Here is a 72,089-nt window from a genome sequence, read left to right as displayed (position 1 = left end):
TAAGCTTGATGGGGGAGCATCCCATGGGGGAGCATCTTTCACTCTCCCTGGTACAGCAGAGACCCATACCCTTGAAAACACTTATTTACTTATTCTAATATCTCCTTACTAATGTCTTTCTTAATTTCAGTGTCTGTTAATATTACGCCTTACATGTTTATATTATTTGCCTTCAGAGTAACCTTTCTCATTTGAGAATGTTTAGCAAATCGAGCGAATTGTACAAAAGCTTTTAGGTACACATAGTACACATGTTACTTTAAAGGTTAGCAAAAGCATGCCTTCTCAGACTGGCCAGTTGTTCATTCCCCACACTACAACATAAACATTCTCCACAGGTATTAAAGCTTTATTTAAAACTGAATATATGACCCTTGTGCCGACAAAAATTCTTCCCTTTTGGGGAGGTCATCTTTACCCCTCCTCCCTTACCTTGGGAGGAGCCTTTAGCAAATCATACGTACTCATTTTGCAAACTGTGATTGCTTTGCATTTCAGCGTGATAATCCTTGCCTGATTTCATACGTTGCTATCTTATGCTGCATGCTGAACAACATGTTTGATTTGCTTTCTCTTTGCCTTGTTTTCCCTTTCAAGGGCCAGACCAGAGGGCGGTCCAATCTCACAGTCTCTTTGTCAATTCTGGGTGATTTCTTAAAACAAAAGACATTTCAGCATACAAAAACTCTATCCCATTATAAAACGGTACTAACAGCAATGAAGTAGTATAAATATTTTTATTTTCTGAGCTGCTCTTACTGGCAACATCCTCCAAGTGAGCCCCTCCCAAAAGGGGCTAATTTAGGAACCTGTTTGCTCTGGTCAGTTCTCATCATTTATTTCTCCTTGCCCTATCTTGCTTCCACTCAAACCTTTTTACAGACCTTCACAGTAGTTTCTCAGTTTTCCTCCTATACACACAGCTCCAGGTGGCAGGTATCAGATGTGATTCCCACACACAAGCTCTAAGACCTTAGGTTCTGAATCCGCTTGACCAGAAACCTCTAATTTACACTCGGGGCGTGTACCCTGACACTTATTGGAACAGCAAAACAGCAATACCAGTGTTTCTCATAAACACCGCACTGCAATAATACCTGCACATCCAGCTCTTGCCCACAGGCCATTCCCGTGTTCCCTGGGGAGACAGGGCAGCCAGAGCTGTCCCTGTGCCCAGGGTACAGCCACTGTCACCTCACACAGCCTGCTAGCCTCTTGATGTACCAAAGGCTCCCCGAAATTGCTCACAAAAGCAGGCTATTCTGTTTGTTACAGAGACCTTTAAATCCTTTCAGCAGATTGTTTCCAGTAAAGACTTACTGCAGTACCAACTGAAGTCTCATAAGTCTCATTTACTAATTCATCTCTTTTATCTCTTCTATATAAACTCTGTTTTACAAAATATCAGTCTTTTCTAGTTCTCTTCTTGCACAATCTAATTAAGCACTGTGTCTACTTACACTTGTTTTGCTGCTTTGCAAAAAGGCTGTGCTAGTCACAGCCGAAACTCTGATATGCCTGCAGACACAGACACAAGCACCTCCCCCCCCCCCCCCCCCCCCCCTTTATCTCAAATTCACTAGAGCCAAGGCTTGAATTACTATGAGGGGGAGAATTCTTGGAATTCCTTTAACTCGCTTTATCGAAGTTAAACATAAATCACTGTACTATAGTTCTCCTATGTAAAATGCTACTCTTGTTGCAACAAAATCTTAAAATCTCCACAAACACCACTATACAATCTGAGAATCAAATTACCACAATGCAGCGGAAGAAAATCACCACACAAAATCACTGGGAAAGGGCTTATTTCTCAAAGTGCTCACTTTTCTCGACACAACACAGCATACCATAATTCGGCATTTACTCATCAATTTTCCTGGACACAATCAAAATAACAGCACACAGTCTAGAGATCAACTCCAAACATCCAAGGCAAAGGAACTCTGAGCTCATACTCACGGTTAAAATGTACCAAATCTACACAAATCACTACATTCAAACACGATAAATACCATCACTGACATTCCTCCACTTGCTTCTTTGCGGGGCACTTCTCTCCCTGCCCCCGCAGCCTGCTGCAGCCGGTGCCTCTGGCCTCACTCGGCTGCTTCAAACACAGGGAGTACTGACCCCCCCCCGCACTGTAGGGCACTGTAGATTTGCTCTCTTTTATACACCATACACTTATCACCTGCACGATCACAAACACAGTGCACTGGCCACACACATTAACCATACAGCAACACACTGTCCGGACATCACACACACACATAAACAAAACACACACGGGCTCACCAGTTCTGCTCTATCAGAACTACGAATCCCCAATACACATATACACGGGTTCACCCGGCTTACCCCCAAAGCCGCTAGCGGTCTGCCCTATCAGAACGACGAACCCCATCTCTAATACAGCTGCTCTATCAGCTGAACCCATGAACCCAGACGTCTCTTGGTGGTTTACTCCCTTGCTCTCCTTCCTCCCCCTGGGGCCCCTTAGTACATACCATATCTTCCTCCGCAGGCCAGCGGGTCGTTGTCTGTCCTCGCAGGTGGCAAGTTGAGACAAGCGGAGCCCCACCAGGAAAAAAATCCTAGGGCGTGCCTTGGAGGTCCGTCTATCCCCCCTGCCCCCGCGGGGACCGAGAACTCCTGCCTGGCTCGCCATAATGTTTTGCGGAGAAAAGAAGAAACCTCACAACTTTATAAAAGTTGTAAAGCTCGGTATGTTTATTTACAACGCCGGACGCACACAGAGAAAATTCTCCTCAAAAGGCATGCGTACCCCTGAAGATTTCAGACCTCCTTTTATCCCCCTTCCAAATGCATATGCATACAGTTTCACAATAAGTTTATACATATTCATCCCGCATGACATTTAGCACCAGTTCTTCTTTATCAAAGGAATTTCTAGGTTGGGGCAAATTGACCTCGTGGTCTTTTCTGTTTTTCTTTCTCTGTCTCCTTGCTGTCTCGGCATGCGAGTTTTCCTTCAGCTTTGGCCGTTTGACTTTTCACCGTTGGTAGACACTTCACCTAATTCAGGATGGATCCCTGCTCTGTCTCACTGCAACAGCCTTCCTTCTTCCTGTGGCGCTTCCCAGGACTCCAGATCTATTGCAAGTTGTTCTTTAAACAGAGTGGGGGAATTTTTGAAGTTTGAGGAAGCACGGACCATGTGAGTTGGGTTTTGCGCTCACTTTTAGTACTTTCTCATTCAAATGCAGAATTTTTCTTGCTTTCTTTGTGGATAGGGAGGCAAAAGAAGGCATCTTTTAGATCTAAAATGGTAAACCAGGTTAGCTCAGGTGTTATACAAGTTAATAAAGTGTATGGATTGGCTACCACAGGATACAAATCTTCTGTTACTTTATTGACAGCCCTCAAATCTAATACTATCCAGTATGACCCATCAGATTTCCAAACAGGTAAAATGGGAGTATTGAAATCAGATTGGCATTCTTTCAATAACCCTAACCGCAGAAAATTTTCAATTATTGGGCTGATTCCTTCCCTGTCCTCCCTCTTTAGGGAGTACTGCCTAATTCTCACTGGTTGTATCCTTTCCTTAAGCTTAATTACTATGGGAGAGGCATTTTTCGCCCTCCCTGGTACATCAGAGGCCCATACCCTAGTAAATAGTTGACTTAGTATCTCTTCATCAATTTCCTCCTCAATTTCAATAGCTGTTAAGATTAAACTTAATACCTCTAAGTACTTTTGATCATTGACCTCCAGAGTAACCTCTCTATTTTAAAATGTAATGGTTGCTTGTAACTGCTCCAATAAATCTCTCCCTACAAGTGCCTTTGGAAAATTGGGCATATACAAAAACTTATGAATACCCCATTGTTTTCCCAATTTATACCTCAAAGATTTGCAGAAATATGCCCTTTCAGACTGGCCAATTGCCCCCTGCACTACAACACAATCATTCTCCAGAGGTACTAAAACTTTATTTAAAACTGAATATGTGGCCCCTGTATCAAACAAAAATTCCACGCTTTTCCATTCTTCCCCCAGCCTCATTGTTATAACCTGTGGATCGGATGGGGCAGAATCCCCCAGTCCTCCTCAGTTGTTTTGTACGTGTGCAGCCATTTGTTGGTCATCTCATCTCCGTTCTGGGCATTGATCTTTCCAGTGACCAGTTCTTTTACAGATTGCACACTGGTTCCTGCCCAGCTAAGGTGGTCCTTGTCTGGGTGATCCCTGGTTGCGTTTTCTTTGCCTTTCCTCCTGTACTGCCACAAACTTTTTTCTTCTTTGTTTATATCCTTCTTCCCAGTAACTAAATACCCTCCATGTCTCTTCTAGCAAGACTTCGAGGTTTCTCCCTTCCTGCCCCCAAATTTTCTGAAGTTTACATCTAATATCTCCAGTAGACTGCCCCAAAAATTAATTAACTAGCTAATTCCTCCCAATCTCAGACCCCGGATCCAATGATGTATGACGATGCATAGCATCCCTTAAACGCTCTAGAAACTCGGACGGAGTCTCCGAAGGCCTTGCTTAAGGGAATATAAAGCAGACCAATTTATGGGTTTTGGTATAGCTCTCTCCACCCCTGTTGCTATCCACTCTTGATAATCTGCTAATTTCTTTACCTCTGCTTATACATTAGGATACCATTCTGGGTCATGGAAGGGGAAATATTGTTTTACATCTAACTGCTTGCTCTTGAAGTAATCCTTTGCCAAAGACCCTGCTCTCTTTAAGATCAGCTGTTTTTCTGTCTCAGTGAAAGCATCCAGTAGTAACTGGATGTCAGCCCAATCTGAATTGTGTTTTTTGATAACATATTGTAGACGTTCAGCAGTAAGCATCCGATCGATACGATAATTCCTAGCAATCTTTTCCCATGCCTCTAAATCAAGAGTGGTAAATGGCACTTTAATCATTAATCTCTCTCCTTCTGGTCCTACTGCCTCTTGCAGAGGGGCCTGTAACACTGCTTGTCTCCTAGTTCTAGATGCAACTGGACTGTCAGGAGGGGGGTGGGTTCTAGTTGATGTGCCTTCCCAGCCTGAGTCCTCCTCCTTTTTGGGGAAGTCCTCTTCCTCTTCAGCTTCATCCTCAACCTCCCTTCTCCTAGGAGGAGCTTTTATCAAATCAAATGTATCTCATTCTTGCCCCTCAGAATGATAAACTTTGTCTGATCTCATACACTATTGCCCTATACTGCATGCTGAACAACAACATTTGATTTCCCCCCTCTTTGCTTTGTTTTCCTTTTCAAGAGCTTATACCAGTGGGTCAGAGGGGGGCCTGATCCCACAGTCCCTTTGCCATTCTTGGTGACTTCAAAAAAAAAAACAACATATCAGCATAATGTCCTGGGGTGATGTTATGATGCTTGTATCCCCATTCATATGTTCTGTGCCTTTAAGACCGGCTCTGAAGAGTGGAAGTTTTGTTTGGGTTTCTCTTACCAGGGACACAGCGACGGGCAGTACATAGGGCTGTTTTTCACTTCTTACTTCAGCTTGCTGCTTTGCTTGCTTTCTTTTCTGCTCTTGCTTCTGCTCTGCTTTGGCCTCTGCTTATTAGCTAGTTCTAGTCAAACAGTCCACATTCCTTCCTGGACTGTTTCTCCTCTCCTGTTTCTGTGACCATCTCGAACCTGCTCAGGACTGGGACCCGGGAACACCAAAGGTTTGGCTGTAGCAGCTGCCCCAGCGCCGGAGGGACTGAGAACAGAGCAACCACCCCCGAAAGAGACTTTCTGATTTTGTCATCTTTCTCAGAGCGGTGTCATTGGGTATTGTGCATTTTGTGTGCTGGGGGGTGGTGGGCCAGTCAAATAAACAGGTTCTTTCCACCTCTCTCCAAGGAATTTTTTTTCCCGAACTGGTTGGGGGGAGGGGCAGTGTGGGTTTTGCTTTCTGGAGGGGCCCTCCTTTGCAGATTCTTTAACAAATTTGCCCTAAACCAAGACAAAATATTTGGTGCCCAAATGTGGGGCTACAGAGAGAGAGTGGAAAAACCCTGTTTTGACTGAATTTTGGTTGCTATTACTCTTAAATCAGCTAATAGTCATGCTTTTTGGATTCATAATGTCTGTTGGGGTGAAGGTTTGCATGCATTTCTGGTCCCTAGGGTTTTTTGAGATTTTAATACCTCTCTGGTCCCTAGGTTTATTTTCTTATTCAGAAATAGCTTTAGTATTGCCCCTAATACGTAGTTTTTACATCCGAGGGGCAGTGACCAGAGTAGCCATCCTGCTGGGCTTGGTGGCAATAATGTGCAAGAAGTTTACAAACATGCTAGGGTCTCCTCCAGGTATGAATGGTTCATGGCTATGGTTATGCATCCAGTTTGTTGCAGGAGGAGCAGGAGGGAAGGAGGTTTTTCAGCCTCTGCTTTCCTCCTTCTCCTATGAATCAGTTTCATCACTAGTGAAGGATATTCAGTTTCCCCTCAAGGTTAAAGAAACCATCTTCCTGGTCTTCAATCTGGTAACCTTCCTCTATACAGCCTGCTGCTTCTCTAGAATGAGGGCTGAGATTTCTAGACGGGCTGATGAGACCCCTGACTCAGGAGTAGACCCAGGTGTGGAAAATCCTAAGTGGTGTGGGAAATGGGAGGATATGGGCCAAATCCTGAAGGAATTCTCTGACCCTATAGTCTGGGATTTTCCCCATGAACAAATTCAGAACCCAGCTGAGGTGGGGAAATATCTGAAAGAGAAGTACCAGGATGAGCCTAAGGAGAGGAAGGTCATTGCAGTGAGCTGGGCCCTGGCATATGCTTATCGCACACTGCTAGATACTGTCGGGCAGCAGACAGAGGCAGGGGGGCAGGGAGATAAATCAGCAACTGTCCCGGTGACTCAGGCTGCAGCTAACACTCCAGGCTCGAAGCCAGCAGCTAAACCCATGGCTGCTGCTACCAGCACTAGAAGTGGGAAATGCACAGACAAGACCAATCGACCAGTGGATGATGATGATGATGATGATGATGATGATGATGATGATGATGAAGGAGAAGGAACCTCAATGCCTCCTGACATAAAATCAGGAGTCAAAGCAGCAGGTGCAAGATCAGATGCCAATATTGAGTCTTATTCCCTGAAGGACCTTAGTGGCTTACGGAAGGATTACACATGACGACCTGATGAATCCATAATTAGTTGGCTGGTTTGTCTCTGGGATGCTGCAGGCGAGGCTACAATTCTGGATGGCACTGAAGCCAGGCATTTGGGATCCCTGTCACAGGATCCTGTCATCGACCAAGAAATGATGAGGGGGGCTAATCCACACAGCCTCTGGGCACGGGTCTTGGACAGTGTTGCACGAAGATACCTGTGTGCAGATGATCTCTACATGCAACAAACTCAGTGGAAGACCATAGAGCAAGGGATCCAACGCCTGAGAGAAATGGCCATGGCAGAGATTATGTTCTCAGATGATGTAACAACTGGGAACCCAGACTTAGTACCATGCACGTCTGTGATGTGGCGAAAACTTGTACGACTCGGGCCACATGAATATGCTTCTGCCTTAGCCATCATGAAGAGGGATGAGAGTGGTGAGACTATGCTTGACATGGCAAGGAAGCTCCGAGCATATGCAGATGCTGTACAAGTCCCAACACATGCCAGAATCGCAGCGGTAGAAACACGTCTGCAGAACTTAGAGGATAAGATAGAGGAGAACCATAAGAAGCTTAGAGAGGAGATTAAAGAAGACCTTCTCCAAATTTCAGCAGTACAGATCCGAGGTTCTCGTATCCAAGGCAGAGGTTTCCCAGATGGTGAGGGAAGATACACCCCACGAGCTGAGCTGTGGTTTTACCTGCGTGATTGTGGGGAAAACATGAGAAGGTGGGATAGGAAACCTACTGCTGTTCTGGCACGACGGGTGCGAGAACTGAAGGAAGCCACCAGGAGGAAAGCATCTCCAGTTGCCTGTAGCCGAACGGCCAGGTATGATGATGATGACATGTCTGATCCCCTCGAAGGAACATCCAAAACATACACCCAGGGAAATAATGATAACCAGGCTTAGAGGGGCCCTGCCTCTAGCCAGGTAGAGGCCAGGGAAAATCGTGTTTTCTGGTCTGTGTGGATTCGTTGGCCTGGCACATTGGAACCACAAGAGTACAAAGCTTTGGTCGATACTGGTGCGCAATGCACATTAATCCCACCAAGACATGTGGGGACAGAGTCTGTTTCTATTGCTGGTGTGACAGGGGGATCCCAGGATTTCACTTTGGTGGAGGCTGATGTGAGCCTAATGGGAAATGAGTGGAAGAAGCATCCTATTGTGACTGGCCCAGAGGCCCCATGTATTTTGGGCATAGACTACCTTCGAAGTGGGTACTTCAAAGACCCAAAAGGACTCAGGTGGGCATTTGGAATAGCTGCTGTAGAGACAAGGCATCCAGCAATTGAACAGCTTGCCTGGGCTGTCTGAGAATCCATCTGCAGTAGGATGCCTGACAGGAGAAGAGCAACGAGTGCCAATTGCCACTTCCATAGTGCATCGACGGCAGTATAGGACCACTTGAGATGCTGTGATCCCCATCCATCAGATGATCCGAGAGCTGGAGAGCCAAGGGGTGGTCAGCAAGAACCACTCACCCTTCAACAGCCCCATTTGGCCTGTGCGAAAATCTGAAGGAGAATGGAGATTGACTGTGGACTATCGTGCATTGAATGAAGTGACTCCACCACTGAGTGCTGCCGTGCCGGACATATTAGAGCTCCAGTACGAGCCTGAGTCCAAGGCAGCAAGGTGGTATGCCACTATAGACATTGCCAATGCATTTTTCTCCATTCCTCTGGCAGCAGAATGCAGGCCTCAGTTTGCCTTCACATGGAGGGGAGTGCAGTACACCTGGAACCGACTGCCCCAGGGATGGAAGCACAGCCCCACCATCTGCCATGGACTGATCCAGACTGCACTAGAAAGGGGTGAGGGTCCAGAACATCTGCAGTATATTGATGACATCATTGTGTGGGGGAACACAGCTGTGGAAGTGTTCAAGAAAGGGAAGGAAATCATCCAGATCCTCCTGGGAGCTGGTTTCGCCATTAAAAAGAGCAAAGTAAAGGGACCGGCTCATGAGATTCAATTCCTGGGAGTGAAGTGGCAAGATGGACAATGTCAGATTCCTACAGATGTCATCAACAAGATCACAGCAATGTCTCCACCCACCAATAAGAAAGAGACACAAGCTTTCCTGGGTGCAATAGGTTTTTGGAGGATGCATATTCCTGAGTACAGTCAGATCGTGAGCCCTCTCTACCTGGTCACCCGCAAGAAGAACAATTTCCAGTGGGGCCCTGAGCAGCAACAGGCCTTTGTCCAGATCAAGCAGGAGATTGCTCATGCAGTAGCCCTTGGCCCAGTCAGGACAGAACCAGAGGTAAAGAACATGCTCTACTCTGCAGCCGGGAACCATGGCTTGTCCTGGAGTCTTTGGCAGAAGGTGCCTGAGGAGACTCAGGGTCGACCACTGGGATTTTGGAGTCGAAGCTACAGAGGGTCTGAAGCCAACTACACTCCCACAGAGAAAGAAATCCTGGCTGCCTATGAAGGAGTCCAGGCTGCCTCGGAGGTAATAGGCACTGAAGCACAACTCCTCCTGGCACCCTGACTACTGGTGCTGGGGTGGATGTTCAAAGGCAAGGTTCCTTCCACTCACCATGCCACCAGTGCTACATGGAGCAAGTGGATTGCTCTCATCACTCAGCGCGCCGGTATAGGTAAACTGAATCGCCCTGGGATTTTGGAGGTCATTACAAATTGGCTCGAAGGTGAGAATTTTGGTGTCACAGATGAAGAGGAACAAGAACCAGTGACACGTGCTGAAGAGGCTCCTCCCTATAACCAACTGCCCCCAGAGGAAACACGCTACGCTCTTTTCACTGACGGTTCCTGTTGCATGGTAGGGATGAACCGGAAGTGGAAAGCAGCCGTATGGAGCCCCACACGACAGGTTGCACAAGCTACCGAAGGAGAAGGTGGATCAAGCCAACTTGCGGAACTCAAAGCTGTTCAACTGGCCCTAGACATTGCTGAGAGAGAGAAGTGGCCAAAGCTCTACCTCTACACTGATTCATGGATGGTAGCCAATGCTCTGTGGGGATGGCTGGAGAGGTGGAAAAAGGCTAACTGGCAACGTAGAAGGAAGCCAATTTGGGCTGCTGATGAGTGGAAAGACATCGCTATCAGGGTAGGGAGGCTACCTGTGGAAGTCTGCCATGTAGATGCCCATGTACCCAAGAGTAGGGCCAATGAGGAGCATCAAAACAATGAGCCGGTAGACCAAGCTGCAAAGATAGGGGTGTCCAAAATAGACCTAGATTGGGAACATAAGGGAGAGTTATTCCTAGCTCGATGGGCCCATGATGCCTCAGGCCACCAGGGCAGAGATGCCACCTGTAAGTGGGCACGAGACCGAGGGGTGGATCTAAGCATGGACAGTATTTCTCAGGTTATCCATGACTGTGAGACGTGTGCTGCCATCAAGCAGGCCAAGCGAGTGATGCCCCTGTGGTATGGTGGGCGGTGGTCCAAGTACAAGTATGGGGAGGCCTGGCAGATTGACTACATCACACTGCCCCAGACACGCCAGGGCAAGCGCTACGTGCTGACCATGGTGGAGGCCACCACTGGATGGTTGGAAACCTACCCTGTGTCTCATGCTACAGCCCGGAACACCATCCTGGGCCTGGAAAAGCAAGTTCTGTGGACACATAGCACCCCTGAGAGGATCGAGTCAGACAACGGGACTCATTTCAAGAACAGCCTTATCAACACCTGGGCTAGGGAACATGGCATTGAGTGGGTGTACCATATCCCCTACCATGCACCAGCTGCAGGAAAAGTGGAGAGGTACAATGGACTACTAAAAACCCAGTTGAAAGCTTTGGGTGGGGGATCTTTCAAGAATTGGGAGCAGCATCTGGCAAAAGCCACCTGGTTAGTTAACACCCGAGGTTCCACCAACCGAGCAGGTCCTGCCCAGTCTGAGTCCCGGAATGTAATAGAAGGAGACAAAGTCCCAGTGGTACATATCAGAGGTTTGTTAGGGAAGACTGTGTGGATCAATTCTGCCTCAAGTACAGACAAACCCATTCATGGGGTTGTCTTTGCTCTGGGACCAGGTTGCACGTGGTGGATAATACAAAGAGATGGAACAACACGATGTGTACCTCAGGGAGATCTGATTGGGGGGTAAGAATGATGTGCAATATCACTGTTCATTGGATGTTACTGCCACTGTCTGTACATTAAACCATTCAGACATGAGATAGGAGGAAATGTGTAAGTGTTGAAGGTCTGAGCAAGTGATAGATGAAGCTTTAAGTGACTAAAGTGAAAAGGGGGAATCCTGCAGCCCTGTAATATATGGCCTGGATTCAGTGGTCCAGTGTGGGGATGTGATGAAGGCATGATGGGTATTGCTTGTAATTTTGGGGGAACAGATGGAAATTTTGTATGAATAATGCATGATGTGTTGTAGTATGTTGATGATATGGGGATAAGAGGTGAAATGTCCTGGGGTGACGTTATGATGCTTGTATCCCCATTCATATGTTCTGTGCCTTTAAGAACGGCTCTGAAGAGTGGAAGTTTTGTTTGGGTTTCTCTTATTAGGGACACAGCGACGGGCAGTACATAGGGCTGTTTTGGCTTCTTGCTTTCAGCTTGCTGCTTTGCTTGCTTTCTTTTCTGCTCTTGCTTCTGCTCTCGCTTTTGCTTCTGCTTATTAGCTAGTTGTCATGGTTTGACCAGGAAGAAGTGGGAATTCTGGGAAGCTGTGGTCAAACCAATGAAGGTTTTGGGTTTCATACTGACACCTGGTGTAGCCAGTGGGGTTTGGACACACCTCCGAGAATACACAGGGGTTAAAAGCAGGGCACTGCCCTGGCACTTCCTCTTTTGGACATCGTCGGGCGAGGAGTTCAGATCTCTCTCCCCCGCCCGGCCCGCTGCTGCTGGGCGGGGGAGGGGCCAGCCATGCGGTAAGGCCTGGGGCCTGGACAGAGGTGGGGGTTGAGGGGGCTTCGAGGATGGAAGGGTGGGGGAGCCCCAAGAGACATCGGGCAGCCAGCCCCCCCCCCCCCCCTCCCCCCCCCAGGAGAGCAGCCAGCGAGAAGGGGGAGGAAGACTGCCCGGCCGCAGCGGCAGCGTGTGGGCAGCGTGCGTGGGAGCCGTTCCGGGACCGACAGACAGAGACTGAAAACTTTTAACCCTTTCTAGCATGATTGGGGCCTTACAAAAATGCTAATCCTCCTCGAAGCTGAATAAGAAGGGAGATGAGAGATGAGATGACTTGGCCCGGAGATTGTGGAGATGATTGGATGGGGAGAGATGATTTGGAGTGGCCTTTTGGCTGGACTTTTTTCTTGTAGCCATGGACTCAGTTGTTCCTGTGACACAGACTGCATTTAGGGGGAGGCAGTGCCTCAAAACCAGGAGGGTTCATTTGTGAGGACCCCCCGGCCCCAGGGGGTTGGAAAAATATGGGGGGGACAGTTGTCCCAAAAGCAGAGACTGTGCCTTTTTGGAGTGAGACAAGGCATCCTTGAAAGACCACCCTAAAAGCAGCTCTGATCCATGTCTCGGTGGTGAGAGCACTGGGCATGGAAGGAACATGTCACAAGCGGCAGAAGGACTTTTTTCCCCCGGGCGGTGCCGAAGTGACAAGGAAGCATCCGGGATTTCAGTGTGTTTCCAGGAGAAGCCTATGGAACAAGAAGGACTCCTTTCCTCTTCATGAACTGCAGTTTGAGTATACTAAAGTGTCGTGCCGGGCTGGGCAGTTGTTTTGAGAGAATGTATTGGATTGGGAAAGTCAGGGAGTGGGGAGGAGGAAAAGTGGTTTTTGTAAGGTTTTCAATTTTTTTTTTTCTTTTCCTTATAGTCTTTCCTATTTTTTCCTGTAGTTTTAGGTAATAAAGTGTTATTTATGTTTAAGTTGGAGCCTGTTTTGCTTATTCCTGGTCACATCTCACAGCAGACACCAGGGTGAGGCATTTTCATGGGGGCACTGGCTCTGTGCCAGGCTCAAACCATGACACTAGTTTAGCTAAACAGTCCAAATTCCTTCTTGGACTGTTTCTCCTCTCCTGTTTCTGTGACCATCTCGAACCTGCTCTGGACTGGGACCTGGGAACACTGAGGGTTTGCACCGTTTGGCTGCAGCAGCTGCCCAGTGCCGAGGGACTGAGAACAGAGCAACCACCCCAAAAGAGACTTTCTGATTTTGTCATCTTTCTCAGAGCGGTGTCATCTGGTATTGTTCATTTTGTGTGCTGGGGGGTGCTGTGTCTGGTAAATAAACAGGTTCTTTCCACCTCTCTCCGAGGAATTCTTCCCGAACCAGTTGGGGCGGGGGAGGGGCCGTGTGGGTTTGCTTTCTGGAGGGGCCCTCCTTTGCAGACTCTTCAACAAATTTGTCCTAAATCAGGACAACCTATAATGCCTCTGAACAACTAATAAAAAAGTTTAAGTGGGAAATCTTTATTTGATAAGGTTTAAGAATTTTTCACTCTGATCACAGCCTGTGATGCAACATAAATTATGACAACATTGGTCAATTTTGCTTCATATATAGTTTTTCCAATATACTGGGATAAGTGCTTCAATGCTACATATATCAACAACTGTTCCCTAGTCTGTTAACAAAAAAGAAAAAAATGTTAAATCATCAAATGCCCTTTAATGCCAACAATTTTTACTTGTAAAGTTTTGTCTGGTTGGAAAGGATTGAAGCAAAGGACAGTCACAAAAATGGCAGCATAAGACATCATCCAGTTTCCAGTTCTTGCTTATCAAAGTCCAAATATTTGAACTGAAACACTTAAGAAATGACTCTCATTTAATCACCCTGTCATCATTTTTGGAACATAAAATATCTTTCATGTTCTCTTAAAGGCCACTTAGGGAAAAGCCTATTTTATTATATTTATGAAGCCTTAAAAATAAGGCATAACTTTGTAAGAATGAGCACAATACAGAAACATCAGCTTTCCCTCCTCTCTCCTCCCTTCTGAGCTGTTTCATTGCACAAGGATTCACATGATGAATTAGTTTTTAAATAGTCAACATCAGACATGTCTCAGACAATAGTTTTTGTTGGTGGTTTTTGGTTTTGGGTGGGGTTTTTTGTTGTTGGTGGTTGGTTGGTTTTATTTTTTTTACATGATTTCTGAAAAGAAATCTTACATTTACAAATCTCTAGCATAAAAACACTGATCAGCTCTAATAGCTCCATCATTCATTTCTTCTTCAGAATACGTTCAAGGAGTCAGTGCTTTTTCTATATGTTTTCGCATTCTAGATGAACGTATGATTAAAGCCATTGGATTTTTTGTTTGCTTCATAGAATCCTAGAATATCTTGAGTTGGAAGGACCCACAAGGATCATCGAAGTCCAACTCCTGGCCCTGCACAGGACAGTCCCAAGAATCCCACCCTGTGCCTGAGAGCATCATCTAAACACTTCTTGAGATCTGTCAGGCTTGGTGCTGCGACCACTTCTCTGGGAAGCCCATTCCAGTGCCCAACCACCCTCTGGGCGAAGAACCTTTTCCTAATATCCAACCTAAACCTCCCCTGATACAACTTCAGGCCATTCCCTCGGGTCCTGTTACTGGTCACCAGAGAGAAGAAATCAGTATCAGTGCCTGCCCTTCCACTTGCCCTCATGAGGAAGCTGTAGACTGCAATGAGGTCTCCCTTCAGTCTCCTCTTCCCTAGGCTGAACAAACCAAGTGACCTCAGCCACTCTTCATACAGCTTCCCCTCTAGACCTTTCACTATCTTTGTAGCCCTCCTTTGGATGCTCTCTAATACATCTATATCCTTCTTATATTGTGGCACCCAAAACTGCCCCCAGGACTCAAGGCGAGATCACACCAGTGCAGAGCAAAGTGGGACAAGCACCTCCCTTAACTGGTTGGCGATGCTGTGCCTGATGCACCCCAGGACATGGTTGGCCCTCCTGGCTGCCAGGGCTCTGCTGACTCATATTTAACTTGGCATTGACCAGGACCCCCAGTTCCCTTTCTGCACAGCTGCTCTCCAGCCTCTTGTTCCCCAGTCTGTCCATACATCCAGGGTTGCCCCATCCCAGGTGCAGAATCTGGCACTTGCCTTTGTTGAACTTCATACGGTTGGTGATTGCCCAGCCCTCTCATTTGTCAAGGTCTCTCTGCAGGGCTTCTCTGCCTCTGAGGAAGTCAACAGCTCTTCCCATTTTATTATCGTCAGCAAACTTAGTTTACCATCGAGTCCTGCATCCAAGTCATTTATGAAGATGTTGAAGAGAACTGGCCCTAAAATGGAAATTTTTTGTTATAAATTGTTTGTTTTAAAGCTCTCAGGACTAGCCCAGGAGCAATCAGAGCAATTCTCAGCAAACTAATTTGAGTATGGTTGGTAACATTGATACTCTGGCTCAGTTTTATAATAATTTTAGTCTATCAACCTCCAAACCAAGATGATAAGGCAAATGGAGCAATATTTGGGTCACTTAAACAAGCTTCAGGTCAACAGAACCTGGTTCTCACGGATGACTTCAGTTGCCCAGACATTTGTTCGAAGAACAATACAGCAGCTCATATATCAGCCATCAAGTTCCTGGAATATATAGAGGTCTGCTTCCTCATACAAACGTTGGATGTGCTAAACAGAAATGAGGCACTGCTGGACTTGCTTCTCACAAACCAAGAAAATCTGCTTTGTAATATCTGTTAGTGATAACCTTGGCTGCAGTGATCACAATATTGTAGAATTGGAGAGCCAGCTGAGCATGCTAAAGGTTAGTATTAAGACAAAGATTTTAGATTTTAGAAGAGCAAACTTCAGCCTGCTCATAGCTCAGTTGGGAGGGATTCTATGGGAAGCTTCCACAGAGGATAAAGGTGCTAGTGAGGGTTGGGAGTTTTTCCAAGAATGCTTTCCTGGAAACACAGAAGTAATTCATGGCCAAGTAGGCAGAGCAAGAGACCCCCTGGCTTAACTGCAAGCCTCTGAGTCTGCTCAAAACCAAGAGACACATACCAGAGATGGAAAAGCAGACAAATAGCTATGGAATGCTACAAAGGCACTGCCAGGGCATGCAGAAAAGCAGTTAGAAAAGTAGAAGTTCAGAACAAATTGAAATTGTCCAGAGATGTCAAAAATCTGAAGAAAGGGTTCTTTGTGTATGGAAACAGTAAGAAACAGAAGGAAAATATGGACCTGATGTTAAACAGGAGAGATGAATAAGTCACCAACAATGCTGAAGAGGCTAGAGGTTCTCAACACTTTCTTCTCCCCTGTCTTCTTCACCCAGCACTGCTGGGCCCCAGGCCTTGGGAACAAAAATCCAGGTTGATGCAAATGCAGACCGACTGTCAATGAAGAAAGAGTTGGCATGTGGACTGTTACAGGAGCTTGACCCCAACAAATCGATGGACCCTAACACTGTGTTGCCTTCTGATAGAAGGCAGGCAGCCTGGTTTCAGGAAACAGCATGGCGACCCATTCCCCAGGGTCGCTCGGGCCTAAGAAACACGCTAACACCAACGTGGTGGAGGATCAAAGGCCTTCATTCTCTCTTCTCGTGGGGTTTTATAGTCTAAGGGGCTTCTACGTCAGGCGAGGGTCTGTCTTTTCCATCTATGGTTAGTGAGGGATGGAAAGTTACTGGGCAAATGGAAAGTTACTGGCATCTGGTTCAGGGGGCTGCATTCCTATGTTAATTTTCTTATCTAAGGGGACAGGGGCCCTGTCTTCCCATAACATCACGAGATCTTCCGAACGCCTGGCCCTATCTGCTACATCTCCCCCCCCCTTGTTCACAAATGAATGAGGTAGTCATATACTGAAATGAGGTATAAGGTTGTAGTTCGATAAGGAAAAGGGGGTTTGGTAAATCTGAGTAAGTTTTCGCCAGTCAAGTTTAGGACTTGTGGCTGGCAGTGTTCCCTGGTTGGATTCGCCGCCCGATGAACAGGATGTTGGCCCGTTCCAGGCGGGCCTGAACGAATGAGACCAGCTTGTTCAGCAGACAAGGTCCGAAGGTAACCGCTAGAAGCAGCAATGCCAATGGACCTATTAGGGTAGAAATCAGATTGGTTAGCCATGGTGATTGATTGAACCAGGATTCGAACCAGCCCTGTTGAGCTTCCCTGTCCTTCTGCCTCTGAGCCAGTCTGTTTCTGAGTTCTGCCATGGAGTCTCTTACGACTCCTGTGTGGTCTGCATAGAAGCAGCACTCCTCTCTCAAGGCGGCACACAGGCCTCCTTGCTGCATGAACAGGAGATCTAGACCTCGCCTGTTCTGCAAGACCACTTCCGAGAGAGAGGAGACTGACTTCTCCAGGAAGGAGATGGATTTCTCGATCCTTTGCAGGTCCTCATCGATGGTCATTTGCAGCTGGGACAGTCCTTGGTGCTGTGTCGCTAGGGCTGAGACACCCGTTGCCGTTCCTGCTGCTCCTAAACCGAGCAACATCGCGATAGTTACACCTGTTATTATTTCTCTTTTGTGGAGCTGGCTGGGTTCCTCAAAAAGGTGGTACACTTCTTCATCTGAGTGGTACAGGACCCTAGGAACAATCAGAACTTGGACACAAAAGTCGTTAGAGTCATCAAATTTGGCAAGGGACACACAGGGACTCACTCCAGATCGCTGGTAAACCCACATCCCAGGTGCAGATGGGACTACCCACTTATTGTTTTTCCTGTTAGGCTTGACAACTTTGGTGCAAACGTTGCCTCTCCGCCTAGCTAGGGTTGCATTGCCAAAGCATCTGCCCTGGCCTGTGACTTGACTCAGGGTGATCCCTTTGCAAGGGGTTTCCCATCTGCACTGGTGAGGGGCATCAGCTGTGGAGTAACTGAAGGGAGTGTTTAAAGCGATTCCTTCATAAAAGGGAGGTTTGACATCGTAGCAAAGCCAGCAGGATTTGGTTAGGTTAGGGTTGGAGTCATTCAGGGATATAAAGGTAGCTTCTAACATACGAAGGATCGGGTCTGAGTCCGACCTTGCTGCGCGGTCTGTCTGAAAGACTTCCGCATGGCCGGTTGGGACTTTGCTGACTCTAGTGGGTAAGGTTGTAGGGTAGGTTGCGTTTTTCTCTTTCGGCACGCTTTTAATCACTTTGTTTGGTCCGACCGCTCGGGGCGCCGACGGTTGGAGCCTGATTATTCGCACATTTACTCTTTCTTTTGACCCTTGAAGGACTACTGTCCACGTTCAGCCTATGGCCCAACTGGGGTGATGTGGCTGCAAGACTGTCATGTTATAGCTAGTGCATTTCGAATTTTTGGGATCTTATGGTGATTGCGATAAAAGCATCCCTGGAGGAAAATGGGTGTTTTGCAGCCGCTGGGTGCCCAGGCGAACTGTAAGAATTTGTCGGGCTCTTGTGGATCCCACCCAGGCCCCGACGGTCTGGCATCTGTAACAATGGTTTCGCAGCCCCAGTGCCCACAATATCCCCACCCTGGGTGATTGCAGTAGCTTTTTCCTGGGTTTGAAGCTGGGCACCAGTAGGATAGGTACATGTGTGTGGCATGTGGGGAATTGGGGTCTACCTTTGGTTGTCCTGGAAACAGGTCGGTAACGTGGAGCACGAAGGATGGAGTGTTTGGTGTGGTGGTTTCCCTGAGCACCTTGTCGCTACTAAGGTGTCGCATGACCCACCTGAATGGCTGATAAGGGTAGTGGTCTGGGCTGGCTTGCCCTCTGGCAACAAGCCCCAACAGCAAAATCACACAGAGACACTCTTGATGCTTGGGTCTCACCCGTGCGGGTCTCTCGGGCGCTGTCTGGCGGCTTGTTGGTCTGTCACTTTCCTCTGGAATGGGCATGTACGCGTCATCAGGACATCCTATGAGCATGTCCTGTAAACAGAAACTCACAATTCTCGTCAGCCTAAGTGGACACCACCTGACTTTGCCGTCCTTTTTGACAGCTGCATACCCTCTCCCTGTGAACATCAGCTTCCAGCCCCGTTCCCATTCGCCCAGCTCGTTTCTAATTACCACCTGCGGGCCCTCCTCTAGCGCTCGGGTGGCCCAGTGCTTTTGAACGGGACTGTTTGTTTCATCTCCCCTAGGGAACTGATTCAGTGCTAGCAAAGTGGTTGCCAGCATACGCACTTGATCTCCCGAGGGAATGGCATTGGCAAAGCCCTCTGCCTTTGCCAATACTTCTAGCTTGGTTTTCAGGGTCTGGTTTGCTCTCTCTACTATGGCCTGCCCGGTACTGTTATATGGGATACCTTGCACTAATGTGATGCCCCATTTTGAGGCGAATTCTTGCACTGGTTTGGAGGTGAAATTGGAACCGTTGTCCGTTTTGATCTGCTTGGGGATACCAAGCCAAGCCATGGCTGTCAGCCAGTGCTGAATTGTGGCCTTGGAGTTTGTTTTGTGGTGCGGTGTGGCTATGATCGTTCCGCTATAAGTGTCCACTGTCACTGCAAGCCATGCTCGGAGCTTCAGCAGTTGACACCAGGTGAAGTCCGATTGCCAGATCTCTGAAGGCTTGAGACCTCTCGGGTTGACCCCACAGGTCCATAGGGGTGACTTCTGGCAATGAGGACAAGTGGCTACCATGTGTTTTGCGTCTGCGGTCGGGATCCCGCATTTCTTCGCCAGTGCTTTGGCTCCGATGTGGAGCGACTCGTGCAGCTGACGAGCTTCCTGCAACGTCCATACACCTTTTGCTGCGGCGTCCGCTTTGTCGTTGCCAATCTGGAAGTATCCTTTGACTGGGTCGTGGCTGTTAACGTGAATGACTGACACGGTGCCCTGTCGCGAGGAGAGTGCTTCTTCCAGGATTAGGGCTGCTGCTGATGTAGACACTCCTGGTCCTGCCATGGCAAGGCAAAGCCTTGCCACGAATATAGAGTCCGTTACTATGTTAAGGTGTTCCTCTTGAAAGAGTCAGCACGCCAAGACGTTTGCTGTTGCCTCCAGCTGTTGCACTGGCAGTGTGGGGTCACACGCTTTGATGCAGTGCCATTGTTCTCCTGCCTGCCACACTGCTGCTGCGGTTGAAGTCATGGAGGAAGTGTCTGTGAAGACCGTTGGTCCTGGCTGCGATCGGTCCATGACCTTTGGTGGTATGTCCATGTCGACAATGGTCAGCAGCTTAGTCCAGGGTGGTTTGGAGGAGTAGGAGATTTCTCCTCCGAAGCCGGTGAGAGCAAGGGCTAGGTACTCCGATATTGTGGCTGACTCCATAGTCGGTTGCTTGCGAAATGGAAGGTGGATGCTTGTTGGCTCAGTCCCTAGGTGTTTCAAGGCGAGTTTCCTGCCTTTCATGATGAAGTTAGCGATGCATTCGATTCCCAGGGAGAAAGCACGAGCAGGTCTTCCAAGAACCACCCATTAGAATCGGTCGGGCCTTTTCAGAAGGTCCTTGAGCCAGTGCTCCCACTCCCCCCTTCGGTGTAAAGTGGACGTATAGGTCCAGTGGCACGGCTGGGTTCCACCTGGCAAGTGTGCCCGTGGACATCTGGCTTTCGATGAAGTCGAGGGAGCTCGTTGCTAGCGGCGTCAGCTCCTTGGGTTCCCAGGGGTGCTTTCCTTTCAGGAGGTCATATAGAGGGTCCATGACCTCAGGAGGAATCAGGACGATCTTGCGAAGCCACTGCAGTGATCCCACCAGGCGTTGCACGTCGTGAAGCCTCTTGATGTCCCGACTGACCTTTGCCTCAGGGAGTGTCACGTAGGAGCTTGTGATCCCTACTCCCAGGAAGGTCACGCAGGGTCCTCTCTTGATCTTTGCGCTCGCGATCTCGAAGCCATTGGCCTGAATGGTTTCCGTGATTGTGGACACCAGGTGATCTACTTCGCTTGCCAATGGTGCTGCAACTAGGGTGTGGGGAAAAATCCTGCAGTCTGGTCCCGTGGCCGCCCAGAACTGAAACCCTGTGGTGTGTGGATCCTGACTGCCTTAAAGGCGGCATGTCCCCCACACTTTTAGGGGTTCCTTCCCTATTCTCATGGCCAAGGCTACCCAGCGGTCCCGCTCTGGGGCGTCTCCTGCTGGTCTTGTGGCAACAGCGCGGCTTGTGGCGGTGGGGGGTGCGAGGGTGTTGCCGGCAGTGCTGCCCCGCTCTGCCACCGCATCATAGGCAGGGATGCAAAATTGACTGCTCCCTGTGAGGGCACGGGGCACGAGGGTCTCCTGCCCCCCTGGGGGTCGCTGTGGCTGGGCCGCTGCATCAGGGCGTCTTCCCGCAGCTCCTACAGATCCCTCTCGGGAGTGCTCGGAGCAAGAATGCCGCCAGGGAAAGCTGTGCCGGCTGGGGACAGCTCGCTGAGTTGCTGCCCTTTCCCAGAAGCCCGGGCTGGCGCGGTCGTCTTGCCACCCCTGCCTATACACAATCCACCCCGCCCCATCAAAAAGCATGCGGCTTATTTGCGTAATATCAAAAGTGAGCAGATCATTATTGTTAGAAAGGTCGTCCACGAGAGTGGGCACCACAGCTGAATTGACCCCTCTTTCTGAAATCGCTTTGACTTCTTTTGGGTTAACTGGGGTATATGTCCTTTGTTGGTTTCCCTGCGCTCCGGCAACCCCCACCGGGAAAGCGTGCATGGAGGCTGCCAGTTCTCGGTCCCTACAAGCTGTCTTTGTTTTTCCCCAATCGGTGAGTTTGTGTTGCCACCGTTTCCCGATATTGTTTAAAGCTTTATTCGTTTTCGCTCGAAACTGTATTAATTCTGCTCTCTCGGTTTCCGAGTCCGAGCTGGGCTCGGTCAGCTCTCCCGAGCTGTCTGAGCAGCTGTTACTTGACTCTGAGGCGGAAGCTAAATGCCAGAGCATTTCTGGCGCTCTGTGCCGTTTTGTGCGGCTCCGACCCGGCTCCTCCCTTTGGGGGTGGTGCCGTTCCCTCCCCCTGGGCTCCCCCCGCCTCCTGCTGGGGGAGGTCCTTGCCCTATAAGGACCTAATTTGAATAGAGCGCTCTGCTTGGTCTCACGCTCCACTGCGGGGGCCGCCCCTTCTCCCCCCTCGCCCGCGCATGCGTTGTCAAGCCGACTGGCTGCATTTCCACCCCCCGCCTCTTCCCTTCCGCCCTTGCCATGCGGTTGGGCGCCATTTTCAAACGCAAACGGTGGGGTCGAGTTTTCACCGATCCCGGTGGGGTCCGACAGTCTGGCCCTGCTCCGCGCCCCCTCCTCCAGTCCCCGGCAGAAGAACCGCACACGCCGCTCTGCCTCCCTAGCTGGGCTGGCAATCGGCGGGGAAGGGACACATAGAGAAACCGTGGATTTTTCGGAAGGTTCCGCGGGGGGGCTGGGACCTGGGGGGCTCCGCGAGAGGGTCGGGGGGTCTCCTGGGGGCTCCGGAGGGTCCCCTGGGGGCTCCGGGGGGTCTCCTGGGGGCTCTGGGGGGTCTGGGCTTGGGCTCGGGAAGGGGTGCAACCCGCCCAGACCTGGCATATTCCCGCATTCAATCCGATCGCTCTCATACACTGTGTGCATCGCGGCCCCCGCCCCCGGCTTTACTGCAACAAATAAACCTATATGCGTGACTTTCCACGTCTCCTGTTCTTCTAATGCCTTGCGTAGGGCCTCTTCTCCTTTCCCCCACGCTTTGAGGCTTTTACCACTGCCTGAGGAGTTAGTATCCTCTGCTAAGGCGGCAGTGCGCTTCTCCCACACTTCCGAATATAATACATTTACCAGACGTTCGATCGTCCCCAGCTCTAGGAGCCTTGCAATAGCAAGATTAGAATTCCTGAGCTCACATTTAATTCCCCATTGCTCATGAGCCTGACTTACGACCCTCGCTGCAGATCCCATCGTCCATGCTGGTCCGGGGGCGTCTCCCCCGCTGTAGTCGGACCCGTCGCTACAGCCGCTGTGTCCCGTCCAGGCAAATCCCCGTTCCCCGGGCGCTTTCCTGAGTTTCGGCACCACACTGTCCACCCAAGAGTGTTAAGAGAGTTGGCTGACATCATTGCAAGGCTGCTTGGTCTTCATAACCTTTGAGAACTCACAGAGATCGGGGGACTGCCCAGGAGATTGGAAGGCTAATATCACCCCCATCTACAAGAAAGGATTAAAAGAGGATCACAGAGATTATACGCCCATCAGTCTTATTCAGTCTCTGGGAAAGTTATTGAACAAATCTTCCTTGGGGCTATCAGAAGTCAAATGAAACATGGGATTGGGAAAAGCCAGCACAGACTCACCAAGAGCAAATTATGCTTAACAAACCTGATCACCTTCTATGACTAAGTAACTGGCTTGGTTACGTGGGGCAAGCAGTGGACACTGTCTGCATGGATTTCTCCAAGGCTTTCGATGCTGTTTGCCACAGCCTCCTCCTACAGAGACGAATGTGTTATGGTCTAAACAAGCGGTCTGTGCAGTGCGTGGGGAACTGGCTGACAGGCCACACCTAGAAGGTGGTGGTAAATAGCTCCTTTTCAAACTGGAAATCTGTCACAAGTGGGGTCACCCAGGGATCGATATTGGGCCCCAATGCTGTTTAATATCTTCATAAGTAATCTGGATGATGGAATTAAGTGTACCCCAATGAAGTGTGCTGATGATACCAAGCCGAATGGGGAAGCGGACACTTTGGAAGAAAGATCCTCCCTGCAGGAAGACCTGGATAGGCTGAAAGAGTGGGCTAACAAGAACCTTATGAAGTTCAACAAAGACAAACATTTTGTACCTGGAAAACATCATCCAGGAATGCAGCATAGGCTAGGATCTATCCCAATGGGAAGGTGTTCTGTGGAAAGGGCCCTAGGGATCCTGGTGGACAACAAGCTGAATATGAGTGAACTTGAGCTGCTGTGGCAGAGAGCCAACAGGATGCTGGGTTGCATCAACAAGGGTGCCACCAGCAGAGACAAAGAAGTCATTCTCCCACTCTACTCACTGCCTTGTCAGGCCACATTTGGAATACTGTGTTCACTTTTGGTCCCTGATATACAAAAGAAGATGTGGGCAGGCTGAAGAGGGTCCAGAGAAGGGCCACAAAGATGATTCAAGGACTGGGAAGGTGCCATGTGAAGAAAGGCTGAGAGAACTGAGTTAATTCAGCCTTGAGAAAAGAAGGCTAAGGGGAGATGTTATCACCATGTTCCAGTATTTAAAAGGTGGCTACAAAGAAGATGGAGACTTCCATTTTACAAGGAGTCACATGGAAAAGACAAGGGGCAATAGGTACAAGTTACTCCTCGGGAGATTCCAATTGGACACGAGAGAACAATTTTTCCCAATAAGAACAATTAGCCATTGGAATAATCTCCCCAGGGAAGTGGCAGATTCCCCAACACTGGACACTTTTTAGGTGTACTAGGGCATCTTGTCTAGACCATGCTTTTGCCAAGAAAGGTTGGACCAGAGAATCCTTGAGCTCCCTTCCAATCTGGTGTTCTATGATTCTGTGACAGAGTATCATAAACCCTGAAGATAATACCAAATGGGCAAACTGAGCTGCTGCTTAGTTGCCATAGTTCAATTTTTTCTTGCAGTCTGAAATGCGCTTTCTACTGGAGACTCATTTTATATATCATTTTTGATTATTAGGGAACTACATATTATTTAAATAAAATCAAACACAAACCAACCAACAAACCTTCTCCTTCCCATCCCTAATAGTTAACATTATTGCTGCCCGTGAACCCTGGACAGCATTTGATTATCCCCTTTTCGCACTTTCTTTTCACACTTTGCTAGTGTCTGCTGATGCTGCTTTTACTTTGTAAGTTTTGTGCATGTCCCTGTTCAAAATCCCCCTCAAAGAACAAAACCAAAACACAAATATAAATAACAGTGCAACATGAAACAAATAGCGTTCTAACAGTTTGGCAAGTGATTAATTCACCTGAGATTTAGTGACCTTTAGGCAGTCTGTAACAAAACATTGCTTTGCAATAAAAGCACAAAGGCAACAAATTATTTTAAGAAATCAAGAAGGTATACAATCTTGATTACGTCTCATTAGTTTCCTTCTGATCTCTCTTCTCCCACCTATCTGTTGCTTGTCTATTACATTTGGCTGCAAAACATACATCAAGGATTGACTTTGAAGGCATGTAATGCTTGTAAATAAATCCACAATAGGATCCAAGCTGAAGAGGTGATACATGATCAGCCTACAAGGACAATTCTGAGCATGTGCATATGCAGGCAAAGTCCAGGCTACATCAAATTAAAAGTCAGGGTATTTGTCAGTTTTGTCAATTTGTCAGCCTTCATGTCTTTTTTTTTTTTTTTTTTTTTTGGTAAAGCTGTCATTTGTTCCTTGTTGTGCAGATCACAAACAACTGGGGAGGGATTGGTAACAACAGTCCATCACAAATGAGAATAAGTTGTAGTGACACTTAACTGTATAACATAAGTAATAAGCATGTGCAAATTTTCATAGAATCATAGAAAGCAGCCATTCCTCTCTTACAACATTACAACATGGTTTGAGTGTTTTGAAACACCTGACTGCATGCTAATAAGGCTGCTCCTAGTATGTGCTACTGTTTAATGGAAGGGGACCCAAGTTTTCAAGCATGTGGAGCAGTCCTATGATGTGCTGTAGGTGTCAAAAGCATGATCACAGGTGCTTTTCATTTATTCACCATACGGGCAAGAGCAATATCATTTCCTTTAAAAGCAAGTCTCCACTATGATACCTTGATCTTCAACACAGAAGGTGTGATTCAAAACCCAAGTGAAGTCAGTTTTTATGGATACCTTCAACGAGAGGGGCAAGACGGTATCTCATCTGTGGGCTGATCTGGGTTTGGATCAATCTAACCAAAAGAAAAAGAAAAAACCCCAAAACAACAACAAGAAAAAATAAACAACAAAAAACCCCAACCAAACAATTCACCAAATAACCCCAGAACAAAAAAACCCCCAAAAAACCCCAAAAATAAAAGCCATGACAACTCAGTGCATTTCAGCATCAATTGTTAGGAATAAAAATCAAAATTCACAAGTTTAAGACAATTATAATATGTGACATTTCCAGTCCAGGTGTTATTGAAATAACTGAAAAACTTCTAGTTACACAAAACTTTGGATAAACAGTAATAGAAATATTAGATCCAGTGGAAGACTTTAAACTACAGGTTGATGGCAATTTAAGGATAAGCATGAATAACTGCTATAAAAAAATTCTTTCTCCTTTACTCACACAGAAGTCTTTTGAATTATCTGATATATACAAAAAAGATTACTTGACACATACCACTGGAAACATAATTCAAGAAATATTTACTTGAGAGAAGCAAAGAAGTTTTTCTTGAAATAGCAGAAATGTATCAATACAAAAATCATACTACTTTTAAATTAAAGTAGTTAATACTCAAATATCCTATGGGATGTTTCAAAAAGTTCATGTGCTCTAAACTTTACGTCTTCTTCCTCTCAACAGGAGAATTAAAGGGTACAAGCCTGCTAACTTAGGTCTCAAACAATAGATGTAAGAATAGTTTACACGTACATTGCATCTTCTAGACATTGAATCAGTTAGCGTCATGTAGCCCTTTGGTTTTGCATTTCAAGCCGGGGGGATGTCATGTTACATAATGCTATTTTCCTAAAGTGGATCAATTCAGACCAAATATGGCCAGAGGACACTTTTTTTTTTCATTTGTCCCACAACATTTATTTTTCTTGAAAAAGAAAAAAAATAAACAACACAAAAAGCTTTGAAATTTGCATCTCATTCATGGTTATTCGGTGGCTGCATTTTTAATTCTGTGAAGGACAAAAGTGTTGAAGTGTGTACTTCAGAAAACTTAAGTCATAAATTAATACCAATACATCACTTTTCTATGTGAGACTTCTGAAAGGCCTACGTTCACAGAATTTAAACACACATGCAGGCAACACAGATTAGTGGTTGCTATAAAATGTTAGGAAGCGGCAGAGGTGAAAGAGTTGAAACTTAATTTGTAATACACAAATTTTTAAAAATTATGTTTCTAAAATGGCAAACACCACTTTGAAAATTTCCAGAAAGTATTAGACTAGGGAAGAGTGCTGCCAAGAAGAATTACCTCCCCCTGTTGGCAGCTCCAGGACATAGCATGATGGAGAAGTCAAGGCACCTCATGGAGCACCTTTTACATTTAAGGTTGCAGAGTTCACGTAAAAAAAAAAAAAAGGAAAAAATTATAAAAAGGGTAACACATGCTGTAAAACAGGCATGGAAAACTCATGATGCAATTCATCTGCATCTTGCAAACAAACAAAAATCCTCCTCAAAACCAGCTTATTCCATGTTCATAATTTTAATGGTTTCTTAAAATTTTAGGAAGGAGAAACAGGTTTGTAAACTTATTCCATCAGACAAAAAAAAAATCAGCCACAAACAATATATAAATCATCATAGTCTGACAGATATACCTACTTCTGAATATAGGGGAGGAGGCAGAAAACGAAACTCCTGGATGTATGCAAATAATGGTCCTTGCAGTGCTCTCTAAATCATCAAAAGCAGCTACAGGAGCAAGGCCAGACTGTCTGTTTTCCTCTGACCACTTCTGCATAGTTAGGAGGTGCTGGAGGGAGAAGGTACATACAGTTCAAACAACAAGTTCTTATGCATGACAAAATACACATGATAAATATTAGACTTCAACCACTGAAAGATTCACCAGCAGATAAACAATGACTTTAAAATTGTTAAACAAAAAAGGGAGACTATTTTGTTCTATTCTGATATTAAGTTTATGTTCAAAGACAGACTGACCACTGTTTATTGTGGCTGAATTATCCCATTAAAATTTAAATCAGACCAAAGATAATTTATTCTCTGTACAAGTAGAAATGACAGAACACTGCAGTTCTCTGTACTCCAGAAGGCTCCAGGTCTGGGATTTGTACTTAAAAAAAGCAAGATATTAGATGTGCAAAAAGAGAAGGAAGGAAATACATAATTCTTTCTTTGGCCATGAGAAATCTCCCATAGAAAAGAATATTATCTTTTCACAAAGCCTTGGCTACTAAGGCTGATGAGAAAGCCCAGAAACTGTTATTATGGGTTGCAATGCCTTATAACCAAGAATGCAATTGGGATACTGGAAGTGGAAGCAATGAAGTTATGCACAGATACAATGGTATCCTGTGCTTTTTTTTCTGCCGCTTTCCAAAGAAGCTAGATTTCACTGCCTGTCCTAGGGACAGAAAGGCAGGGAGGGGAAAAAAAAATCTCTTGCTCTACACAGAACAAGCAGGTGGCAAGAAAACATCCACAATAGATCTCCTGTGGGCTTTATTATAAAAGCATGTAATTTGACTCTGTTAACAAGACTACAATGAATAAAGCAGACAAAAATCAAGAGAGCAGCAAATTGATTGGGATTTGTATTATCATGCTACCTTCTAGTCTTTCAGGCAGAGTCAGACCAAGCCAGTTCATGCTCATGCTACCCTGGCTGCTTACGCTTGATGTTCTGCTACCACATGGATGTAGAGGAATGGTACCAATGACCAGTGGTAAGTTAAGGAACAAATCCACAGCTCCTGGAATATCAACATATACCTGAAGAAAAATGAAACAAGTATATGATTAAAATGTGGGGGTTTATCAGCATTTCATAAGTATTAGTCTAAGTTATCTTTCTATGAAATTTTTCATGAGGAGCTTGTTTCTAATAGCCCCTGTGAAAAACTCCAATCACTTGTTTTCAAAGTTTTAAAAGTGTAAAAGTAATAAAATGGTTATAAAAATAGTAAAATAATTAGAATAATAAAAATTTGGACAATTTGGATTAGGACAACACAAGACAATAAAAACAAAGAGTTACAGACATCTGGGTACCTTTTTCTGGGCAAAAAAAGCCCGAGAAAGGACACACATTAACAGAGGATTAACCCTTAAAAACAATAGCCTGCTGCATATTCATACACTGTTGCATTGTGATTTCAGGGTTTATCTCAGAAACCCGAGTCCCTCCCCTGAAGGTTACCTCTCAGGTTTGTCAGTCATCATTCCTTTCCTCACCCTGACCCCTGCCGAGAACTGTCTGTCAATCCTGGAATTCCAGAAGGGCGTTGAGTGATTGGCAGATTCAAAGGATGCCGTCTACCCCCGGGGGGGGGGGGGGGGGGGGGGGAATTGGGCCATCCAGGTGGCCTTTGTCCCCTAAGACCTCCTCTCCTGTGCCTGGTTGGTGGGTGTCATGGTGTCATGGTTTGAGCCTGGCACAATGCCAGTGCCCCCATGACAATACCTCCTCCCTGGTATCTACTGTGAGATGTGATGTAACCAGTAATAAGAACCGCAGGCTCTTGTTTAAAAAAAAAGAAAAAGTTCATTAACTAGACTACAAGTGAAAGAAAAACACACAAGGAAAATGAAAACCTTACAACAGCATTCTCCTCCTCCTCCCACCAAATTCCCAATACTATTGGAATATGAATCCCAATATAACCAGTTAGATGGTGCCTGGGCCAGTTCTGAGCTTCGCTGCTGGGCCAAAGGCAGCACTGCGGCGTTTTACCCCAGAGATACCTTGGCCGAGAGGAGAGTGCAGCGGGGCACAGGCTCAAGTCCAGGCTGTCAGGACTCCGTTTTCCTCAGGGGAGAGCTTCTGGCGATGGTGGAGAGAAAGGGAGTGGATTCTGCTAGAAGGTTGCCAGATGTTTATTCCATTGGTACAGAGATGTCTGCACTGGGCCACTGCTGCTAACAGAATGAGGCCGCATGGTCTCATTAACATTTTAAGCTCAGGACAGGGGAAGGGGAGGGGACAGGTGAGCCACCAACCAGGTGAAGGGGCAGGGTCTCAAGGGACTAGGGACACCTATCACACGACGCCTTGCTGGTATGTTAGCCTGATTGACAGGGCACACTCAGCGAGGGGCGAGGGGGAAGGGAGAAGGTAAAACAGGATATTGCAACACACCACAACATCTCCCCCTAGTTTTGTTTAAAAAGAAGAGGACTGTGTTTATGGTGCAGAATGATTCTACTGAGGCTTCCAGGTCATCCACTGGAGCACTGAGGGCTTCCAAATGGTAGACCTCAGGAGGGGGAGATGAGCTTGAGATTAACTTGAGAACCATGCGTCTGATTACTCTAAAAACAATGCTAAAAACTACAATAACTACAACTAAAATAAACAGCACTAAAATTACAGTTTTCAGAGTAGATCCCAACCAGCCCGAGAGTCCCCAGCCTTTGAACAGTCCATTCAGCCTGTTGTCAGTTTCTCTGTTGATGTCTGAGAGCCTTTGTCAAGGCAGTCCATATGTGGTTTGGGCTGCGGTAGGAGATCGCAGGTGGGATGATCACGAGTAGGACGAGAAGCAGGCTCGGTCTCATGGCATCTCGAGGCTTCACACGAACAGTGGGATCTAAACTGGTACAAGGAACTTGAGACAGACATATATTACAAACTATTCCAGATAGGAGGCTTAAATGGAATTTCCTCCAGAGAACGTGTGCGGCGTTTCCTTCTCCAGGCAGCGTGAGCAACCTGGGGTGCTTCTGCAGATTTCTCTGAGACTTTGGGAACATAGGGCTTTACCCATTTGGAAGGAACCCACCTTAAACCAGAGGGGGTGGACACACAGGCGTATCCACGTCCCCAAGTAACCAATTTGTAAGGTCCCACTATTTTCCAAGTCTCAGGGTCTTTTACTAAAACCGGAGGTTTTTCTTTTATCAACTTGTGACTGCTCCCCCCAAAGTGGCGTAGGATGGGTGGGTTCAGGCTGTCAAAAGAACAATTCAGAAAATTGATTGTGAATAGTGCCCTGGATAACCGGATGTGGGGAGGTTCTACCTTCAGAACCTGTTGTTGCTGGTACAGGACCCTTTTAATATCACGGTGAGTTCTTTCTACAATGGCTTGATCTGTAGGGGAGTAGGGGATGCCAGTTTTGCGCTCTACTCCCCATTGCTGCAGGAAGCTCCCGAATCCCTTGGATTTATAAGCAGGCCCATTATCAGTTTTCAGCTCCTTGGGGATGCCCATGAAAGAAAAAGCCTGTAAGAGGTGCTTAATAGCATCAATAGATGATTCTCCTGTGTGGGCAGAAGCATAGACCGCTCCAGAAAAGGTATCTACACTAACATGAACATATTTCTGCCGTCCAAAAGCCTGTATGTGTGTTACATCTGTTTGCCACAGTTCACAACTGTTCAGTCCCCTTGGGTTTGCTCCCGTACTCACTGTAGGGAGTGCATGTTGTTGGCAATTTGGGCACGTGGCCACAATCGCTTTGGCCTGTTCTCGAGTGATGTTAAACTGGCGAACCAGGCCAGGTGCATTTTGGTGGAAAAGCTGGTGGCTGATTTTTGCCTGTTCAAAAACATTTGGGAGAGTGGCCATCACTGCAGGTGCAGCAAGAGCATCTGCCCTTCTGTTGCCTTCAGCGATAAACCCTGGAAAGTCAGTGTGTGACCTGACATGCATCACATAAAAGGGTTGCTCTCGGTGAGTGACTAACTTTACCAGTTTGGAAAGCAATTCAAAAAGTGCGATGTTAGATACATCTTGCAGTATTGCTTGATCTGCCCTGGATACTACTCCTGCCACGTATGCAGAGTCTGTAATCAGATTAAATGGTTCTGAGAACCTTTCAAAAGCCCTAACAACCCCAGCCAATTCAGCAACCTGAGGTGAACCTTCCACCTCAGCAACGTCCGTCTCCCACTGCTGGGTTTGAGGATCCTTCCAAGTCATAACGGACTTGTGTGACCTCCCGGATGCATCTGTAAAGACAGTTAGAGCCCTTTTTAAAGGTCTCCTACTTAGAGCAGTTCTTAATTTTAAAGTAAATTGAACATCTTGTTCAAACAATTTGCGAGGGGGCCGTGCTACCCAAAATTGTCCTGAGTAGGAATCCAGAGCAAACTGCAACACTTCATTTTCTTGAAACAATTGTTCCAGTATTTTCATAGTATTTTGATCTGATTTTAACTCAACTGGAATGTGAATGCACTTAAAATCACATCCTGCTAACTCCCTGATCCGGGTCCTTGCTTTCCGGATCAGTTCCGCTACCAGCTCCTGAGGCTTTGTCAGTCTCTTGGACCTTTTGTGACTGAGGAAAACCCATTCTATGATCAAGAGAGAGTCCCTCTGGTCCCGGTCCTTTTTTGGTGTGTCCTTTGCCTTAGGTGTTTGTTTTTCCTCCCACTGGAAAATAATTCCATGGAGGTGTGGCAACTTACCTAGGATGATAAATTTGAATGGCAGGTCAGGCCGGCATCGGTGGGCCTGTCTTGTGGACATTGCAATCTTAACCTTTTCTAGAGCTTTCCGTGCCTCTGGGGTAATAGACCTAGGAGCACCTGGGTCCTCTCCCCCTTTCAATAAATTGAAAAGAGGGACAAGGTCTTCATTAGTCAGACCAAGCCATGGTCTTACCCAATTCAAAGACTCACACAACTTGTGGACATCCGCAAGGGTCTTGATCCTTGGATTGATTTCTAGTTTTTGAGGAACAATGGTCTTATTTCCAATTTCTAAGCCCAAATACTTCCAAGGTGGCATCTTTTGAATTTTCTTTTCCTGGAGCTCGAACCCTGCAACAATCAATGCATCGATCGTTAGGTCAAGCGCATGTGTTAGTAAATCATCATTGGGGGCACACACAAGGATATCATCCATATAATGATAGATGATGGCCTTCTCTGCGGCTGCACGCACTGGGGAAAGCAGGGAAGAGACATACCGCTGGCAGATAGCTGGAGATACCTTTAATCCCTATGGAAGAACGGTCCAATGGTACCTTTTCATAGGAGCTTCTGAATTGATAGAAGGGACAGAGAATGCCAAACGCGGTGCATCATCAGGGTGCAATGGGATTTGGAAGAAACAATCTTTAATATCAATAACAGCTAATTTCCAATCTTGGGGAAGCATTGTTGGGGATGGCATACCAGGTTGGGAAGAACCCATATCTTCTATTACATTATTAATTTGTCGGAGGTCACAGAGGAGTCGCCACCTCTTTTTGTCAGCCTTTTGGATGACAAACACTGGAGAGTTCCATGGGGACATGGTCTCCACAATGTGGCCCTTTCTTAGTTGCTCTTGTACTAGTTCCTCAAGCACCTTTATTTTTTGTTTACTGAGTGGCCACTGTTTCACATCAACTGGTTCGTCTGTTTTCTACTTAAGTTTTTGGGTGGGGCGCTGTTGTTCAATGACTGCTGCACAAAAATGCTGTGGAGAGTCTGGAATATTAATTGTGACACCCCACTGGGCCATTAAATCTCTCCCTAACAAAGGTTCTGAATAATCTAACACAAATGGACGGATATTTGCCAACTGTCCGTTTGGACCCTCGAATTGAATAATGCATTTGGATTGTTTTGCCAATTGCAGACCTCCTACACCTCGAAGGTGACCAGCAACATTTTGTAAAGGCCAGTGTGCTGCCCAGTCTTGTACTGGAATCACTGTGCAGTCTGCACCTGTGTCTACAAGCATCTCAATGCGTTTAGACTCCCCACCCCCACTGACATTGCACCACAATTTGGGTTTATCTGTCCCCATAACTTGGACCCGGGCGACTGTGGGCCCTTGTTTTTCGACATTTTCAGGTAAAGATGGCACAGGGATAGCTTGAGCAACAATTTGTCCCTTGGGAAGAAACAGGGGTGGGTGGAAACAGTGCAGGCTGAGAACAAATTGCTTGGGATCTGATGTTGTCATTCCCGGAGCAATTTCGATCTCTTGTGGTGTGTTTTTGTCCCCAGTGATGATGTACTTACAACGAATTTGGTTCCAAGTACCCTTCTGTTCAGGATTTACAGAGACAAAATGCCAGTCAGTGTCCTTCAGGTGGAGTGACTCTTTCAGCTGAACTTGTAAGGCTAATTGACAGAAGATGTGGTTAATACAGGATCACTTAAATCATAACAAAGGTTATTTTGTTTCACTTTCAACAGTGGACTAGCAGACTTGGTCTTTGAAGCACCTGCTTCACTTACACAAATGTTAATATTATCGCGCGCTTGATTTATTTTGCTACCCTTATTCTCTTGGCCTGCTCTTTTTATGTCTGCACGCCTGGCAGGCTGGCGCCTTACTTTCAGTTTTTTTGTTGTTGACCCCCAGGGAGGGCTTGCAGTTCTCCTCCCCTGCTATTTTTAAATTCATCAAATTCCTTTTTCAGGGGGCATTGGTTACTCCAGTGTCCTAGCTTATTACAAAGCAGGCATGGTTTAGTGGGCTCAACCATTGCTGGTCTCCGCTGCTGCCCAGGGTACTGCTGTGCTGAGGGAGAAGGTGCAGGGCTTGCAACAGCGACACGCTGAAGTGGTCTTGGCAGCAGCCTTGGTCTGGTGTCTTCAGCCACACTCATCAGAGGCACTTTCCTGTTACAGACTAGAAGCATATCTTTTAATGTAGGGGAAGGTTCCATAGGAAGGCTCAGGATTGCCGCTCGACACTGTTCATTTGCATTTGTAAACGCTATTTCCTCTAAAATTGCTTCCCTAGCATTTTCCTTTTTCACCTGTATTTCAATGGCTCTAGTTAGCCTTTCTACAAATTTCAAAAAAGGCTCTGATGGTAGTTGTTTGATTTTGCTATAGGGCTCAAAAGGCCCCTCAGGTTGGGGGGAAAAGAATGCTTTTTCAGCTGCTTCTTTTACTTTCTCGAGTGTTTCTGCAGGAATTGCAGCAGCTTGGACTGAGGGAGAAGACCATTGACCCTCACCACAGAGGTGCTCCATGGTGATAGGGTTACCATTGTTGTCTTTTGCTGTGTTTGGATCAGCCTGTAAGCTTGGGAGAGCATCTTTTAGCAGTTGTTTCAATGCTGATTCCCATAATTTGAATTCCGTGGATGTCATGAGACATGAAAAACGCTGTTTTAAATCGTGTGGAACCACAACAGTCCTACTTAATTCAGAATTTAAAAGGCCACGGAAATATGGACTGTGTGGACCATATTCTTTATGAGATTTACAGATCTCTTTAATCAATTGTCGTCCAAAGGAGCTCCAATTGGCAGTAGGGGCTGCTCCTCCCTGAGCTGCAGGCTGAAACGTAACAGGAGCCAGTGACAACATGGCACTGTGCATTGGGTCTGCTGTTCCCTGCTCTGTATCTCTTGAATCAGAAGCATTGGGGTCACAGCTAAAGGTTTGGGGACAGGCAGTGGGTGTGTCCCCACCGTGGGAACCCGGGGAGGGGGCGGGGACAGGGAGCCTGCAAGGGGCGGGGAAACCGTGGGAACAAGGGGCGGGGTCAAGGGGCTGGCAGGGGGCGGGGTCACCTGGTGACATCACGTCAGCAGACGCCCCCTGGGAGGAGTAGAGGGGCGGAGCTGAGGGTACTGCAGGAAAGGCGGGGGGAGGGGGGAAGGTGTCACGAGGAACAGGAGGAGAGGGGGATGGGGCAGGAATTTTGGGATGCTTAAGAGGATTTTGGGAAGAAGAAGACCAGGTTTGGGAAGATGCCACGTGGCATCCACCATCTTGCGGACCCCCTAGGGACTGAGGGCCATTTTGGACATCACTGCTCTCCGGAAAGCTAACACGTGCTCTGGGTTTTAGAGGAGGGGACACAGGGAGTTGGGAAAGCCATGCAGCCTGGCCAGGGCTTTGTGAACAAAACAACTCAGGTATTCTTGCACACTCTGGGACCCGACTTCCCAATGAGTGTGCTCTCTTTAAAATACCAAGTTTTGAGGAAAGAGGTTTAGGGGTTTTAGGGCTAGGAGAGGGAGGAACAGGGAGAGCAGAGGTACATGGCTTTACATTTGGCTTTTTCTCCATTTCCTTTTGTTTGAGCAATGCTGTTCGAATTTGTAAACTCCAGAACACAAATTTAGCTGAGGGTGATTTGCCAGATTGTCCTAAGGTTATCAATTCATTCCCAACTTTATCCCAGAATTGAATATTGTGGATTTCTTCAGGGGAAATGTTTGGGAACTGCAGAAAAAGCCATCTTATAAACTGTTTCAATTTTCCTTTAGAGAATTTCACATTACTCTTGATTAAAATGCTAACAATATTATAATACACTCCCCTTTGTACAATGCTAAGTTTGGAACCCATGTTAGATGTAAAAAGCAAAGTACTTAATCCCGCCTGACCAAAAACAAAGCTAAAATCAGCTACCAATTTCTGAAAAAAACACAGATAGAAAGCGATAACGAGCAGACAAAAGCTTCACAATGCAGCTGTATATACTGCTTTTAAAATTCCCGGGCAGCAGCAGCAGGGCACGCCCTGCTGAGCCGAGGCAGAAACAAAGCCTCCCCCGCCGTGGAATGCAGCTCCCCCGCGGAGCAGAGGGAGCAGCCACTCCACTTGGCAGCCGAAACTGGGACGCCCTGCCGCCGCGTGTGCAGAGCACTCCCGACCCCGCAGGTCCCCCGGCCACGTGGAAAGAGAGCCCCCCCCTCCCCCGCAAAGAGAAAGAGAAAGAGAGTCTCCTAACACGTGTCCGAGCACGCTGCTGAGCCGGGGGGGGGAAGGGCAGCGAGCGACCCCGCTCCGGCGCGAATTTTAAAAGACAGTAAAACACGCGGCAGAAAAGCTAAAACTAGAACGCTATGAATTCTCGTCTGTGGGGCTGCGCAGCCAAAAATGCAAAGGCAAAAAGGAACAGAACTCGCGGCAGAGTCTGTTTTTGAGCTTCTGCTCTACCGAAAGCAGAGATACTCACGTGAAATGGAAGCTGTAGGCTGGGTCTAGGCAGGCAGGTCTCCACCGGAAAAGGACCTCTCTCTGGGTGCAAGAGAGGCTCCCCTTTTCTTCCTCTGGAAAATCTGCTCACCACAATGAAGCTGGGCTTTCCAGAAGGCGCCGAACAGTCCACGAAACTTTTTCTGGGAGTATTCCCAAAGTCTCTAGCTGAGGGCAATGCAACCAAAGCCCTTCCAGCTGGATGCACGGCTGGCTGAAACTTCTCTGAGGAACTGCGAGTCCGTTCTAGGGCTGCAGAGTCACTTTGCCCACCCACAGGGACGCCAATATATTGGAATAGGAATCCCAATATAACCAGTTAGATGGTGCTTGGGCCAGTTCTGACCCTCGCTGCTGGGCCAAAGGCAGCACTGCGGCGTTTTACACCAGAGATACCTTGGCTGAGAGGAGAGTGCAGCGGGGCACAGGCTCAAGTCCAGGCTGTCAGGACTCCGTTTTCCTCAGGGGAGAGCTTCTGGCGATGGTGGAGAGAAAGGGAGTGGATTCTGCTAGAAGGTTGCCAGATGTTTATTCCATTGGTACAGAGATGTCTGCACTGGGCCACTGCTGCTAACAGAATGAGGCCGCATGGTCTCATTAACATTTTAAGCTCAGGACAGGGGAAGGGGAGGGGACAGGTGAGCCACCAACCAGGTGAAGGTGTTGCCCGAATGATAAAGGACACAAAACTCGGATAAGTTTTGTGCGGCGCTTTATTGAAGGGCCCGGGGGCCTGCGGACTAGCGTCCCCAAAAACAGAACCCCAAAATTCACACATGGGTGTTTTCCTTTTATACACAAGCAATTCATAACAAAGTCTCCAAGAAACAGTGGCCCTTCGCCAAACTACGGACCCTTGCAATACATTCCCTAGTTCACGAGCAAAATCATAAATCTTCTACCTGTCCTATTGTATGCTATCCCCAAACCGGTTAGTCTTCTTACTCTCCTACCCTGGCTTAATGTTTATTAGGTTTCTAAAGCTACTTGCCAGGGTTACACAAAACTCAATCACATAATATCAACGGCTACAAAATTATTTTTACAAACCAATTCACACAAAACTCATAACTAAACTATAATAAAACATTTTGCTAAATTTCATTTCTTTTCCAACAAAGGGGCAGGGTCTCAAGGGACTAGGGACACCTATCACACGACGCCTTGCTGGTATGTTAGCCTGATTGACAGGGCACACTCAGCGAGGGGCGAGGGGGAAGGGAGAAGGTAAAACAGGATATTGCAACACACCACAACACAATACCATACATCTTCCAAAATCACGAACTCTTAGTCTGGCACCACCCTTTAAAATACCCAATTCTCAGTTCATCCAAAAGGGAGGAGTCCTTCTTGTAGCCATGGTGTCTTCTTCCTTTCCATGTTCAGTGCTCTCACCACCGAACTTGGAACCAAGCTGTCTAGAGGGTTGTCTTTCAAGGATGCATCGTCCCACTCCAAAAGGCACAGTCTCTCCTTTCGGGACATCTGTCCCCCCCATATTTTTAGCACCCCCTGGGGCCGAGGGGTATCCACACTGCACTCCTCCTGGTTCTGAGGCCCAGGCTCCCCCTCGAATATAGTCTCTGCATGGCACAGAAACAGTCCATAGCTATACAAAAAGCGTCCAGCAACAATGCTACTCCATCACCCTTTCCACCCCCTGGGGTTCTTCCTTCTCTCTCTCTTGCTCAGACCTTCCTCTCCTTCACTCAGTTCCTTCTTCATCCTCTAAATTCATATCTTCTCCAGGGGACGGTTAATGCTCTGCTAAGTTTTCATTATCCACAAAAGGGTTAAAAGCCCTTACACTCGGCTGGACACCTTGCGGCAGTCGTCCCCCCCCCCCCCCCCCCCCAGTCCTTCTCCGCAGCCCTGCGGCCCTGCTGCAGGCTCATGTTTATGGAATTTCAAGGTAACAAGCACAGACTGCCTTCTCTCTCTCCATCTCCCGAGGGGAGGGGAGGGGGGGGGGTGGGTAGAATACCTCTCATGCTCCTCCATTCCTTCCATTCCTCCACCCCAGGGCCCCTCAGGATCAGGCCTACCTCCCCCAGGCCACGCGGCTTTCCCCTCCCCCACCCAGCAGCAGAGAGCTGGGCAGGGGAGAGCTCTGACCTCTTTCACCACAGGAACCCGAGAGGCCTCCCAGGTGGGCAGCTCTGGTTTTTAACCCCTGTGTTTTCTCAGAGGCGGATGTAATTTTCAGTGGTCGTACCAAGTGCCAATCTTAAAATCTGAGCGTCCATTGGTGGTTTGGTGGTAGTGACCACAGCTTCCCAGAAATCTTATTTCCGGTCAAACGACCACACTGGGCTTCCTACCCCTTCCCTCCCCCTCTCCCCCGGGTTAAAAGGGCAGGCAACCACATGGCTCGGGGAGTTCTGTTGGAGCTGTTGCTGGATTCAGAGGCCTGGGGGCCAGAATAAAAGCTCTGCATTAAAACCCTCCATCAGAACCAACTCCTTTCCTTCACCATTGCCTTAAAGATTCTCCATCAGAGGAAAACCCGAGGAGTGGACCCTCTTTGTGAGGAAGCTCCATCCCACCACCACCAGAGCTCCAGCATTCCTGGACTTGTCTCCACATGCCCAGCCACACCACAAAACTAGCCAAAAGTGTCTCTGGGGTGAAACACCACAGTTGCCGCTATTTGGTTCAGCAGCAAGGGTCAGACAAGCTAAGGCACGTCTCGTCCTGCTATATTGGTAAATATATCAATAATACACCTCACACATGATGCATAAATTCCATTCAAACAAAGAATTCTGTCTGGTCAGTGTCAATTTCTTCCTCTTAATCCTAATGGAGTCTTCAGCGTTGAGCAAGGCAGGAAGAAGTTAGTTTCTTCTGATAAGGGAGCAATAAATTCTTTTTCTCTGAAAGATTTAGGTGTCCTGTAGCTGCTGTATTGCTGTGAGTCCTCTCTTAAAAAAAAGTATCTGTCATAGCATAGTTTCTATTTTAACATTATGTTATAACCTAAAACTATATTTAACACACTACTTAAGAAAATTAATACAGCATAACTTTCTAAAATAACACATGTAATAGTCGTTTAAATATTTGCAAAAAGCCAATCAGAAAATACGCATTTTTCACAGCCCCTTTTAGGGTCCATGCCCCTATGCAGACATGAGCTCTTCAAGTTAAGAAGAGTCTTAACATGAGCCCTCACATGGAAATGCAGTGTACTCATTAAATGCTCGCTTAGTTGACAGACAACTGCTTTGAGAACTTGCATGATTTAAACTAAATTTACTTACCAGACCTCCTGTCATGACACTAATACCAGAACATGTATTTCTTTCATAACTAATTGTAAAATATAGTAGGGATAATTCATGCTATTAATGTATGGTATAAAAATATTGTGAAACCCAAACCGTGTCTTTTGACTACTCCGGCCAGGAGCAGCTGTCTTATTTAGATTCAACTAGTTCCCGGATGCACGTTAAGATAACAATCGATGCCTTAACATAAGAATAGAAGCTTCCAGGGCCATGATCGTTGGTTTCTGGTTTCCCTAGTTGTCGGGGGAGCCACTCGAAAGTGATTATCGCCTTGCCGATTGCATATATCAAGACAGTCAGTTGTGCCACCCTGATACATCTGAATACATGGCTCCTCCAAAGCCGATTGACACCAATGGCATACCTGGATGAGGCTTTTGTCCACCTCTGTACATGGAAAGCAACAGCAATGCATGTGAAGAGACACAAAGGAAATTTGGTCATCTTTGCCTCAGACAGAATAAATTGTATAAAATTTCACTGCATGAAGCTGCGAGTGTGAACCAGGGGAACTCTGACATTCGGGAGGTCAGATCCGTGTTCACCTGGTGCCGATCCAGGGCTCGACGCTGTCTCTTTGGCTGTGGTGGTTTCGAAGACCGAATTTCGGTCTCACAGACAAATTAATAAATCTTTGATAATTTTTGTTATGAACAAAAATTCGGTTAATATTTTTTTTTGTGAGAAAAAAGTTACAAAAAGGCAGCCAGATCTCTGTTCCTGCCAGGGTTCTGCGTGCTTTGTTATTGTAATCACGGGTCATTGCCGCTTATCGCCCCTTTTGTATTAGTAAAGGCCCTGGCTGGGGTGGGGTGATGGCCCTTCCCCGAGGCTAAGTTTCCTACCATAGTGAAGACACCTGAGAGGGTGGGGGGGGTTATGCAAAGTGACTCCAAGACCAGCATGCTTTTGGGACCCCGACTCCAAAATGCAACGAGAAAACCCTAAAAACAACGAGCCACCTAAGAGTTGAGAGACTAAAGTGATGTCCCGACGTGAGGAGCCAAGTGCTGAGCCTGCAGAGATACGGAGTCCCTCTCGCCCTGACCATGGGAGTCGTCCCCAGCGCCGAGACTGAGGGGGACCACGCTGAGAAAGTAAGATCTGAAGGGGACACCACGCCCTAAAGGCTCCCACGAGGACCGGAGTCCCCAGCTCTGCCCCTGGTGGACAGAGCTGCACATGTCCTCCTCCTCTGAGTCGCCCTGGGAGATGCGACGGGGACTGCAGCCCTGCCAAGCCGCCCAATCCTGAGCTGATCACTTTTAATAAAGGCATTAAAAAGGAGAAGAAGTCTCCTGGCCCTGTTTATTTCAATTTTGGCTCACGATTTGATAATTTATAACACTAATCATCACAAAATGCTGTGCTAGAAATTTGTATGGCATGTTGGAAGCAACTCATTCTCACGAGTGAAACAGACTGCCCAACATACCATCAGTGAATACTCCACATGAATTGTACTACAGTCAAGGATTGAAGGGGAAACAGGCGGAATTTTCAACTGTTTGCCATTCCAGGTTTCTGTTTTGCCAGATGACAAGGATTCCCCACGGAGGTTGGCAACAAGCTGTCTGACTTCCTTCATTTTCCCTTTGGCATAGAATGCCTGCGTTTGACTTGGCACTACTATACGGGAAGAGTAATTCTCAATCTCAGCAAAGATCTGAATTGATTCACCTGAAACAAAAAGGAAAAAAAAAAAAAAAAAAACCTCGACAAAACACACCAGAATATCAATTTCTCTTTACATTTACAAGGCAGTTTAAGCAAACTTTCACATTCTTTATGCTGTTATAACAATGCTGCTATCACTGCTCTACCTGAAAAAAACCACATCCACTGATGCTAATAGAAACAAGATCCCCATAAGCTGTTTTAAAAGGAAAACGAAAACAACACATTCAAAAAAAAAAAAAAAAAAAAAAACCTAAAACCAGTCTAACACCCAAAACATGCCAGTCTAACAGATGAGGTCATTGAACCATCTAGAGATACAAGTTGCTTTCTCTTAGTTAACAGGGTATGCAGAGAAGATTGCTAAATGCAGACTGATGTGGTACAAATATCCTTAATGTTTCATTTTGTATTTGTTCAGGTTTAGAGCAAATTTGGGGAAGAATCTTCTCAAAGGAGCTCCGGTGGGAAAAGCAGATCTAATCGGCCCCTCTCCTCAACTGGTCCGGGAGGAAAGAAAAATACTTCCTTGGAGAAAGGTGGAAAAAAAACCCCTGTTTATTAAACAATAAGACTAAAACAGTATCAAAACAATGAGACCCCTTGCCACTTTAAAAGAGATGACAAACTGAGAAAACTCCGGGTTCAAGCAGCAGCTCACTCAGTCTCTGATCAGTCTCTCAGTGCTGGAATTGTCGCAGGCCAGGGCCGGCCCAGTGGGCCACAGCTGCAGCTGCCGGTGCTTTCCTGGGTGTTCAGTCTAGAGCAGTTCTAAGAGGTCCAAAGAAAAGGGAAAAAAACAGTCCAGGGAACTTCTTTGCCTCAGCTAGCTAACACTAACTAAAAAGCAAAAGAAGAGCTCTCTGTCTCGCTGTCTGTCCGCAGACAACACAGTCAGGAGCAGGAATGTGGAGGAGTGAGTGCAGTGTCTGAAAACAAACTGCGCGCTTCTTCTCTCTCCCCCTTCACTCTCTGTAACACTCTTAAAGGTACAAAACTTATTATTATTCAACATAAACAGAATGAGACGATTTGGGATAAAAGCATCATATAGTCAACCCAGGACACATTTATGTAAAAACAGTAGTACAGACTCCAGCTTTAAAAAGGAAGGAAAATCACACAGAATTGATTACAGGATCGCATACCTGGGGTATAGCCCTTTATTTCAATTTTGGCACTTAAAGATATTGGGCCTGAGGTACAAAGCCAACAACATAGAGTCTTTTCTTTTGTGCCTGCTTGGGGTGACTGCAAGAAGAAGAAAAGTACTGTCCATCAAATTATGAGCTCCATTAATCTCATTGGGTATTTGAACCAACACAGGAAAATAATAATTTTCATAATGTGCTTATTATTACATATTTTGATAAACAAAGCTGGTTTCATAGGAAAAGTCTCAAGCAGTTTAAATAACATTATACAGATACAGTGTTTGTCCTAATTCCACTGGTGTATTCGTATTGCTTTTTCTGTGAGCCTCCATACTACAGCTACAATTGAAACAATGCTAAAAGAAAATACTGTATAGGTTAAAACAAAAGGCTTCATAGCCTACACATCCCAACATAATGCTGCAGAGCTTTTAATTTAACTAACAGCAGATTAGAACATCTTCACACTTTCGATTATGCTGCATTTCCAAAACAAAATAACTAAGCTAAACTACTGTAATCTTTACTCCTGCTATTTCCTCAGTTTCTGAATAATCCTGTTTCATCTATGTTAAAAAGACTTATTTTACACAATACCAGGATTTAGGGCTTGAACCAAAGCCCACCTAAGTCAAATGAGAGACCTTCGATTTTCATGGAGTTTTTACAAGGTCCCTTTGCAAGCTGATTTTTCACCCATACACACAAGAAATCTGTTTCAATGGTCTTCTGATTTTCTTTCCCCTCTAGATTAAAATTTGAGAAGGGGATAAAAAAAAGGACTTTTAGGCCAGACTGAAATCAAATCCTCACTGAGAACAGTTGTGATATTAAAGTCATTTTAATAAAATATTTCAGAAAAGGATTATACAGAATTGCGATAGTTTCCTCCCCATTAGTAGAAAACGATCCATATGGAAATTAGCAGTTGAAATAAACGGGACAGGAGACTTTTTCTCCTTTTAATGCCTTTTTTAAAAGTGATCAGCTCAAGGTTGGGAAGCTCGACGGATCTGCAGTCTCTGTCGTCTCTCCCAGGGTGACTTGGAAGAAGAGAAATGTGCAGCTTTGTCCACTAAAGGGCAGAGCTGGGGGTCCTGTCCTCAGGAAAGCAGTGGGCGTAACCCCGTGTTTCACAGCTTTCGGGTTTGCCATCCAGGGTCTTGGCCTCAGCTGAAGTCTTCTTGCTTAGGTCGAGGGGCAACAAGGGTTTTCAGCATCTCTGCAGGCTGGGTACTTTGTTCCTCACATCCAGATATCACTCTGAACTCTTAATTCTGTGTTGGCTCGTTGTTTTTGGGGTCTTTTCGGTAAGTTTGGTGGGGTTCCTTCTCATGGCATGCTGGTCTCAAGGCTGTTTTGCATCATCTCTGATGCTCCCCCCATGTCCCCTCCACCCACAGGTAGAACTTTACTTTAGCAGCAACTGCTTTAACTGGTTTTGCAACTCTTTTTCCCCCCCAAAAATTTGGCAGATTTTTTATTTTTAACACCAATTATGCATTGCAGTAACTTTTTTACTTTGAATTTTTAAGTTTGCAGTCCCTCACTAAAATATTTAGCATTTCATTGTTCCATCATATATTATTCTTTATTTATAATTTAAGAAGACCAGTTCACCAAATTTTCTTCCTTAATGAGTGTGATAAACGAATCGACCAAATTTAAGAATCGTACAATTATCTTTATTATTATGCAAGCAAGAATAAGCAAGATTCAGCGCTGGGCGGCCAGGAGTCCCCGCTCCTCTTAGGCGAGCCTTTCCCCCTTTAAAGTTAGCTTTTTATTGTCCTTTTTCTCCGGATTCCTGGATGACGTGGTCCGTCTTCTGCGCTTGCTCCTTCGGTTGCTAGGGGGTCTTTTTTCTGCCTTCTGGTGGTCGTGGGATGAAGGCCCCAAGTCTTCCTCTTTTTTCCGCTTTCCTTATAAGGCATATCTATAAGTCTAAATTCTACAAGCTAAGCATTCTTGCAAGGTTAATAATTGTTACCATATGTGTTTCAGAAAGTCTCCTATATCTATGGGGTGAAATTTTGCCAACCAAGCAATTCTAGCGAGGTTAGTAATTGTTACCAGATGTAGCTGTATCTGGTTACAAGGGGGGGGGGTTTGTAACCCAAGCAATTCCTTAAAAGTTTTCCCATACGTAGCCGCATAGGTATCCTGCTAAACAAGAGCTATTTAGCTATTGTTTTATAATTTAAATTATCTAGCTATTAATGAACAAATGTATTGTTACTTATTACAATGAGAGTCTACAAGTTGGTAGTATCAGTTTAGACCGAAAAATGCATTTTACGTCTTGTAAAGATCAAGCAACTCCAAGTACAGGATAACTTGGCCTTCAAAATAACAGAAGTTAGAGTTGTTAAACTGGTATAATACTTAAAAGAAGAGCTGTACTTAAACTAGCAATTAAATATTAGGTAAACTTACATGCTGACATTGTTTCAGTTATTATACTTCATTATTTTTATGCCAGTAAAGGAATGAGTAGTTCTGTCAGTTTTTACCAGTAACGAAGGAGTGTTAATATCTATATGTTCAAAGACTGTAAATTCCTTCTTTAATTTTACTGGTAGAAGCCAAGGCCTATGCAATTCAGCTTTCACCCAATACCACACACTGCCGTGTCTGCCTTTGAATGAGATAGCATGTGGTCTGTGCAGGACAAAGGTCAAAATCGAGTAAAGTTTTTTTTCTCATTCCAGTACAATTGATAGGATTTGGAATTAGTATGTTGTTGAGGTTTAGGATTTTTCCTTTTATTTCTCTTAGGGAATATTGTCCCATTTTGTTGCTAAGAAAAAATAACGGCCGGTACTTAAGAGAAACAAAAGAAGTAACCACAGAGAAGGGGGAGGAGTGCAGCTGGCTTTACTATCATAGCTAAGGGGGCATTGTCCTAGAAAGGGCAGAGATATAGTGAAATTTGGGCTGAGGGAAGGGGTTGGGTGCAGCTTCTAGCTCTCTCGGAGTCAGGTGATTGATTGCTGCTCCCTGGGGGGAGGAGGCGGAGGGAGGAGAATTCACTGCTGCCACTGCCGCCACAACCCAGCCCTGTTCTGCTTCTTCTGCCGTGGGCGAGCCTTTGCTTGTGAAATCAGCCACTGAACGGGGACGTTATTGTCATAGATGAGTAATGCGATGGTTGACCCTCACAATTAAAAGGCAAATATCATGTATATATGTTAAGGCAAGTTTTAAAGACTTATGCTTTACCCCCCTCCCTTGCATTGTTATCAGGAAGTGGCCTGGGTTTGGGACATTTGGGAAGGTCGGCTGGTTACTATGGCAACATCTGACCTCCAATCAAGATTTAAGGAAGCAAACTCCACCACTGGACAGCGAAGAAGGAATCGATGGACAGAACTTTGGGAGGGGCTAAAGGGTTAAAAGGCGAAACCTCCATTGTGTGGATGAGCACATGGCGGGAAAAATCCTTTGCTCTTGGCACCATAATATTTTCTCTATTCGGTCTTCTGTAGTAGTTTTTGTTATAAACAAAAATCTGCCAATTTTTTTTGGGAGAAAAAGGTTCCAAAAACTAATCAGACCACTGTTGCTGCTGGGGTGCTGCTTGTTTGTTATGGTAATTACGAGTCGTTGTCATTAATAGTTGTTTTTGTATCGGTAAAAGCTCAGGCTGGGGCTGAGTTAATGGCTCTCCTCCCCAGATGGGGAAGAGAAGGGACTGAGACGTGGGAGGGGGTGCATGCAAACTAACTTTGAGACCAGCATGCCATGGGAAGCTGCTATTCCAAACACACTGAAAGGAACCCCAAAACAACGAGCCAGTATAGAGTTGAGAAATTGGAGTAATGTCTAAACGTGAGGAACGGAGTGCTGAGCCTGCAGAGATGCTGAACACCTTTGTGGTCTCTCAACCTGAGTGCGGGAGTCGTCCCGAGGCCGGGACCCGGAGAAGAAATGGGTGGTCATCAACATCTGGGTCACCATGCCCAAAAGGCTCCCACGAGGACTGGACCCCAAGCTCTGCCCCTAGTGGACAAAGCTGTGCATATCCTCTTCCTCCTCGTCACCCTGGGAGAGATGACGGAGACTGCAGACCCGTCGAGCTGACCAATCTTGATCTGATCACTTTTAATAAAGGCATTAAAAGGAGAAAAAGTCTCCTGCCCTGTTTATTTCAGCTGGGGCGCTCGTCCGGGATAGCCACGCCGAGAGAGGACATCAAGACTGGCCATCTTGGACGTCAAGGACAGCTGGCTATCAGGACCAGAGAGGTCGGCTCGTACCAGCGACGCTGAGGAGCACCGGAGCACCGGACTGGTGAGAAATCCAATGGCGGGAGTGGGAGACGAGCGAGTGTGTGTGTGAGTGAGACGAAGGCCGGCAGTGAGAGTGGACCCCTAAGTACCGCGTTTTGGGACTTCCGCGAGGAAGTCAGCCGGGAACAGAGGGAAGCGTGTGGAATTAGAGTGAGTGAGTCGTCGCCTAAGGGGGAAAGAGAGCCCCTCCCCTCCGGGCGTGAGGAGGCAATAGTTGTATGAGTGGTACACACCCCCAAAAGTCCTGACAGAGGGACGTCAGGCAGATTCTAAGTCCTGAGAAGAATTCAGGGAAGCTCACAAGCCCTGCAGGCAATTTAAGTCCTGACAAAGGGGTGAGGCACAAATCCCAGCGAAGGAAGCTGCGGTTTGTTTTTAAGTCCTGATATGGTGAGGCCTAAATATTGGAAGGTTAGGCAAACTAAAAATCAGGCAGTTGTTTTTCCTGACAGAGGGGAGTCAGGCACGAACCAGATTCTTACGCCAGGGTTTCGTATTTTCAAGACCTGATAGATATAAGATCTGACGTTAGGAAAGTCAGGCAATCAAGAGATCAGGCAGTTGTTTCAGTATAAAGTCCTGAGCATCAGGCAGAAATTTGAAGTTCAGTGGAGGAGGATGAAGCTCCTCAAACAAGATGTTTCTTGAAATTACCTGTCAGTAGAGGCACCTTTGGGATTTTTCTGTTGAGACCTGACAAATGGGAGGGTGTAATAGTAAAAAGACAGGCAAGAGACTGAGGAATATACCTCCCAATAGCCCCTTAGGGGAACTGTTAGAGAAATGGGATTCTATAGAGGCCATGGAGGGATTAAATAAAGTGAAGATGATCCACTACTGTGTAGAAGTCTGGCCGGAATTGGAGGTGCAAGGAGGATGGCCTTGGGGTGGGACAAGGGACAAGTGCATGTGCCAACAACTGAGTCATTATCTGACAGCTCGAGGAGATACCAATCCTGAGCAATTATTGTATGTATCTTGCTGGTTAAAGAACGCTATTGGGGATGGAGGGGTGCGAATTTGTAAGGTACAGAAGAAGAAAGAGGTGAATGAAGGAGGGGATGATAGGACTAGTAAAAGATGGGATCCCCTGGATTATTTGCCTCCTTCTGCCCCTCCACCTTATAATCCTCTTCCTCAAGCACCTCAAATCGCAGGTCCGGTTCTTCCCCCAGCTGCCATCTCATTACCACCTGCTCGAAGTCTTCCTCCTACCTCTCTGGCTTTCCTTATGATAAACCCAGTATCTCCCCCAGTAACCACTCCCTCACCACCCCCTTTGGCTCCTCCAGTTCCTACTGCATCACCACAAGTGCCTACTACACCTGGTGCATTCTCCACCCCTTCTCCAGTTCCACTTAATATCCACTCAGGCTCTTCTCCCCCTCCTATTGCTGTCCCTTTACCTCCTCATAGTTGGGACACAAATACCTCCTTGCCTGGTAAACAGCTATCACCAAATACACCTGCTAATCTGCAGAAAGTTCAGGGTAACCCACATATTCCTCAAACTAGTAGTTTGGTATCTGAAGATGGGCCGTACTGTAGTACCAGATCCAAGACCTCCAAGGAAGAGAGACTCTTTCCCCTCAGAGAAGTTCCTATGGGAGGAGTAGTGGGAGGTGTTGGCTTTGTAAATGCTCCCCTAACTGCTTCTGAGGTGAGAGGGTTCAAGAAAGAGTTGGGGCATTCAGCTGAAGACCCAGTAGGCATAGCTAACCAAGTGGATCAATTCTTAAGTCCAAATATCTACACTTGGGGGGAGATGAATTCCATCCTGAGTATATTATTTTCCCCAGAAGAGGTCCAGATGATTAGAGCAGCTAGCATAAGAATTTGGGAGAAAGATAACTGTCCGGCACCCCAGGTGCCATCAGGTGAGCAGAAATTACCACTAACGGATCCCAGCTGGAACCCTAACCAGGAGGAGGGGAGGAAGGCCATGATGGAATATAGATCTTTGATAATACGGGGGATCAAAGAGTCAGTTCCCAAAGGAACTAATATCCAATTGGCATTTGAGGGTGCACAAGAGAAGGATGAAGCTCCTGCTGCCTGGCTTAACCGCCTAAAGCGGAACTTCCAATTATACTCCAGAATAGACTCAGACACAACAGAAGGTCAAGTGCTACTAAAAGTCCAATTTGATACCAAATCTTGGCCTGATATACAGAGGAAACTGGAAAAGATTGAAGACTGGCAAGAGAAGGATATCAGTCAGTTTTTAAGAGAAGCATTGAAGGTGTTTTTAAGAAGGGAAGAAGAAAAAGCAAAGGCCAAGGCTAGGATCATGGTTGCAGTAGCTAGAGAAAGCGCAGAGTGGGGAGGTCCACCACCAGGAGGAGACAAGGATAGGCCGGTATTGTCAGGTGCAAGAGAGATGGAGAGACCTCAAGTCCCTTTGAGAGAACGATATTGCTATTACTGTGGAGAGGCAGGACACGTCAGGGGGTTTTGTAGAAAGCTCAGCCTCGATGAGGCAATAGCCAGGGAACAAGATTATTTAGGGAGGATCCTTAGAGGTGACGATTAAGGGGGTCGGGGGCTTTACACTTTAGGGGACCTGATGCAACATCTAGAAGAGCCCTTGGTAAACATTGAAGTAGGACCCCTATGTGGAGACCCTGTCCCCATGGAACTCTCCTGTGTTTGTCATTGAAAAAGCTGACAAAAAGAGATGGCGACTTCTTCACAACCTCCGACAAATTAATAATATAATTGAAGATATGGGTTCTCCCCAACCTGGTATGCCATCCCCAACAATGCTTCCCCAAGATTGGAAATTAGCTGTTATTGATATTAAAGATTGTTTTTTCCAAATCCCTTTGCACCCTGATGATGCACCGCATTTTGAATTCTCCGTCCCTTCCACCAACATGGAATCCCCCATGAAAGGGTACCATTGGACCGTTCTTCCTCAGGGCCTTAAAGTATCGCCAGCTATCTGCCAGTGGTATGTCTCTCCCCTGCTTTCCCCAGTACGTGCAGCCGCAGAGAAGGCCATCATCTATCATTATATGGATGATATCCTTGTGTGTGCCCCCAATGATGATTTACTCACACACGCGCTTGACCTAATGATTGATGCATTGATTGTTGCAGGGTTTGAGCTCCAGGAAAAGAAAATTCAAAAGATGCCATCTTGGAAGTATTTGGGCTTAGAAATTGGAAATAGGACCATTGTTCCTCAAAAACTAGAAATCAATCCAAGGATCAAGACCCTTGCGGATGTCCACAAGTTGTGTGGGTCTTTAAATTGGGTAAGACCGTGGCTCGTTCTGACTAACCAAGACCTTGCCCCTCTCTTCAATTTATTGAAAGGGGGAGAGGACCTAGGTGCTCCTAGGTCTATTACCCCAGAGGCACGGAAAGCTCTAGAAAAGGTTCAGATTGCAATGTCCACAAGACAGGCCCACCGATGCCGGCCTGACCTGCCATTCAAATTTATCATCCTAGGTAAGTTGCCACACCTCCATGGAATTATTTTCCAGTGGGAGGAAAAACAAACACCTAAGGCAAAGGACACACCAAAAAAGGACCGGGACCAGAGGGACTCTCTCTTGATCATAGAATGGGTTTTCCTCAGTCACAAAAGGTCCAAGAGACTGACAAAGCCTCAGGAGCTGGTAGCGGAACTGATCCGGAAAGCAAGGACCCGGATCAGGGAGTTAGCAGGATGTGATTTTAAGTGCATTCACATTCCAGTTGAGTTAAAATCAGATCAAAATACTATGAAAATACTGGAACAATTGTTTCAAGAAAATGAAGTGTTGCAGTTTGCTCTGGATTCCTACTCAGGACAATTTTCGGTAGCGCGGCCCGCTCACAAATTGTTCGAACAAGATGTTCAATTTACTTTAAAATTGAGAAGTGCTTTAAGTAGGAGACCTTTAAAAAGGGCTCTGACTGTCTTTACAGATGTGTCCGGGAGGTCCCACAAGTCCGTTATGACTTGGAAAGATCCTCAAACCCAGCAGTGGGAGACGGACGTTGCTGAGGTGGAAGGTTCACCTCAGGTTGCTGAATTGGCTGCGGTTGTTAGGGCTTTTGAAAAGTTCCCAGAACCATTTAATCTGATTACAGACTCTGCATACGTGGCAGGAGTAGTATCCAGGGCAGATCAAACAATACTGCCAGATGTATCTAACATCGCACTTTTTGAATTGCTCTCAAAACTGGTAAAGTTAGTCACTCACCGAGAGCAACCATTTTATGTGATGCATGTCAGGTCACACACTGACTTGCCAGGGTTTATCGCTGAAGGCAACAGAAGGGCAGATGCTCTTGCTGCACCGGCAGTGATGGCCACTCTCCCAAATGTTTTTGAACAGGCAAAAATCAGCCACCAGCTTTTCCACCAAAATGCACCTGGCCTGGTTCGTCAGTTTAACATCACTCGAGAACAGGCCAAAGCTATTGTGGCCACATGCCCAAATTGCCAACAACATGCACTCCCTACAGTGAGTACGGGAGCAAACCCAAGGGGACTGAACAGTTGTGAACTGTGGCAAACAGATGTGACACACATACAGGCTTTTGGACGGCAGAAATATGTTCATGTTAGTGTAGATACCTTTTCTGGAGCGGTCTATGCTTCTGCCCACCCAGGGACACCAAATATTGGAATATGAATCCCAATATTACCAGTTAGATTGTGCCTGGGCCAGTCTGACCCTCGCTGCTAGGCCGAAGGCGGCATCTGTGGTGTATCACCCCAGAGACACCTTTAGCTTGCTGATGGTTTTAGCTGGGCACTAAACAAGTCCAGGCTTGGTAGGAACTCCGTTTATCTCAGGAAGAAGACTTCAGGCGAAGGTGAAGAGAATAAAAGGAGAGGATTCTGCTGGAGGGTTTAATATCCAGAGGTTTAGTCCATGGTGACACAGGTCTGAATCTTGGGAAGTGCTCCAACAGAATCCCGACCGCATGGCGTGCTTCACTTTTTAAGCTCAGGGGGAGGGGAGGGGACAGGTGAGCCACCAACTAGGTGGTGGGGTTGGGGTCTCAAGGGACGAGGGACACCTAGACAGGCCAATGACCTCTGGGCTAGAGGAGCATCCTTTGAACTTGACCAATCACACGACGCCTTTGCTGGGATGTTAAGCCTGATTGACAGGACTCACTCGGCAAGGGACGAGGGGGGGGAGGGGAAGAGGGTTTTGGTACACCTGGGGAAGGGACCTGAAAGTTTGAAACACACCGCAACACCCCTAAATAAAAAATTTGAACTTTTTGGTGGATACAGAAGCAGATAAGTCCTGTCTCAACAAAGTACCAAATAGTATAGTAAAATACCCAAAAACATCTGAGGTTAGACGAAACAGTTAGGTAGAAAGATATCAAATAGCACTGAGACTGGACAGTAGCACTAAACTTGTAATAAATGTTGTGAAAGTAAAAAGTACCTTATTGTTGTCGTGTTGTGTGAGTGAGAGTGAGTCACAAGTAAAGTCAGCCTCAACTTGCCGGGCAGGTGGGAAGGGGGGGGGCAGTGGAAGTGTGTGTGTGACCTGCAAACCAGACTAGTGCTCCCCAGACAGGTGAGGGGGCCGTAGCTCTAAGAGCATAGGAGACACGCAGACAGCCTCATAGGTGAACGAGCACCAGAGGCAACCAGAGTCAGGGCCCTTCCAGGAAGCCCAGAGATACTGAGACCTTTGGGCCAACCCCAAGGTCAGGGGGGCCACAGGTGTTTTGCGGGGAAAAGAAAAAGTACCCCACAACTTTGTGAAAGTTGTAAAGCCGGAATGTTTTTTACAGCACTGGACGCATGTGGAGATTGCTCTCCTCAAAAAAGGCATGTGTACCTCTGAGAACTTCAGGTCTCTTTTTATCTCTCTCTCAAATACATATGCATACAGTTTCACAATAGGTTCATACGTATTCATTTTTATGGGTTTCGTGTGACGTTTGCCACTAGTTCCTTTTTATCAGAAAGAATTCCAAGGTCAGGCCGGCCTGCCCTTGCAGTAGTTTCTGTTTTTCTGTATTTGTCTCCCCCTGTCTCCTCATTATCTCTGTCCTGTAGTTTTCCCTTCAGCTTCGGCCTTACAGACTTTTCACCCTTTCTAGACATTTCACCTAATTCAAAATGGATTTTTACTCTGGGGGATTTTTCACTCTGTCTCATTCCCCCCTTTCCTAGAAAATAAGTAAATTCTTTTACTTAATGCAAACCCTTCGGGCAATAAGTGTCTCTTAATGATTTGCCATGGGCGTTTGATAAAGAGGTTAATAAAGCTATTTGTTGTAATATTCTCCAATTCCAAATTAGCAATATAATGGATAATCCTAAACTTATTCCAACTAATATTAACAAAACTGCAATGAGATGACACAACTTATTAAAGATTCCATTTGCAGTTGGTGACCACCCAAAGATCACATCCTACCAGTGGTGATCCACATTTTGCTTTATTCTTTCTAGAACTCTGGTTATTTCTTTTGTATCATGTTGGACAGTAATTAGGGTTTTCTTTCCACTTTCTTGGATGTCCTTCAAGATCCTCAGTAGGTCTTGGTACTTAATCAACTGTTTTACCAATGTAAGGTCCATCCCAATAGGGGTAGGTGATAGTCCGCGATACATTGTATAATTGGTTTCAATCAACTGGTGGGATGTCACTTGGTCTAAGTACGAAAAACCACACTCGATACTCTTAACAAATTACAAATGCAGAAATTAGAATGATTTCCACTAGACAAAATAACATCATTGCTATCAATTTTTACAGCAGCACAGGCATTGCTCAGGCACACACACTCTTTTCCAGTATATACGAGCACAGTTTTTGATCAGTGACTGGATGAACTTCGAAGTGGCAAATACTCTGTTCAGTGTCTAAACACACATCCTGGGCATTAGTAGTATTGCTTTCACGAATGAATCTCATCTGTTCTCTAGTAATGCAGGATTCTAAGTTTACTGTTTGCCATTTTTCATTCACCTTTCGTGCCCACACTCTGTGTTCTGAAGGGTATTGTTTTTTCATGGTTTAATCTTAGTGCAATGATGGGATGGATAACATAAATAGTGGCATTACGTATGGTAAGCACAAAGGCAGTGGCCACATTAGAAGCAGGATCATAGGTGAAGTTCACCATAGTCCACCAGGATTGAAATGTCCTTTCAAAATCAATTGCATTATCCCAAACAATTTTCCAAATTTCAGCTGGCAAATTACCTTCACGTCTTTCCTATATGATCAGAGCAGCAGTTGCTTGCATCTATTACTGTGCTTGTATACAATTGAAAGCTAAAGACACATTATCTTGGACTGTACTAAGTGCTTCTACTATTAACTTGTGGTCTGGGTCCTCGGCCTTTTCGTACTTTCTTACTTTGGCAGTGCTTTTGAAATCTGCCACTGGCTAGTTCCTAATGCCGATAGACATGACTGTAAAGGCTGCTTCAATTCTGTTAGGCTACCTGCTGCTGTGGCCAGTTTATTTATCAGTATTTCTGAATCAATTCCATTTAAAACTCCAAAGCCTGTCCCTAATATCTCACTTAGATACTTTCTTATTCTGCTCTTGAGATATACTTGTCTTTTTAACTACGTTATCTAGTCTTCACAGGATGTGTTTAGGAAGGAGGAGCAGGCTGGTTGGATTTTTGAGATGGTAATTTGCATTATCAACTCCACACGTAAGTTTTAGTCTCAGTTCATTGTCTTCTGGTGTCACTTTCCAAGGGACTTCTAGGGATTTCTTCACTTGAGAGTGATGGATTCAGGCATTCTGCTCCTTGATTTTGATTGCAGTGAAAGTGGTGAGAAGTACTTGCAGTGGTCTCTCCCACTGTGGTTCCAAAGTCTTCTCTGTAAGAGACTTAACATATACATCATCCCCAGGCTATCTAACTCCTTGCTCTGAGTTCCAGCCACATGTTTCTCAATTTCTCTGAGCTGTTTGCTTAAAGCCACCATGTAGGTGGCCAGTGTTATCACCCTAATGTGGGTGGACATTCCCTTTGTATTCCATATGGTCTTCTATAAGGCATTTCAAAAGGATTCAGCATTCCTTTAGCCCAAGGTTTAGTTCGAATTTGCAATAGTGCCAGTGGAAGAGGTTGGGGCCAGGGTAGATTAACTTCCTGCCCCAGTCTTACAATCTGCTGCTTAATCAAATGATTGATTTTCTCTACCTGGCTGCTTGATTGGGGCAGTATGGAGTGTGAAGTTCCTAATCGATGCCCAGGTGGTTACTGATCTGTTGCACTGCTTTGGAAATGAAATATGATTCTCTATCTGAGGATATTGTGGCTGGAACTCTGAAGTGTGTTATTATTTATTATAATAATACTCTGGTCACTTCTTGAGCTTTGACAGTTCAGGTGGGGAATGCTTCTGGGCACCCTGAAAATGTATCTGTCAATACCATTAAATACTGATACCCCCCTTACCTTGGGAGTTCTGAAAAGTGAATTTGCCACTGCTGTACAGGCCCATGGCCTCTCCCAGTCTAACCGAGTTTCGGTCTGGGGGTATTTTTGGGGTTAGTCTGGAGGCAAGGATCACATTGTTGGCTTACCTGTGTGACAGTGGCATGTAAATTCCTGACAACGATTCTTTCAATCAGTTGTGTGTTCTAGAAAGCCCGTGGAAATTACTACTTCAAAGTCAACACTTCATTTCAATGCACTCTCTATCACTGGCAGCCTCAGAATCACAGAATCACAGAATCACAGAAATTCTAGGTTGGAAGAGACCTCTAAGATCATCGAGTCCAACCCATGTTCTAACACCTCAACTAGATCATGGCACCAAGTCCACATCCAGTCTTTTTTAAACTCTTCGAGGGATGGTGACTCTACCACCTCCCTGGGTAGATGATTCCAGTATTTGACCACTCTTTCTGTAAAATACTTCGTCCTTAATTCTAGCCTGTATCTCCTTTGGCGCAGCTTGAGACTGTGTCCTCTTGTTCTGTCTGTTGTTGCCTGGAGAAAGAGACCGACCCCCAGCTCACCACAGCCACCCTTCAGGAAGTTGAAGAGAGTGATAAGGTCACCCCTGAGTCTCCTTTTCTCCAGGCAGAACAACCCCAGCTCCCTCAGTCGTTCTTCATATGGCTTGTGCTCCAAGCCCCTCACCAGCCTCGTTGCTCTCCTTTGGATACGCTCAAGCATCTCAATGTCCCTCCTAAAGTGAGGGGCCCAGAACTGGATGCAATACTCCAGGTGAGGCCTCACCAGTGCTGAGTACAGGGGAAGAATGACCTCCCTGCTCCTGCTGGCCACACCGTTCCTGATACTGGCCAGGATGCCATTGGCCTTCTTGGCCACCTGGGCACACTGCTGGCTCATGTTCAGCCGACTGTCAACCAGCACTCCCAGGTCCCTTGCCAAATGAGCACTGTCCAGCCACACCGTTCCTAGCTTATATCGTTGCAGGGGGTTATTGTGGCCAAAGTGCAGGACTCGGCACTTGGACTTATTGAACTTCATCCCATTAGATTCTGCCCATCCATCCAACCGTTCCAAGTCCCTCTGCAAAGTCCTCCGTCCCTCTAAGAGATCAACACACGTTCCCAGCTTAGTGTCATCTGCAAATTTGCTAATAAAGGACTCTAAACCCTCATCCATGTCATCAATAAAAATATTAAACAGAACTGGCCCCAGCACAGACCCCTGAGGGACACCCTGTGACTGGCCGCCAGCTGGATGCAGCACCACTCACCACCGCTCTCTGGGCCCGGCCATGCAGCCAGTTCCTAACCCAACAAAGAGTGCTCCTGTCCAAGCCATGGTCTGCCAGCTTGTCTAGGAGTATGCTGTGGGAGACAGTGTCAAAGGCCTTGCTGAAATCCAAGTAAACAACATCTACAGCCTTCCCTGCATCCACTAGGCGGGTTACCTGGTCATAAAAGGTGACCAGGTTGGTCAAACATGACCTACCCCTCCTAAATCCATGCTGGCAGGGTCTGATACCCTGGCCATCTTGTAAATTTTGCGTGATGGCGCTTAATATAAACTGTTCCATTATTTTGCCAGGTACTGAGGTCAGGCTGACTGGTCTATAATTACCAGGATCTTCCTTTGCACCTTTTTTGTGAATGGGTATCACATTGGCCAGCTTCCAGTCATCCGGAACCTCACCAGTGAGCCAAGACTGTTGGTAAATGATGGAGAGTGGCTTTGCAAGCTCGTTTGCCAGGTCTCTCATTACCCTGGGGTGGATCCTGTCTGGTCCCATAGATTTATGAACATCCAAGCATTTCAGTAGTTCTATGACTGCCTCCTCTTGGATAATGTGGGGACCAATCTGCTCCCTGTCACCATCAACCAGCCCAGGCGGGCAGGTGTCTTGAGGGCAAGTCATCTTCCCACTAAAAACTGAGGCAAAATAGGCATTAAGCACTTCTGCCTTTTCCTCATCTTCAGATACTAAGTTCCCTCCTTTGTCCAATAAAGAACAAAGGCTGGTATTACCTTTCCTTCTACCATTAATGTATTTGTAAAAACATTTTTTATTATCCTTTACAGAAGTTGCCATTCTAAGTTCAAACTGAGCTTTGGCCTCCCTAATTTTTTTTCTGCATGCTCTAGCAGCCTTCTTGAATACTTCCTTAGAGATCTGACCCTTCTTCCAACGCTGATGCATCCTCTTTTTATTCTTAAGTTCCTCCAAAATCTCCTTGCCCAGCCAGGCTGGACGTTTACCCCGTTGACTGATCTTTCGGCACACAGGGATGGTCTGTTCCTGTGCCCTCAAGATCTCTGTTTTGAGGTATGTCCACCCTTCCTGAACTCCTTTGTTTTTTAGGACTGCTTCCCAAGGGACGCTCTGAATAAGTCTCCTAAACAGGCCAAAGTCTGCCCTCCGGAAGTCCAATGCAAGAGTTTTACTGATGCTCTTCCTGACTTCACCAAATATTGAGAACTCTATTATTTCGTGATCACTCTGCCCCAAGCGACCTTCAACCACCACATCTCCCACCAGCCCATCTCTGTTTGCAAACAGCAGATCGAACATAGTCCCTTCCCTGGTGAGTTCACCCACCAGCTGCAACAAAAAATTGTCCTCCATACATTCTAAGAATTTCCTGGACTGCCTCTTTACTGCTGTTTTAAGTTCCCAGCAGATGTCTGGTAGGTTGAAGTCACCCACAAGAACAAGGGCTGATGATCTTGAAACATTACCTAGCTGTTTATAGAATAAGTGATCTACCTCTTCTTCCTGGTCGGGTGGACGATAACAGACTCCCAGTATGGTGTCAGCCTTGTTGGCCTTCCCCTTTATTCTTACCCATAGACATTCAACTCCATCTTCCTTAGTTTCAATTTCTACGGCATCAAATTTTGCTTAATATAAAGGGCCACCCCTCCACCTCTTCTTCCTTTCCTGTCGCTCCTGAAGAGCTTGTGTCCATCCAGTGCAGTACTCCAGTTATGTGAGTCGTCCCACCATGTTTCCGTGATGGCAACTGCATCACAGCTCTGCAGTTGCACCATGGCCTCCAGCTCTTCTTGTTTGTTGCCCAAGCTGCGTGCATTGGTATACATGCACCTCATCTGGGCTACTGACTTTACCCCTAACTCAGCCTTGCAAATCTTGGGCCTGTTTCCAGATAGCTCAGCTGGTTCCCCTTCCCCCTTCAAACCTAGTTTAAAGCTCTCTCAATGAGGTCTGCCAGTTCATGAGCTAAAAACCTTTTGCCCTTAACAGAGAGGTGTACCTCATCTGGTTCCAACAGAGAAGATGCTGTAAAAGTTTCCCCATGATCAAAGAATCCAAAATTTTGCCGATGACACCAACCCTTAAGCCACTTGTTGATGATGCAGATGCTTCTGTTTCTTTCATCATTTTCCTTCGCCACCAAAGGGACTGAGCAGAACACTACCTGTGCTCCTGCCCTATCAACTACCTGACCCAGTACCCTGAAGTCCTTTCTAATTGCCTTGACACTCCTCAATCTCATCACTGCCAGCCTGGAGTATCAGCAGTGGGTAATAATCAGAGGGCTGAATCAGCCCAGGAAGTCTCTCAGTGATATTTTGTACCCGGGCCCCAGGGAGGCAACAGACTTCCCTGTGGGATGGGTCTGGTCGACATATGGGGCCCTCAGTTCCCTTCAGGAGGGAATCACCTACTACGATTACCCTTCTTTTCTTCTTGATGCTAGAGGTAGTGATCTGTCTTGCAGATGAATCATAATTGGGGGGTTCACTGGGCAGGCAATTCTCTCCTAAATCATCTAGTTGGGTCTCTCTATCCAGGATCTCATACCTATTCTGAAGTGGTACTTGGCTGGATGATGGGGAGGGGGAGGACTTTTTGCTATTACCTCCCCGAATGGGGACCCGTTTCCACTCCTCTTCATCTACCAGGTGCCCTTCTGTTACCCGAGAGCGGCAGGCATATAAGTCCTCAGTCTCTTGGTCAGAAGCCTCCCTTAAAGATGGTAGGGCTGAACTCCACCAGTCTATTTCCCTTTCACTTTCCCTGATACTCCTTAACATTTCGACTTCCTCCCTAAGCTCAGCCACCAGTGAAAGGAGGTCATGCACTTGTTCACAGCGCAGGCAGGACTCCTCCACAATACTCCCTGATGCCACTGATAAGCTCAAACACTCTGGACACGAATGGGTCTGTACAGACACATCCTTTTTGGAGGGCCCGACTTGGTCACTTATACCAGCCACAGCTTTTGACCGTGTAGAAACCATTACTGACAAACACCTCAAAAATAACCAGGCAGCAGAAAGACCTCAAACAATACAGAGCACTCCTTACTAGCAAGAAAGCTGGCAACCCTGCCTGCTTGACCTGCCTGCTCTAACTGCCACGCAAACTGCCTTTTATACTCCCCAGAGACTCACCACACCCCTGTTTGCCCACTCCTGTTCGCCGTGCTCCCCAGACACCTCTTATAATCAGCCACTCAGCAGCAACTGAGGAAACTCCACCCTCTGCTCCTCTCTGACTCACAATGCAATCCTCGGTCATTTTGGGAAAGGAGCCACACTCTATAAAAAGTTTTTAAGTAGTTAGGCCCTAGTGTGTTTTCTAGTGCCCTTCCTTCACTAGTAACCACAAAAATGGGAAGGGATTACTAGCTCTCTTTCAATGGTAGCCCACCCCTTGTAGTTGAATGCCTCTTTTGATTAGTATTATTGTATTATGGCTTACTTTCGAGGAAAATCTGTCCATAATTACCTCACCTTTCACTGCTTTTTTTGCCTCTCCATCTGTCAGCTCATTTCTTTCCTCCAATTTTGAGCTCACTCTCTGGTGTGCCTTAATATGCTTTTTCAGGCAGCTGAACTGCTTCCAGCAGCTGGATTATCTCTTGTGCATGTTTTATGTTCTTTCCCTGTGAGGTCAGCAGTCCCCTCTCTTTCCAGATGGCCCCATGTGCATGTACGACTCCGAATGCATACCTCAAGTCTGTGTAGATGTTTATTCTCTTTCCTTTTGCCATTTCCAAGGCACTGGTCAGGGCAATTATCTCAGCCTTCTGCGCAGAGGTACCTGTTGGTAAGGGTCCAGATTCAATTACCTCTCTGCAGGTGGTCACTGCATACCCAGCACGTCACTTCCCATTGGCAATGTAGCTGCTCCTGTCAGTGAACCAGGTCTTTGCATCATCCAGAGGAGTGTCCTTTAACTCTGGGCGGCTGGAGTAGGTAGCTTCAATGGTCTCCAGGCAATCGTGGTGTACTGCTTCTCCTTGATTTCCACTGAGAAAAGAAGCTGGGTTGACAATATTAGTCCCCACTATCTCTACATCATCTTGCTCTACCATGATGGCCTGGTATTTCAGGAACCTCTGTGGTGAGAACCAGTGGCTGCCCTTTACTGCCAGTACTGAAGACACTGTGTGGGACACTAGCACAGTCATTTTTGTCCTAGGGTAGACTTGGGTGCTTCTTGAATATTCAGCACAACTGCTGCTACAGCTCTGAGGCAACGTGGCCATCCTTTGGCTGTTGCATCTAGCTGCTTAGAGAGGTAAGCAACTGCCCTCTGGTACGGACCCAAGTCCTGAGCCAGTATTCCCAGGGCAATTATTTGCATGGGAAAATAGAAAGAATGGTTTGCTTACATCTTGAAGTCTCGAAGTTGGAGCTGACATGAGGGCACTCTTTAGCTGGTGAAAGGCCCGTGTCGCTTCCCTTGCCCACCAGAGATCTCTGTTTCTATTGGCAATAACAGCATAGAGCAGTCTGACAAGCAGTCCATAATTATAAACTTACAGCCAGCACTACCCTGCCATGCCTAAGAAGGTTCAGAGTTCCTTGATTGTCTGGGGTTTTGGGGTTTGGCATATGGCTTCCCTGCCTTAAAGTCTGCTGCTCAGCACTCACTTCTTACCCCAGGTAGATAACTTTCTTTACCTGTGCCTTTTTCTTTGATACTCTGTATCCTTGGAGTCCTAGGAAATTCAAAAGGCTTTCTGTCCAGGCCACACACATACATGCTTCCCTCATCCGAGTGGCCACTAGAAGATCATCCACGAACTACAACAGCCTCCTTTCTTCTTGTGGAGCTTCCCAGGACTCTGGATCTTTCCAAGTTTTTCTCTAGTTGGAGTGGGGGAATCTTTGAAGCCTTCAGGCACATGGACCATGTGAACTATGTTCTAGGACTTTCTCATTTGAATGCAAAAATTTTCTGGCTGGCTTTGTGGATAGGGAGGCAAAAGAAGGCATCTCTCAGGTCTAAAACAGTGAACCAGGTTAGCTCAGGTGTTAAACAAGTTAGTAAAGTATATGGATTTGCTCCCACAGGGTATAAATTCTGTGTTATCTTATTGACAGCCCTCAATCCAGTACTATCAGTTATTGGGCTGATTCCTTCCCTATCTTCCTTTTGAGGGTACTGCTCAAGTCTCACTGGTTGTGTTCTTTCCTTAAGCTTGATTACTATGCTGGGGCGTTTTTCACCCTCCCTGGTACAGCAGAGGCCCATACCCTCGAAAACACTTATTTACTTATTCTAATGTCTCTTTACTAATATCTTTCTTAATTTCAATGGCTGTTAATGTTAAGCCTAACATCTTTATATCATTGGCCTCCAGAGTAACTTTTCTCATTTGAGAATGTTGGGCGAATTGGGCAAATTGTACAAAAGCTTCTAAGTACACATAGGACACATGTTACTTTAAAGGTTTGCAAAAGTATGCCTTCTCAGACTGGCCAGTTGTTCCCCACACTACAACATAAACATTCTCCACAGGTACTAAAGCTTTATTTAAAATAGATTATATGGGCCTTGTGTCGACTAAAATTCTACCCTTTTCTTTCTTCTGATCTCACTGCCTCTTGCAGAGGGGTCTGTTACATCCTAGTTCTGGATGAAATTGAACTGCTAGGTGGGGGATGGGTTCGAGTGGGGATACTTTTGGAGCCTGAGTCCTCTTCCATTTTGGGGAGGTCATCTTTATCCTTCCTCCCTTACCTTAGGAGAAGCCTTTAACAAATCATATGTACTCATTTTGCGAACTGTAATCGCTTTGCGTTTCAGCATGATAATTTTTGTTTGACTTCATACGTTGCTGTCTTATGCTGCATGCTGAACAACACGATTGATTTGCTTTCTCTTTGCCTTGTTTTCCTTTTCAAGGGCCAAGACCAGAGGGTGGACTGATCTCACAGTCTCTTTGCCATTCTGGGTGATTTCTTAAAACAAAAAGACATATCAGCATATAAAAACCCCATCCCGTTTATCTTCCTATTTTAAAACAGTACTAACTGCGATGAAGTATTATAAATCTTTTTATTTTCTGAGCTGCTCCTACTGGCAGCCTTCTCCCAGTGAGCCCCTCCTAAAAGGGGCTAATTTAGGAACCTCTTTGCTCTGGTCAGTTCTCATTATCTCTTTCTCCTTGCCCTATCTCGCTTCCATCCAAACTTCTCTTTACAAAGCTTCACAGTAGTTTCTTAGTCTTCCTCTCACACTCCCACACACAGCTCCAGGTGGCAGGTATCACATATGATTTCCCACACACGAGCTTTAATATCTTAGGTTCTGAATCAGCTTGATCAGAAAACTTTAATTTACACTCGGGGCACCTGCCCTGACGCTTATTAGAACAGCAATACCAGCGTCTCCCACAAACTCTGCACTGCAATAATACTTAATGCAGCGTGCCAGCCTCTTGATGCACCAAAGGCTCCCCGAAATTGCCCGCAAAGGCAGGCTATTCCGTTTAATACAGAGAACTCTAAATCCCCTACGGCAGGCTGTTCCCAGTCCAGACTTACTATAGTACCAGCTGAAGTCTCATAAACTCATTCATCTCTTCTATCTAAACTCTGTTTTACAAAATATCAGTCTTTTCTAGTTCTCTTCTTGCACAATCTATTTAAGCACTGTGTCTACTTACACTCGTTTTACTGCCTTGCAAAAAGGCTGCGCTTGTCACAGCAGAAACTCTGATATGCCCACAGACACAGACACACACACCCCCCCCCCCCCCCCCCTTATCTCAAATTCACTAGAGCCAAAGCTTGAATTGCTGGCGGGGGGGGACAATTCTTAGAATTCCTTTAATTTGCTTTACCATAGTGTGCTGGTTTGACCAGGAAGTGGGAATTCTGGGATGCTGTGGTCAAATCAATGGGTGCTCAGATTTTGATATTGGCACCTGATGTGGCCAGTGGGGTTCGGACACACCTCTGAGAACACACAGGGGTTAAAAGCAGAGCTGCGCCGCTGAGAGTCTCTCTTGGGACTTCCCTTGTGAAAGGCTTTGGATCTCTCCCCCTGTCCCAGCTGCTGGCTGGGCGGGGGGAGGGGAAAAGCCACGCAGCCATGAGGTAGGCCCAGCCCAAGGATGGAAGGGTGGAAGAGACCAAGAGACATCAGGCAGCCCCCCCCAGGGAAGAGAGAGAGAGAGAGAGAGAGACAGCGTCTGAATTTGATAGCGGTGCTGGCCCAGGAGGAGAAGGGGGGAGTGCCCAGCAGGGCAGCGTGGGAATTCCGGAGCTCTGGGACAGGCAGAGACTGACATTTTTAACGCTTTTCTTGCATAATTGAGACCTTGCAAATGCTGATCCTCCTGGAGCTAAATGAGAAGAGAGATAAGAGATAAGATAAGAGGGAATGGGCCACGAGGGAAGTGCAGAAGACTCTTGAGTGGGGGAGAGATGACGGAGTGGCCTTTTGGTTGGACTTTTCTTGTGTGGCCATAGACTGAACCATTTTTTTTTCCTGTGACACAGAGACTGCATTTAGGGGGACGCAGTGCCTCAGAACCAGGAGGGTTCAGTGTGAGTACCCCTCGGCCCCAGGGGGTGAAAAATTGGGGGGGACAGATGTCCCGAAGGAGAGACTGTGCCTTTTTTTGGAGTGAGACAAGGCATCCTTGAAAGACAGCCCTAGAAGCAGCTCTGGTCCATGCACAGTGGTGAGAGCACTGGGCATGGAAGGAAAGGTGTCACGATGGCAAAAGGATTTTCTGGGCAGTGCTGAGTGACATGGAAGCACACGAGGTTTCAACGAGTTTCCAGGGGAAGCCTATGGTGCAAGAAGGACTCCTCTCCTCTTCATGAACTGAAGATTGAGTATTCTAAAGCGTGGTGCCGGACTGAGAGTTGGTGATTTGGGGGAATGTATCGGATTGGGAAATTTGGTGGGCGGGAGGTGGAAAGTGCTTTTGTAAGGTTTTTATTTTTCATTTTTTCCATTATGTTTTTTTTTTCTCTTTTTTTCCTTTCTTCTTTTCTTGTAATTTAGTTAATAAAGTTTTCTTTATTTCTAAGCAGGACCCTGCTTTGCTTATTCCTGGTCACATCACACAGCAGACCCCAGGGAGAGGGTATTCTCATGGGGGCACTGGCTTTGTGCCAGCGCTAAACCATGACACATAGTTAAACATAAATCACCATACCATAGTTCTTCTGTGTAAAATGCTACTCTTGTTGCAAACAAAATCTTAAAATCTCCACAAACACCACTATACAATCCGAGAATCAAATTACCACAATGCAGTGGAAGAAAATCACCACACAAAATCACTGGGAAAGGGCATATCTCTCAACGTGCCCACTTTTCTCAACACAACACAGCATACCATAATTGAGCATTTACTCACATCAGTTTTCCCTGGACACAATCAAAATAACAGCACACAGTCTGGGGATCTGTCATGGTTTGAGCCTGGCACAGAGCCAGTGCCCCCCATGAAAATGCCTTCACCCTGGTGTCTGCTGTGAGATGTGACCAGGAATAAGCAAAACAGGCTCTAACTTAAACATAAAGAACACTTTATTACTTAAACTACAGGAAAATAGGGAAAGACTATAAGGAAAAGAAAAAAAAAAGAAATTGAAAACCTTACAAAAAAACTTTCCTCCTCCCCACTCCCTGACTTTCCCAATCCGATACATTCTCCCAAAACACCAACTGCCCAGCCCGGCACGACACTTTAGTATACTCAAACTTCAGTTCATGAAGAGGAAAGGAGTCCTTCTTGTTCCATAGGCTTCTCCTGGAAACACACTGAAACCTCGTGTGCTTCCTTGTCACTTCGGCACCGCCCGGAAAAAGTCCTTTTGCCGCTTGTGACATCTTCCTTCCATGCCCAGTGCTCTCACCACTGAGACATGGCCAGAGCTGCTTTTAGGGTTGTCTTTTAAGGATGCCTTGTCTCACTCCAAAAAGGCACAGTCTCTGCTTTGGGACATCTGTCCCCCCCATATTTTTCCAACCCCCTGGGGCCGGGGGGTCCTCACGAATGAACCCTCCTGGTTTTGAGGCACTGCCTCCCCCTAAATGCAGTCTGTGTCACAGGAACAACTGAGTCCATGGCCACAAGAAAAGTCCAGCCAAAAGGCCACTCCAAATCATCTCTCCCCATCCAATCATCTCCACGTTCTTCGGGCCAGGTCCTTGTCTCATCTCATCTCTTATCTCCCTTCTTATTCAGCTTCGAGGAGGATTAGCATTTTTGCAAGGCCCCAATCATGAAAGAAAGGGTTAAAAGTTTTCAGTCTCTGTCTGTCCCGGAGCGACTCCCACACACGCTGCCCACACGCTGCCGCTCCGGCCGGGCACTCTTCCTCCCCCCTTCTCCTCCCGGGCTGGCTGCTATCACATTCGGTGTCGCCGGCTCTCTCTCTCTCTCTCTCCTGGGGGGGGGGGAATGGCTGCCCGAGGGCTGACTCTCTGGGATCTTCCACCCTTCCATCCTCGAAGCCCCCTCAACCCCCATCTCTGTCCAGGCCCCGGGCCTACCGCATGGCTGCCCCTCCCCCGCCCAGCAGCAGCGGGCTGGACGGGGGAGAGATCTGACCTCTTCGCCGCGATGTCCCAAGAGAGAGTGCCAAGGGCAGTGCCCTGCTTTTAACCCCTGTGTATTCTCGGAGGTGTGTCCAAACTTCACTGGCTACACCAGGTGTCAGTATGAAACTCAGAACATCCATTGGTTTGACCACAGCATCCCAGAATTCCCACTCCTTCCTGGTCAAACCACCACAGGATCAATTCCAAACATCCAGGGCAAAAGAACTCTCTGAGCTCGTACTCACAGTTAAAATGTACCAAATCTACACAAATCACTACATTTAAACACAATAAATACCGTCACTGACTTTTCTCCACTAGTTCCGCTTCTCTGCGGGGCACTCCCTGCCCCCACAGCCTGCTGCAGCCTGCGCCTCAGGCCTCATTCGCTTTCTCTTTCATATACCACACACACGATTACAGACACATTAACATTAACCACACAATACATTAACCATAAAATGATACAGTGTCTGGACACACACACACACACACACACACATAGAGGTTCACTTGATCCACCCTCAGGGTCACTAGCAGTCCGCCCTTACAGACAATGAACCCCTGTCTCTAATCCAGCTGCTCTATCAGCTGCACCCAGATGTCTCTGAGTGATTTACTCCCTGGCTCTCTTTTCCCCCGGGGGCCCCTCAATACATACCGTTTCCCCAGCAGGCCAGCAGGTCCTTGTATGTTCTCGCAGGAGGCAAGTTGAGACGAGCAGAGCCCCACCAGGAAAAAAAATCCTAGGGCGCGCCTTGGAGGTTCATCTATCCCCCCTGCCCCTTCGGGGACAGAGAACTCCCATCTGGGTCGCCATAATGTTTTGCTGAGAAAAGAAAAAGTACCCCAAAACTTTGTGAAAGTTGCAAAGCTGGTATGTTTATTACAGAGCTGGACACATGCGGAGATTGCTCTCCTCAAAAAAGGCATGCGTGCCTCTGAGAACTTCAGGTCTCTTTTTATCTCTCTCTCAAATACATATGCATACAAGTTTCACAATAGGTTCATACATATTCATTTTTATGGGTTTCGCGTGACGTTTGCCACTAGTTCCGTTTTATCAGAAAGAAATCGCAGGTCAGGCTGGCCTGCCCTTGCAGTAGTTTCTGTTTTTCTGTATCTGTCTCCCCCTGTCTCCTCATTATCTCTTTCCTGCAGTTTTCCCTTCAGCCTTACAGACTTTTCACCCTTTCTAGACATTTCACCTAATTTAAAATGGATTTTTACTCTGGGGGATTTTTCACTCTATCTGATTGGGACCCGTGATTTTCCAGCAATAAGGATCCACTTTGTGTCTTGAGGGTGTGAAGGAATGTGTGAAGGGGAATGAGAAATAAAAGAGAGTGAATGTAGACGAATTAAAGTACAGGTAAGGTAGATTGTGCATTTTAAGTTTTACCACATCTCCCTGGAGGAAAGTGTATTGTGTTGAAAAATAGTGGGGAAAATTTTTGGTCTTAAGAGTAAAGAATTTTAAAAAGTGGTACTTAAGCCATTAGTAAAAGTGAGAAACAGAAGCAGGAGATAAATATATAAGATCTTTAAAATAGAAGAGAATATCAGTAAGTTAAATACACAGAAAAATAGCAGAATAAAAGAACTTTTGGAGTTAAGTTACCTAACAGAAATACAACTCCTTGCAAAATCCAGAGTATGCAGAAGTTGATGAGAGAAGCATGCAAGCTATGGAAAAAGGGAAATTAACCAATAACATTAACCGGAGAAACTGGGTTTTGATTAAATCATGGAATACAGGACCATTAATGCCTAAATTTGAAGGTCCCTTTCAGGTACTCCTCATCATTAATTCGGCTGTGCGGACCAGAGAAAAAGGTTGGATTCATATTACAAGAATAAAAGGGCCAGTTGCACCCCCTGGTACGGGACCAGATCCGACATCAGCTTCTCCCTCTGGCATTAGACCAGCATCCACATCACTCTCACCTCCGGGCACTGGACAGGATTCAACCACATCACAAGTTAATTCACCTGAGTATACTGTGATAAAAGGACCAAAAGTTTTAAAGTTGACTCTCAGAAGGAAGAGTCAAAAAGACTGAACTGTATGGGAAAATAACTGGTATCAGAGCTCTAACATAGCTTAAAATGTTTCAGGACTGTTCTGTGTAAAATATGTTAGTAAAAAGTTTAAGACTGAAAATAAGTAATTCTGGTTAAGTTCCCCAACTTGGTTCTAAAGACTCCAGGTTAATCCTCTACAGAGCACTCCTCTAAGAGAAACCAAAATTGGTAAGGAACAGACCAAGAGAGGTTTAACCAGAGAAGCAGGTAGAAGAGACTCCAAAGAGCTTGGAAGCTTTTTCTCAGTAAAATTCCCCAAGAGGCAAGGCCAGGTGGGCAGGCTGTGCAGGATGACTCATACCGGACTCTTGGGAAGGGTAGTAATGATGGCTCTAATTGCTGGTGTTGCTCTGGGGAGCCCAGGAGAGCCGTGCAATGAGTGCTACCAACCCCTCTATGATGAGGAAGAAGTGAGCTCCTTGTCTAGAGTCCACATCAATACTAACCCTAATTGTGTTGATCTCTCCCAATTGGTCCTTTATCAGAAAAATAACAGAATGTATTGGATAGCCCAGAATACTGCCACTTTTAGGCAGCCACTCCTGGGAGAATGCCCTATAGGAGAAGCCTAGTTGTGCTTTGAATGTAAGGCTGCTGAAACAAGATCAGTAGATGTAGTAAAAAGAAATGGTAAAAACAGTAAGAAAGATGGTTTGTAACAAGTATTTAGCAGTAAAGTATTCAGCTACCCAGTGGATCCCAAGAGATCCAAACAAATTAGAGTCTGTTGAGAAAAGAGAAAGAGACAAGTGTACCCACTATGAAGTTTATTAATGTTATGAGTGTTCTGAAAAAGGGATAAACCCCTTTTGGAAAATTAAGGAACTGTGTAAATATAAAGAATGCCCAACAGAAACTGATATCACATTTCGAGAGAGCTCTAAACACCTGGTTTTGATCTCTAGTACTACAGCATACACTAAATTGTAAGGAGACTGGTCTGGCAGCTACACAGCTAGAATAATAAAACCAGCTTTCTTCTTATTACCCAAACAAACTGGATCAAGTTTAGGAGTTCCTATATACAATGATTTAGGAGAAACCAAGCAGAAGAAGCAAAGTGCAATAGAAATTGAGAAAATCCAAAATTGTAAAGGCCAAGTTCAGGCTCCAATATCTATGTTAAACAGAATCATCAGGCTCCAGGGAGTATTAAAAATAAAGAATGCAATTATCAGAAACATTTCAAATGAAATAAAAAAATTAGCATGTGTAAATAACCAAGAATAAACTCCTACACTTGATTCCAGTTGGTGGGATAACCTATGGATTTTCAATAAGAATGTATGGGAAAAAGTAGTTTTTCTCACTGTGTGTATACTTGGAGGATTTCTCTTTTTACTATGCTTGTTTTCCTGTTTCAATAAAGTAGTAGCATTGGCCATGCAGACCAACCTAAAGAAACCAAGAAAGGTAACAAAGTTAAGTAACCATGATTACCAGAGTGCTCAAGAAATTTATAATCAATACAAAAAATTAAATATGAAGCTCATGAGTCAAAAATTGTAAGTTGATGGAAGCTTAAAATTTAAGCTCGATCAAAGAAAAAGAGGGGTGACGGGTGCGGCCATTTGTCTCAGTGCAGGGAAGGCTCAGGACTCTCAATATTAGAGTTCAGCAAGCTCCATTTATTGAAGAGAGCATCAGACACTTCTACAGCAAGTAATAAGCTCATGAATATTCTGTAAATTACACCATCCATTGGCCGCACCACAACATCAGCTCTTCCCCATTCCTTAGGGGTTAGGTCTCTCTTTTCTCATGTCTCTTTCACTATTTGTTATCATACTACAGCTACGCCCAAGGACACGCTATCTTGCAGGGGCAGGACTTGGAATTAGCCACAGCCTTGTACTTTTCCAATTCCTAGCTACTCTCCCAACAGAGGGGAGATTGTTATAAACAAAAATCTGCCAATTTTTTTTTTTGTGAGAAAAAGATTACAAAAACTAAGTAGACCACTGTTGTTGCTGGGGTGCTGCTTGTTTGTTATGGTAATTACGAGTAGTTGTCATTAATAGTTGGTTTTGTATCGGTAAAAGCCCTGGCTGGGGCTGAGTTAATGGCTCTCCTCCCGAGACGGGGAAGAGAATGGACTGAGATGTGGGAGGGGATGCATGCAAACTAACTTCAGGACCAGCATGCCATGAGAAGCTACTATTCCAAACACACTGAAAAGAACCCCAAAACAATGAGCCAGTATAGAGCTGAGAAACTGGAGTAATGTCTAAACGTGAGGAACGGAGTGCTGAGCCTGCAGAGATGCTGAACACCTTCGTGGTCCCTCACCCTGAGCATGGGGTCGTCCCGAGGCCGGGACCCAGAGAAGAAAGGGGCAGTCATCAACATCCAGGTCACGCCCATAAAGGCTCCCACGAGGACTGGACCCCAAGCTCTGCCTGTAGCGGACAAAGCTGCGCATATCCTCCTCCTCCTCGTCACCCTGGGAGAGACGACGGAGACTGCAGACCCGTCGAGCTGCCCAATCTGGAGCTGATCACTTTTAATAAAGGCATTAAAAGGAGAAAAAGTCTCCTGCCCTGTTTATTTCAGTATGGGTAATGTTTTAATAAACCTTTTAAATTTTTTTAAACATGAGTATAATTTCTCACATCATTAGCATCCTATCTCACTAAAAAAAAGGGCTCTCACCATCTGCTTGGGTACCTCAGGCGAAACCCCGGGATCCTGAGCCCTTTCCCCCTCCCAGGGACCCTCTCCCTGCCAGATTTGGGAGCCAGGTTGCCACTGCCTGGCCCCCACCATTTCTTTGCCACTGTTCCGGGTTTTTGGCTGCACTGTAGCCCACACCTCCTGCCTGCCAGGATGCCTGGCAGTTCCAGCTGTGAAAAACGCCAATCACTTGCTTTTAAATTTTTTAAAGTTTAATAGTAATAAAATGGTTATAAAAATAGTAATACAATTAGAGTAATAATAATTTGGACAATTTGAATTAGGACAATATGAGACAAAAAATACAAAGAGTTACGGACCTCCAGGTACCTTTCTCAGGGCAGCATGAGCCGGAAAAAGGACACCCGTTAACAAAGGATTAACCCTTAAAAGCAATAGCCTGTTGCATAGAGATACACCTCATACACGATGCATAAAATCCATTCAAATACAGGATTCTGTCTGGTCATTGTCAACTTCTTCCTCCGAATCCTAACAGCGCCTTCGAGGCGGAAAGAAGTTTGTTTCTTCTGATAAGAGGGCAATAAATTCTTTTTCTCCGGAAGATTTAGGCGTCCTGTGGCTGCAATCTCGCTGCGACTCCTTTCTGTTAAAAAAGTATCCTACATAGCATCGTTTCTATTTTAACAATTTTTATAACCTAAAACTATATTTGGCACAGTACTTAAGAGAATTAATACAGCATTACTTTCTAACACAACACATATAATATTCATTTTAATATTTGCGAAAAGCCATTCATAAAATACATGGATTTTTCACACAGCTACAGTTGCGGAGTTTCTGATACGTCTCGTCTACCACTCCGAGATTTTGTTTGTCCCTGTTGTTCCAGCTTGCTGCTTCCGAGGTCCCTGCTACAGCTCCTTTTGCTATGCAGAGGGGCATCAGGATCAGCTGCCCCTGGTGGTTTGTAAAGGAAGCCCCTTTCCCATCCCTTCTGCCAGCTGTGCCCGCCATTGTCCACGTGCAGAGAGACGACTGATGTCACGCCACAGCGCCCCCTGCAGCCGTGGGGAAATCATCTCACCTGCCCTTCCCAGATGAGGAGCCATCAGTGCCCCT

General features: G+C 46.2%; 1 protein-coding gene across 1 annotated transcript; it reads right to left on the bottom strand.

The window, feature by feature from the left end:
* Nucleotides 1-25,682: 25,682 nt before the first annotated feature.
* On the bottom strand, nt 25,683-51,941 carry LOC135460379 (arrestin domain-containing protein 3-like). The gene is made up of 8 exons (XM_064737175.1): nt 51,937-51,941; nt 45,235-45,382; nt 42,716-42,818; nt 41,326-41,570; nt 28,318-28,480; nt 27,457-27,497; nt 27,347-27,418; nt 25,683-25,739 (listed from the first exon to the last, which is right to left on the bottom strand). The coding sequence occupies exons 1-8, from the start codon at nt 51,939-51,941 to the stop codon at nt 25,683-25,685; spliced, it is 834 nt and encodes a 277-aa protein (XP_064593245.1).
* Between the last annotated feature and the right edge of the window lie 20,148 nt (nt 51,942-72,089).

Source organism: Zonotrichia leucophrys, unplaced genomic scaffold (assembly GCF_028769735.1).
Source record: "Zonotrichia leucophrys gambelii isolate GWCS_2022_RI unplaced genomic scaffold, RI_Zleu_2.0 Scaffold_36_1286893, whole genome shotgun sequence".
NCBI lineage: Eukaryota > Metazoa > Chordata > Aves > Passeriformes > Passerellidae > Zonotrichia > Zonotrichia leucophrys.
This window is presented reverse-complemented; position numbering and strand designations above follow the sequence as displayed.

Bases quoted from the DNA above. Each gene is read 5' to 3' on its own strand.
- LOC135460379 (XM_064737175.1), bottom strand. The intron at 42,819-45,234 runs GTAAAAACTGAC...TTCTTCTTGCAG, and splicing joins TTAACACTCCTTCGTTACTG to TCACCCCAAGCAGGCACAAA. The intron at 27,498-28,317 runs GTAGCATGATAA...TTCTCCCTCCAG, and splicing joins TCTGCCTGAAAGACTAGAAG to CACCTCCTAACTATGCAGAA.